Source organism: Diplotaxodon limnothrissa, linkage group LG23 (genome assembly GCF_057381915.1).
Source record: "Diplotaxodon limnothrissa isolate DT_005_m linkage group LG23, D_limnothrissa_male_GT1.1, whole genome shotgun sequence".
Taxonomy (NCBI): Eukaryota; Metazoa; Chordata; class Actinopteri; order Cichliformes; family Cichlidae; genus Diplotaxodon; species Diplotaxodon limnothrissa.
This window is the reverse complement of record NC_140617.1, coordinates 9,990,233-10,043,215: the sequence shown is the minus strand read 5'-3', so window position 1 is coordinate 10,043,215 and position 52,983 is coordinate 9,990,233. Positions and strand designations below refer to the sequence as shown.

Sequence of the window (52,983 nt, the reverse complement as noted above, 5' to 3'; positions counted from 1 at the left end):
CTGTTTGAACTGACAGTTTTCTTCCACCTCCACATGACCTTTAATCTCCGACTTTAATCCAGTTTTCAATTTTTATAATGTGTTTTTTCCCCTCATGTTAGTTTATATTTATAGTTTGACATCTGGCCTCTTTTTATGTGAACATCTGTCACTGCTGGTTTAAATAAAGGTTGAAAGGCTCAAATGCAGCGTGCCAGTTTAACTATGAACACAAATGAAATGTTTGAATACAGTTTGTTGATATTCAAATCTTCACTTTAAAAAAGAGTAGTAAAAACATAAGATTATAAAACAAGTTAAACTGTGTCACATCTTCAAACACCTGATTACAGGAAGGAAAACACGCCTGTCTCCTACTGAAAACACAAAAACATTTACTTTCTGGGGTTTCCTTGTCTGGACGATTGTGTTTTTGTGTGTTGATGTGTGTACAAAGTAATTCACCTGGAAAAGCTGCTGCACACCTTTGTACAGATGTGGACAAAGTGGAACCTGAAATTTAATTCTTCTCTGGTTTTCAGGACCTGGACCCTGATCCAGGAAGCTGGATCAGTTAAAACTCTGAGTTTCTTAAGCCTGACTCTCCATCTTTGTAACGGAGAGCTCTGGAAATGTAATCTGATTACATTTACTGCAGATTCCCCATTTACATCCCTGTGATCAGTCATTTATCAGGCTGATCAGTGAATGATTATTGGTCACTATGATGGACAAATGTTGGATCTTCGTGTGAATATCTCAGTAAAAATGGATAGCTGAAATGACTTTCTAAACCAGACGAGTTTAACGAAGCAGCTGCTGAAAGTAACAAGTGTAATCTAAAGGTAATCTGATTACATTTCGTGTTCACAGACAGATCCACCCATGTCAATGACTGTTAAACAACATTTTAAAGGTTCAAAGTCTGGAAGTCACCTGAATCTGTCTCGGCACGTGACCCAAAATCACCCAGAAGGAATAATAGGCTCACACACAGGAAGTTTTCCAAAAACTTTTATTTTGTAGAAAAACAAATAAACAAAAAACCCATCACAGTGTGTGTTTGTGTGTGTGAGTGCACTTATGTTGGTTTGGTGAGCAGCTGGCTGGAGAAGTCGTACAAATCTTTGTTCATTTTTTTCAGAGTCTGAACTTCTTCTTCGAGCTCAGCGATTCTAACCTTCGTGTTCTCGCAATCACCAAACACCGACTGAAAACACAAACAAAAACAAGCAATTACACATCACAGAAAAAAAAACAAAACAATCTCTGTCATCTGTCTCCAAACATCGTCCTCTGCTCAACGAGCTCACCAAAATCATTTTTTTCCCGTCCCTTTAAATACAATACATGACTGGTTCTGCACCAGATGATCCTGCCGCTAGGTGTTTGCCCCTATTATGATCATCAACAGTACCAACAGTAACTGTAACTTCAACATGCTTTCTTTCTAGCGGCCACTCACTAGGGGGTGAAAGTTGTGGTTCTAAAAAGACTCAGTCCTGACATCAAGTTTCAATCAAGTTTAATTTGTAACTCTTTCAAAATGGAGGGTTTTTGCTGTACACTCGTTGGCTGATGACTTGTAATTGACAGGTTGTGAACCAGTCTGTCACAGTCAGAACCTCCCATTAATCACCACATTTGGGTTGAAAACACGATGACGTTGGCAGCAGACACGCTCATAACGAAGCTTCAAAGTGCTAATGATTGACAGCTGCTGTGTCACGTTGGTTACAAGCTAAAAATTAGCATTTTGGTTAAAGATGACCACGACTTCTTCCAGGGATGCCACAGACACCAGCCAACAGGTAAGAAACATGATTTCTGATCATCCTATGATGGACTAAGGTGGGAAAATATTTACCCAGCAAACAGTAAATACTGTTATCTGATTGGCTGGGTTGAGCTGGACCCTAATTGATCTTCATATTACTTGCTGTTCCTAGAGTATTTAAAAGTAGACTGGGAAGCAGAGCCTTTAGTTTTCAAGCCCTTCTTCTATGGAACCAGCTTCCAGTTTGGATTCAGGAGAGACACACTATCTCTACTTATAGGATTAGGCTTCAAACTTTTCTTTTTCCTAAAGCATATAGTTAGGGCTGAATCAGGTGTTTATACACCTCTCTGCATCAAACCATTAGTTATAATTAATCTCTGGCTCTCTTCCACAGTGTGTCTTTGTCCTGTCTCCTCCCCTCACCTCAACCGGTTGCAGCAGATGTCCACGCCAGCTTGAGCCTGGTTCTGCTGGAGGTTCCTTCTCTTTAAAACAGAGTTTTTCCTTCCCACTGTCACCAAAGCACTTGCTCATAGGGGGTCAATATGATTGGTGGGGTATTCGGTTTTCTTTAAATTATAGTAGGGTCTTTACATTACAATATAAAGCACCATGAGGTAGGGGTGTGCAATATATCACGTTTTTCCACATACAACGGTTAAAGCGGCTTTATTGTAACCATTGAGTATAAATTGCCACGGCAATATTAAGCTGTCTGCATATAATTCACTGAGATTTTTTTCCTCACACACGCTGCCAATGCATCATTAACCCCCACCCCACCCCAAAATTTTCTACCTGCCACACTGGGCTGAGCATGCGCATTAATATACTACCAGACAGGGAAAAATATAGCGACAGCTGGAGTTTCAGACTCGCTGTCATTTGGATTTCACAAGGACAATGCTGCACAAAATGCAGTAATTTGCAAAAACATGCCGTAAAACTACACAGGTCAACAATTTTATTTCTTTTTTTTTTGCAATCATCAGAAACCACAAAACACTTTTCTAAACTGTTTTTTCATGCTGATTTCAGGTCTGCTTTCAAATTTTTTTCAGTTACATCAGCCAGATAATTTTGAATTATGAGTAATATTAGTTTGCAATGGACATTCACAGTTTTTATTAAACAGGCACCAATCAAGCAACTGTTTCAATATTTTCAGTCAGGCACGCACTGTGGCATAGATATGATGATCAGTGGCAGTCAGCTACCACTGTTTCTTCAAAAAATCCTTAGCATATGATTTTCTTGTGCACACTGTGTCTGGATTGTCAGGGTACAGCGTCCAGCAGTAGTCAGCCATCATGCTCTCATTCCAGAAACCTTAGTAGCGACGTTCCATTAACTGCATGTCCTGATGAAAATGCTCTCCCTGTTCATCACTCACCATGCCAAGATTTTCTGGAAAGAACTCGAGGCCTGAGTGCAGGAAGTGTATTTATTTTCAATGACATGCGACAGCCCAGTTTCTGGTAGGAATCAAGCAGAAGCTGAACTCCTTCCATGTATGCAGAAAACTTGTGGATGCCCAGAAAGCTTTTGCAGAGCCACTTCAATTCCTCCCAAGCTTTGAACTCGGCTGTTGAGAGAGATTGTTTGAAGCCTTCATTCTGCAAAATGAACTTGATCTGTGGACCTATAAATAAACCTTCATTCATTTTTACACCGCTTATGTTTGGAAACCTTTCAGTGGGGTACTGAAAACTGCATGAATTCCCTTTGCCTATGGCCTCAACATGATTCTTCATCAAGCCTAGCTTGATATGGAGAAGCGGCAAAAATATTTTACACTGCTCAACCAGAGGCAGAAACTCGATACTGCTTTTTCCTGGCTCATAGGCATCTCGTGGCTGCCAGTCACCCTTGACATAATGTTCCGCAGTAGATCGGCTGTCCCACAGGCACAGGAAACAGCAGTATTTGGTGAATCCTCCTCGCATTCCCGTCAACATACCAATCACCTTCAGATCACCACCGATGATGTTCCACTAATGAGTTTTATACCCAAATGATTCAAGCAGTGTCTTCATGTTGTCATAGGACTCCCTTAGATGAACAGAATGGGCAATCGGCACACTTGGTTTGGCATTTCCGTTATGGAGTAGGAGTGCCTTCGAGCATTTTTGTAAAGAATGAAAAGACACCATTTAGTTGGAACATGCTGAAGAGTCTGTTGATGTCATGACAATGGCACATTGAGCCGTCAGTTGTGAAGAACGCTGTCAAGTTATGACTTCAACTATGATTGTAGTGAGTTACAGTAACACCCTTGGCAAACAAATGCTTCTGCTTAAGCTTCGAAGCAAGAAGTTCTGCTTTGTCTTTCGATAGATTTAGATCACGAACGAGATAGTTTAGCTCTGCTTGTTTGGTTCTGAATCTTCATCAGCCAGAACAGATCTGATGGCTCTAGATTGTAACCAGAGGCACCTTGACCGTTTCCTCGTCACCTTCTACAGAAGCGAATCCATCATGTGGCAGCACAGGAACAGGCCTTATTGCAGAATCCAGGCTGGTGTAGACAACTTTGTGCTTATTTTTGAATGAGAATGCTGTTGTATTCACGTGGCAAAAATAGCAATTGTTGAGATGATCTCGTGGTTCCTGCCACGCCATCGGGATTGCAAATGGCATTGCTGATTTTCACAGATTTAGCCAGTGCTGCAGTCCATTGGAACAACTGTTGCAGATGACATGTTGAGCCCAAGATTTATCCTGGTCACCCAGAGGGCAGCCAAAGTACAATTTGTACATCTTCTTAAGGTCTATAGTAATCGGGAGACATGCTTTTGTCTTGAATGAACCACACACATAAGAGCAACTGTCTGGATGATTAATACAATCTAGGCACGGTAACAACTGAAATCAATTGCAATTAATGCCGTATGTAACATAAAACACAGGGAACTGTCGTTAAATCTGGTTACATGCTTAGGCTAATTATACCAACTATTATGCAATATATAACTAGCATTATCACAAAAACTGTACGTGCTACGGAAAACCTAAACACAGATTTGAAATCAGCATGAAAAACACTACAAAACCCAGTGTAGTCCAAAATGAAGACTGTTTTAAACTGTGCACACACAAAGAAAACCAGCTTTGATACCTGTAATTGCTCTTGGTCAGTCGTTTTTATACTGACTGTCTAGACTTTTGTTTCTGTTGATCATTATATTTTTTATTTTACAAATTTTAAATGTTATAAGCACAAAAGTTTGTTTTATTTTTACTCGTGAATTCTTGTTTGATGTTTTTGCTGCTGTGATCTTGCGTTTGTTTGTTAAAAGGTCTAGTGTTGACCACCGAAAGAGACTTAACTGTCACAGGATTGTCATCTGTTAAAAACCTCTGTGTATAACGGATTGTTAAAAAACATAGTTAAATAAAACATTTTAATACAAAAAATATGAATGAAAATATGAAACCACTGAATTGTCGATTTGAATGAGTGTACCGATGCAGTGTTAGGCACTATATGGTTGATAAGAACATTTGTTTTTGTAGGTTATTTAAACATATCATGATATATATCGTGCAAATAAGATTTTCCTCATATCGCCGACCACTACCTTGAGGTGAGTGTTGTTGTGATTTGGCGCTGTATAAATAAAACTCAATTGAACTGAGGCAGTCTCAGAGTCTGAACTTTGACCCCACGCTCCAGACACACACAGGGCTGACCAATAGAGCTGCCTTCTTCACACCATCTCCGACCACCATTGCTATCAATAATCAATAAGACTGACAGGAATGTCAGGCTCACAGTCAGTTTGTCTCTGACCCTTGGCCAGTTAAACTGTGGGATTGTCAGAGGATGCAAACCAACACTCGACGAAACCTCGCCCCCTCTCACCTTGTCAGTCACGGCGTTCATCAGCGAGTTCAGCGTGTCGGCTTTCTGCAGGTACGTTTCCTCCTCCTCCTGTAAACAAACGGGCAGACCTCTTCAAAGTAAAACCTGCGATGTATCAGCTTTAAGTGAGATGTGCAGATTGTCACTTCAAAATAAAACTGAAATCTTCCACCATAATTACAAAAATAATTTAGCAATAAAATGTAGCACTGCTGTGTGAATCTGGTGATAATGATGAAGACATCTAAAAATTTTATGTCTTGAGAGCTGATCAATTAAACGATGTTAAACACTCCAAACAGGACTGACGATGTTAGCAGGCACGCTGGTGACAGAGCACTCTGACCTGTCAGGCAATCAAAGCTGTAAATAAGATAAGATAAGATAAGATAAGATAACTCTTTATTGTCATTGCACAGTCATACATAGTACAGTAGTACAATGAAATTGGAAAAACTGTCCTACGTCGGCACTACATATAACACAACACGACACGATATGACACATCACAACGTAACAAACAACACAACACAGTATATTAACTTAGTATAAAAAAGAAGAATAAGTGTATGTGTATTGCACACTGTTATTATTGCACATTAATTATTATTGCACCTTGTTATAAATATAAATATTATTGTTATCGTTTTAAACATTGTTACCTCCCCCTAAAAAGTCCAGGGAGGTATCCAGTCAGGTCAGCTATTTACACTGATCAGGGCTATTGCCCTGTTGTAAAAGCTGTCCTTGAGTCTATTTGTTCGGGACCTCAGCAGCCTGAACCTCCTGCCAGACGGCAGCAGCTTAAACACCCGGTGTCCTGGGTGATATTATTGCTTACCCACTGAGCAAACACACGCATTTTTCAAACTCATCGTCATTACAGCAGAGAGTGTGTGTGTGTGTGTGTGTCTCAGCCTCATTAGCATAAACTGCTCTGAGGCTGCTTATGAAAGTTTCCCTCTCATTGTGTATGCATTTGTGCGTGTCTATGTCACCTTCCTCCTTCAGAGGGATCGATGTGTTTGAGCTGCAGCTTCATGTTTTATTTAAACGTTTCCTCAAATTGTGTTTGATCTTTCCATCTTTACGTTCAGCCTTCACCTGCACAGCTCCTTCGTTCACCTGTGTGTGTGTGTGTTTTCATTTCTACCCTGTCTTGTCAGAATTTCTTGTTGTTGTGGCTCCCATCTATGAAAATAAACTGCTCAGACATTCATTTGGTTTTTACTTCCGTAAACAGGAAGCTCAATTATGGAAGACACAAGGAAGAAAGGCAGCACTCACCTGTGTGTGGAGCCTGAGGCGGACACACACCTCCCCCGGCTCACCGCTGTCGCTCTCGGAGGCATGCAGGTGTCGGCTGAAGCGTGGCAGAGGGACGGTGGGCCGACTGTCAGGCAGGAACATGTTAGCGGGAGCTGGCGTGATGATGGCGTTTGTCACTGGCCCTAAACACACAAACAGGAAGTGATGTCGCGGTGCTCAGGAAGTGTCGTTTGTGGATGGAGAGACATAATCACTACAGAAGAAATTTTGCTTCCTGTGTAAATTCCACGACACGCATGATCCTCTGCTAACCCCACATCGCTCATGACATCATCAGCTCATTAACCATTAGGTCATAGGTATGAACAGGAACCGGCCAATCAGGGGCCAACTGACCAGAGACATTAGCTGAATGACAATGACCCCTAAGGTGATGAGTGCACGTGAGTTTCCTCTGTGATTCACGGGTGTAAATGGCGACATGTCCAGGGTGAATGTCGCCTCTTGCCCCATGGCAGCTGGGATAGGCTCCGCCCCGCTGGGGTGATAAAGATGATGTAGGGAGCTCCTGAAGGTCAAAACTGTTTCTTCTTCTTTCGTGATAGCTCCACGGTGTTGTTTAAATAAAGCTGTTTGTTTTTGAATAACATTGAAGCCCATGTTTACATCACTTCCTGTCAACTTGGCTTTCAAGAACATATCAGTCTCTTAGATGAAACAGGAAGCAAGTCAGTGATGTCATGTAACCAGGCTGAAACTGTACCGACCTGAAACATGCAAATGATGACAGGCTGCAGATTAAAAAGCCACTTAGGTGAAACAAAATTAGGGTTTTTTTGCTTACTTGTTTTGTAACCTTTAACATTTTTTGGTGCGTTGGTTGTATTACACGTCTGCAGAGGCCAAGCCTACACTTGAAGCCATTGAGGTTTTCGTTGGCGGGAGTGACGCGATGCCGCTGTTATTCCACTTCCAGCAGTTGTATTTGTTGTTCCACAGTTCTCTTTATCCAACATCATTTATCATAACAGCGTCACAATCTGTTTGCTCCTTCCGAATAACAACACCTGGAGCTAATTATGTGTATCTACCTTAAATACATTCACATAAACACACCATACCATAAAACAAAAAAGGTGACCCCTAGCGGCAGACATAAGGTAACAACTAGGGCTGGGCCATATCATACCGTTCACGGTAATACCGGTAAAATGTCGGGCAACGATAAGAAAATGAAATATCACGATAGAATATGGGTAAAACGCCCATGCGCAGTGCCTTTGTTTTCATACGCACATGGCGGAAAAAGCGTGCCGGCAACAGAGAATGAAAAGGGCGAAAGTGGATCGTTGAATGAAACAGATGAAACAGAATTGGTTTGTAAAAATGCTGCAACTTCAGTGGTGTGGAACGTTCCACACCACTGGTTTAGCTTTTGTCCGTCAGATAAACAACAAAGTACTATTTTTGGTAGAGCATGCAAGCAGGCCGTCGTTATTACCGTGTTTTTTGGAAAATATGGCACACTTGAAATCAATCCTTTGATTTTTCTGAAAATCGCCAGTGCCCCTTATAATCCCGTGTGCCCTCGTATGAATTCTGGTTGTGTTTACTGACCTCAAAACGATTTTCTGTGGTACACGGCGCTCAAAAATCTGTCAAATGTTTTAGTACGACTTTGCTAAGCTACGAAGTCGCACTGCTTGATGGATTGTCGGAGCATTACGGCTATCGTAGGCAGGAGCCTCGCGGAGTAATACGTACTGTGCTTCAACATAAACAAAAACGCACTGTTGGTTTCCTGCACGTGCTCAGTTCTTATCTACTGATGTTCGTTGGTCTGCCCTCAGCAGCTCCTTCGGCTGATAAAACCTTAATTGTCCTGCAGTGTTTCCTCATTCGGCACACTGACAGAACCTCTCTCGAGCACCAGAACAGAACAAGAAGAGACGAGTGGGCCTGACCTGACCATCTGACCATCAAACATTCATTACATCAACCTCATCAGATGTGACTGCCTGAAGTTAGCTTAAACTTTTACACACAGCCTCATTGACAGACCAGGACTTCACCTCCACCACCTGATTGCATACTGTATGTCAGCTCCTCTGGGACTAACACAATATCAACATGTGTTGACCCATAACCAATACGTACTGACGACCATCAGTTTTTGATCACACCCAAACAAACCTCTTCTGTCACAAAGGCCTTGGCCCGTGTGACAGAAGAGGATGCTGGAGAGGGAAGATGGAGGCAGACCATCCTTCCCTGAAGGGAGCATGAGAAAGGAGGAGGAGGAGAAGAAGCTGTCCACTGTCACTTGACGTTTCCATCACAGGTGCCTTTGATTTGGTGTTCTACAAATGAAGAGTATTAAAAACTGAAAATAGAGCAAAGTGTCTGAGTTTGTGAAGGACATTCAGAGAAACTCGTGTGAAATATTAAAGTTCTTCTGGTTCATCAGTAAAATATTCAAGCTGCTGCACTCAAGTCACATTAGGAGGAGCTGATGGACATCAACAGATGGCGATCACCTCAATAACACATGACTGCTTCTGCGCTCTGCAGCAGGGGCAAGCTCACTTTGTTCCTAAAAGCTGCCAGGCCACATGACCTACATGATCATTTATCAATGAGACTCATGAAGCAGACGGGATTATTAAGATCCCGAAATTCATCACGATTCGGATTAGCACCAGGTAAATCACACCACTGATGTGTTTGGTCCTGATGAACGCTACCTGTGACAGGTTCTCTGTCAGGCATGTCTGACCTCAAGTTTTCAGACCTCGGCTAATTTTGCCGCGATCGCTGTGTCAGTCCCTCAGACAGCTGCGGTCTGCACAAACACGTTCAGGTGTTTTTGTGGGAAGAATGGAAACAGGAGGATCTGCGTGTGATTAACCCGAGCGCGTTCTGTCAGTCGTAAATGTCTCTGAAATGTGGCGCAGATGAATGAAAATCATGGAATATTCCAGACCAATGTCCAGTCAGGGCCCGCCGTGAAGCAGTTAAATAATCCAATCATCATCACTGGCAAAAACAACTGAGGTCAAAACATTCAGCGGTCAAAGGTTAAATAACAAGGTCCATGGTGGCTCTCCTCCACCTATTGAAGATTCCTCTGGCTGCTGATTGAGACAAGGACACTGTGTGTGTGCGTGAGAGAGAGTGAGAGAAGTTTAAAGTGCCATCTGTAACCACGGTGACCACAGGTCCTCTGAGAAACTGTCCCACTGCAACTCATCAACCTGTCATCAACGCTCGTCCATCAGCTGCAACAGCCAATCAGGTCAGGACAAACACAGGAATTGGAATGGCACCTTTAATCTCCTCTGCTTCCTTCACTTGCAGCCAATCAAAAGGAGCGGCTCTGAGCGAGGCGTGCTCCATCAGTAAATCTGCCGCCACGCTGACACGCTGCCAGACTCATTTCACGCCAACAGAAGCTCCAAACCGCAGCGCGTGGGAGCGGATTTACTGCATCTGCCTCCACCTTCAGCCCTCCATAACAGCCCTCTATAACAGCCGTCTGCACCTCCACCTCACCGCTCTGTATTCACTCCGCCTTCAGCGCCTCAGCTCACTGTCACTCTAACTTCCTGTCTGGGGACTTTTAAAATTAATTTCCCTGAGATTAGCTCGAGGATCTGTTTAAGAGTCTGAAGGATGACAAATCGCTCGGGAGACGACAAAGCATCTGAGCTGACTGACACGCCTGAGCCCCGAAACAGGAAGTGGCTCATTTACACACAGAACGAAACAAGCGAGCTGACCTCACCTGTTCACTCTAAACAGCTTTTTTTATTACCTGTACTCAGGTAGCAGCTTCACCTCTAGCAGCCGCTTCACCGTGCTCCTCGCTGTGAGACCAGCTGGCGGCAGCGTCTTTCAAAGGTTAATGTGAAACTGGTCCGACTGCAGCAGCTGCTGAAGATGTTTTATCTGCTCAGAAAACAGTTTACAGCAGACTGAAGACCACGGCCGTGTGACCACGACTCAGAGTCTGTTCACCTGAAGGTTTCCCATGAGGAGTTGAGCCACGCCCACCACGCCCCCTCCCCACCAGAGCAAATCTTATGCTTAGCAATTCTGAAATCTACCCACCCATCCATCCCGCCATCCATCAACTTTTCCATTGTCCACCTCCTTAAACTCTGATGCATGCAGCATGCTGCCCCAGCTTCAGATGTTCAAAAATAAAGTTCAAGACGCTTTTGCCTGCAGGTTAAACTTCTACAGCCTCACACATTACAGCTCCACTCCTGAGAGCCAGCAGCTTCATCTTTGACCTAGAGCACCAGACACATAATGTGCCAATTTAAAATATGGAATAAGCTGTTTGATTGGCTCCTAGGTTAGCATGACGCTAAATGTTTAATACTCTAAAGTTTGTGATCAAAATACTTTCAAACACTGCTCTGGCTCATCGATCAGCCAGAGCAGGCGATTCCAACACCAGATCAATAAGTATAAAAGCAGTTGCTGAACCAGGTTTATACCTGCAGTCTGACCTGGGGGTCAGTCCCCAGGCATGTCAGTGCCTCGGTCAGATGCAGCTGATAGCTCATCTGATTTCAACTAAGCTGCCGCTCCTCAATAAAACCAATCCCTGAGAGACTATGCTCAGGGTGAGAAACTCCACCAGCAAAACATAATGACCGCCAGGTCACCTTGCAGGTGAGCTGAAAGCTCAGACATAGATTTCAAAATGAAAGTGTTTATAAACCTTAAAAAGCAGCTTAAATATTTTTGAGCTTTTATATGAAAGTCAATGATACAATGATTCAAGGTGAAACAAAGTAAATGTGTGTGTCTACCACTGAGTCTCTGCATGACTGCTGCCATTTACTGAAGGGTCATTCTGATATTTATGAGATTTTATTTTGAAAAGCCATAAAAACTGGCATCACTTACAGTCCCTGATGAGTTTTAAAAAGTCTAGCACACTTCCTGTAACACCTGTTAGTCATTTAAACTTTGAATGACGTGTCTATGATAAAGAAAGGGTTTTTATCTGAGATGTCCTCCCAGTAAAATAAAGGCAAAGGGGGGTTCAAAGCTGAGGGAAAGTTAAACATCAAAATGTAGGTGGAATGATAATAAGAATAACTGGTGCTGATGCTCAGTTATTTAATTAAAAACTGTAAATCTCTAGGGGACCCGCAGGCTCTGTTTTAACACATAGTTTAAGGGTTTCTCTCAGAAGGATGTCCTCACTCTTACATCATAAATAAAATCCCCGAGCAGTGAAACTCAGGAGGTTTATACTGAAAAGTCCGAGCAGAATTCCTGCTTGTTGTGCTAATAGAAACGGGCTAATTATCCCCCACTCAATTACACATATTGATCGTCTGCTTGGCTCCGGCTGCTGGAATTACACTAATGGTCCAAATGTGGTCCAGAACGACAGATAACTCAGGCTGAGTGTGTTAGAGGCTGAAGGGCTGCCAACACACTGCAGACACTCTGAGGAAACACCCTCAGCTGGTTCGGAGCCTCTCACCTGGATGTTTTATCGATATTCCACTAAACCAGGGGTCTCAAACTTAAATGAGCCATGGGCCAATCCTGGCACTGTCATCTCATTGGAGGGCCACTTTAGTGTTCAAGTAGTACAAAAAACCAAACAAGAAACAAATCCACAAATATTTCAGAAAATGTTTTGTTTGTTTTTTATTTCAAATACTGTATAACAACACAATTTTTTTACTCCCTCTTAACTAACTGAAGCCTTTCATTTAACTACCAAATAAACACATTGGTCCTCTCTTTCTGGCCACACACATGGCAGCACTTCTGCTATCATTTTGTTTGTATTCAACAATACAAAGTGGCAGCCCCCGGGCCGCCACTTTGAGACCCCTGCACTAAACAAACCTATGAAAGACACTTATCACATCAACTGCTTCATGAGCTGAAGGAAAGTTTTTTGGGGGTTTTTTATACCATAAATCTGCAGTTCATCTACCGTCCAGCAGAGGCAGCAGTGAATCTATCTCTATGTTAAAATTAACAAGTTTACAACCAGATAGAAAAACTGGTTTAGCCTCTAAAGATAATTTCTCTTTTCACAACAACTGTACAGGTGAAGAATGTTTTTAGAAAACAACTGTTTGCATTATTGGGGGCATGGCCTCTTTGATTGCAGACAGCTAGCCACCTGTCAAAGCTTTACCAAAGCCTAATTTTACTGAGTGTGGATGTTAATGTAACGCAAGTATGCAGATTAGTTGCTAACATAATTTAGCTCATCTTAAAAACTGTCAGATTCTTTCATCTGAGCACAGCGCCCCCCCATCAGTAGCACTGATAACTGCAGGTGGTGAGTCTTCATCAAGTTTTCATTGAATGCCGTTTGTTTACTGAGATACTCCTGAGATCATTGCATTTAATTTAATACTATCAAACATAAAAGAGAATCATTGAAACTGTCAGGCAAATGTGGGCTGCTGAAATGAAAGTTTCCATGTTTTGCGATGTCACAGAAATCATTTATCTTATCTCTATCGTGATAATTCCTTTCTTCTGCGAGTCAGCTTCCTGTCTGTGGTTCTCTTACAGACTCTGATCATAATTCAGCTGCTGATGATTTGTCTCAGCAAAAAGTCTCAGGATTGTAGTGAAGATGAATCTCTGGGAGGTAAAAGCAGCAGTTAAATGTCAGCACTGCAGATGGGCTGCCTCGCAATAGCCTTCCTGTATGGCCATCACACTAATCCCGCCCACCAGCTCTTCCCAAAAGTTCCTTTTTAGTTGAACAACAAAAATCCAGCAGCTCAATTAGAGAACACATCAGGAAGCGACTCTGACGCGTCACACCAAGGACACCGTCCAAACAGCTGATCTATGACATTAGGAAATACCTGGCGACTACAACAGTAACCTACAGCCACATGAATGGACAGCTTGCCACGCCATGGAGTTGGCAGCTTCATGTTTAATAGTTGAAAAAATTTAAAGAAAACCTGCAGTTTGCAGGAACGCCACAAAGACAACTCAACTGAGCCATCAAAATTTAGGTGGAATGATAATAATAACTGGTGCTGATGGTCAGTTATTTAATTAAAAACTGTAAATCTCTAGGGGACCCGCAGGCTCCGTTTTAACACATCGTTTAAGGGTTTCTCTCGGAAGGGTGTCCTTGCTCTTACATCATAAATAAAATCCCCGAGGAGTGAAACTTTGTACTGAAAAGTCCGAGCAGAAGACAACTCAACTGAGCCACTGATGTTTGTCAGAAAATGCTGTCACGCTCAGGTGTACGGTTCAATGCAGCATGGTGTGTTCAAGTGTCACTGTGTTTTTTATTCTAGTACGATGTGTTCAGGGGCCCTCAGAGCTGTCAGTGTTTCCCCGCAGCCTCTCGGGGTAATGAGTCCTGAGATGAGGTGGCGGCAGCAGAGAGAGGTGGTCTCGCCTCGTCGCCTGCAGGAGCGGTGCTCTGCTGTCAGATGGATGTTTCTTTATAACAGTCGCAGATCTGACACGCTGAGAAACGGCGGAGGAGGCAGGAGAACTCGGACTGATGCACACCTCCCCCTCCTCGCTTCTCATGAACTCTTCATGAACCTCTCACTTTATTTGGTTTATTTCACAGCAGCTCAGATAATCAATCGCGCGCACACACACAATGTGTTCGATAACAGTGATGGGATGCAGCGTCTCCTCTGAGCTTAGCACCTGTAGATGGATCTCAAATGACGTCTCTGAGGATCACGTGATGCTGAGCCAATCACAGCATCTCAGATCCGAGACTTCTGCACCGACTTGCCTCAGTCAAACCCAACCATCAAATGATCTACTTCCTGTGACGCATCATTGTTCTCACCATAATCAAATGAAACAAAATAACTGATTAAAAATGGCGAGGAAATGTCTGAGGACCGCCTTCTGTTCCTGTGGTCTTCCTGGGTGCTCCAGGGTCCTGGAGCCATGTGAGTTTACATTTTTAACAAAGTGATAGACAGCAACCTATCCAGGTGCATCCCACCTCTCGCCCGTTGACTGTGCCCAACAGAGGGCGATGGTTTCTGTGAAGGTCGTCAGCATGATGCCTACAGACAAACATCTGCATGGTAATCAGTGACATCACTATGATGTCACACTGATCGTTCTTCACTTCACTCAGTTAAAAAGGCTCAGCTTCAGCCTGGATTCAACTCAAAATCCTGAGATTATTTCAGGTTTGCTCCACCTGTGACATACCTGCAGCGCTACCTGTCTGACACTGGTTTCCTCATAGACCAGTGCTGAGGGGAGCACATTGGTCATGTTTAGTGAAGCCAGGTTAAAAATTCTTCAGCAGCAGGTGAGGTTTGAGATGGCAGGAATTATGTTCTATGGCGTTTCATCACGCTGATGAGTCCGACTCTGCACACGTCAGGTAAAACCATCAGACGGGCTGAGAGCGAGCACCTCCTCTCGCCTTTTTGTGAGGAGCTGAATCTGCTCTGCTGAGACGAATCCTTTTGAGGCGTTGTCGTCATGGAGGATGAAGCTTTCTCTTTAAATTCACTCTGGCTCTTTGTGAGCAGAAACGTGACCGGGAGGGGGGGAGGGTGAGCCGCGCATCCGGCCAAAGCAGGGATTACGGTCGCTGACGGCCGTTTGAAGTGAGACGAATTTGGCGCGGAGGATTTGGTTAATTACAAAATGTCAGTCACGATCACAGCGGGGAGGTCCCTTCTCGTGTTCCTGTCAGAACCACACCGCCGCTCATCATCAAGCAGACACCAGAGGAGGAGACAGCGCCGCCAGCGTCACCACTCATTAATAACCCAGCAGCAGCTGAGGAGGAGGCAATTAAACAGCACCTCCCTGAGGTGATAGCTTAAAAGTGCAGCTTCCATTGACCCACATGTAACCAGAAGTAGATCTCAAGCTGAGATTTCTTTTGAGCAAGGCAGCACAGATAGAAAAACTCTCAACCCTGATGATGTCACACGGTGCGGGACTTACCTTTGTGTGTGAGGCAGCGGATGCTCTGTTTGCTCTGAATGTCCCACAGTCTAACCGTTTCATCGTGTGACCCTGACAGCAGCAGAGTCCCGTCCATCGACACTGAGAGACACGTCACCATGTTCCTGAGGAGAACACACAACCACGATCAATACAGTTAATAAACCCTAATCAACAATCATCCTGAACCTTGATCATTGAAGTTAATCCACAGTAAACACCTGTTAGAAGGGCTTCCTCTGACGTGTGTTATTCACTACCATCTGGATTACTTCACCGATGGAGACAAGAGCTCTTCATCACACGTGTCGTTTTCCCCACACCTGTTTTCAGTTTATGGTCGTTCATATTTCCTACCACACCCACTGCTTGGCGAGCTTGGAATTAATGAAGAGACAGCCCACCACCATTTATCGCCGTGATGTCACACCTCAGCCCAAGCAGACTCCCACAAGTCTGACGAGAAGCACCGTGAAAACGTGGACAATACTCTGCTGTGATAAAGAACTGGTCGCCTGGCATGGTCATATCCTGTTGACGGTCTACACGTTATTCATTTATTTTCAAACATGGAGATAAAACTGTTTGTACAACACATGAAGTTTCTTAATTTTCTGCTACTCATATTAGGCCCCAGCCACACTCCGTCTGAAGCCCCACCCCACTTGTTCTAACTTTGTGCTTAAACGTCGTGACTGTTACAGACGATGAAGGTTAATTGTCGGTGGACTCGCTGACCTCCAAACGCTCGACGTGATCACCAGCGCCGCTCCTCGCACCGTACCGGAAACACAATTTGTTCCACACACATGAAAATACTCGCACTTCCTGTCACCGCCACAGAGAAATGGTTGGTGTCAGATTAAACTCATTGAAGCAATCCCGTCCTTTCTACAGATTTTCACCCTCTGCTTTCAGTGAACAAGACTTTTGCTGCAAAAGGAACAGGAAATGACCCAGGGCTATCCGCTGATATAAATCTTTACAGACAAATTTCCATCTTGTCACACAGTGGAAATTTGTGTTTGTTTTATGCTACGTTTTATTCTGATTTTAGCGTTTATTTGTATGTGTAGTATTGATGTTATTTGCATCATTTTTGTGTTTTGCATAATGTTGTTATAATCCACTGTGGAATGGTTGCATCTGTGGAGGTGTGGGTGGGCCCTGAGGTGGCCTATCAGCGGTCGAACAGACTTGTTAAAAGAAAAAGGACAGGCACAGGCTCGAGAGGAAGGAGGAACCAGGCGTGGGAGAGAAGGACATGCTACCGGATCGCCACGTGAAACGGCTTCCAATGTTGTTTGCCGGGTGCAGCCGTGTTGGGGGAGGGTCACCGTGGCTATTAGCCAGGCCAGCTTCACGGATGACGTTTCTGTCCAGTGTCTGTCTGTTTACAGGGCGGTGCCACGAGGGAAGTAGCAGCTAGCAAGAGACTCAAGTGCGGAGCGCAGCTGGGTTGTGATGTGACGAGCCTGATAGAGAGACAGGACGGAGATGGGAGTTTCTCCTCGTCCTCCTGAAACTAGGCTGGCGTGATCCAAAAATCAGAAGAGGAATTCCTCTCTCTTTGTACATATAAGGAACATTTGTCTTAGGTTGTAGGACAATTTTATCGCGGCACTGGGCGGGATTTAATGTACAAAGAACATCTTATTGCAAAAGTTGTTCAAAAGAATTGTGTTTATTTATTCCTGGTCTCCTCCTCGGGGACTAAACTGCGTGTGATTAAGACCCGCTCAGTCTCTCCTCCCTGGGTTTCTGATACACGTGTTCCCCCTCGTATTCTAAGAACTTGTGGCGTGACATTTAGGCCCACCAGCTTTAATGTCCACACAGTTTTTTTCTCACTATTAAACAAAAAGGTAAAAACGGTTCATCAAAGCTTCTAGCGTGAGACTTTATTTTGAAAAGAAGAAAAAAGAAAGCTGGTTTTCATGCACACACACGACCATATTCCTGCAAACAAACGCCAGCGGCTGTCTCACCTGTGACCTTTAAACACCTGATTCCCCTCGCCATCCGACTGGAACGACTTTTCCCGACCGAGACTCTGCAAACAGTTCAAACAGGTAAACTTTATCGTCTCCCCTTAAAGCTGGGAGGAGTCAAAACATGATTGGGTGAGAAAATGAGACAGACTCACCTGGCTGCACAGAGACACTTGGAAAATATTTCCATCACTTCCTCCACAGAACACGAAGTACTCAGCAGGGTCAAAGGTCACAGACATGATCTCCACATCAAAGAGGATCGAGAGGAGTAGCTCGCCTGAGGACAGCTCCCATACCTAGACAATTAGCAGAAACAAACCCTAAGACTGTGATGACTGATATTTTACTGTGCTGAGCTCTGATTGGTATGATTTAACCCATTACTACATGAACTGCAGACACAGACAGTTTCAAGACACCAACTTGTTTAGAGAAACTAAACGAAGTAAGCTTCCTCCTCAATACCACGCTAACTCCTGTTCTTGATTATGGTGAGATGAAGATCATCAGCTGCCCGCTTTACCTGGGTCACAGCTGTCTGGATCGCTGAGTGACATGAGCAGAGGTGCACAAACTCACCTTCACTGTCTGGTCTAAGGAGGCGGTGGCGACTCGAGCCTGAGCTCCCATCAGGCCGCAGTGCAGGTCTGTGATTGGCAGAGAGTGACGAGACATGATGTGGCGAGGCTCAGGGGCGTGGCTTACATCCAGTTGGACAACACTGAAACACAGTGAACAGAGTGAGTCAGAGATCCGTCTGGCACATCTCAGAGTCACAGGTGACGCGCCGACCTTACCAGGCAAGTCTGAATTTTATAAAACACACACACAGCTAAAGCTGCACCTGCTGGACACTGCGCCTCTCTCCTGGCTGACTTCACATTAGTCTTCTTGTCATGAAATACCTTACTCCTGATTAAAAGCTACAGAACGCTCCAGATGTGTTTTCAGGTATGTCTCACCTTGACAGACTCCACACCAGAGCCAGGTTGTCTTTTCCACCAGAAACAAAATGGCTGCTGTCATCAGTGAACTTCAGACAGGTGACGTCCTGATAGTGACGACTGAGGACAGACAGCAGTTTACCTGTGCACACCTGATCAGTGAGAAAACAAAGTAAACAAACCTGAACAAAGAGACAAAAACCCCCCCCCCAAAAACGACAAAAACATAAAAGGAAGAACTGTCTCTCTAAGCTCTTCCTGAAATGTTTGAATCCTCATTCCAATCAGCTCCTTCAGCCTCTGATCACCTCCATATGTCTGCTGGAGCTTTATTCTAACATTGAACCTGCAGGAGGTCCAGATGTTCTCATGAACCAGTTTTAGTGAGTTAGTCTTAGCACAGCACGAGCTGATCTCCAATCCTGTGTTCACATTTCACTTTCCAAACCCTCCTCCATGCATTCAGCTTCTACTGTTTCCTCTCTGATGAACAGGATGGAAACAGCTGAGGAGCTCTGAGATGGTGATGCTCTTTCTTAAACTCCTCTGTCAGCATCATCTAAGCAGCTTTTTGTGGTGTCAGTAAGTCAATAATGAGCTTTTATGTTAAACACCTGGAGATGCTTAAAGACGTGTTTTTTGTTCAGATTAACTTTATCTGTTAGTTCTTCAGAGAACACAAGAATATGAGAATCTGTTCTCCACACGAATGTGGGTAGTTGTGCTTCTTATTCTTGTGTGGGTTCTCTCCTGGTTCTCAGAGTTCCTTCCCCAGTCCAAGTCCTGACTGAGCCTGAGTGCTGATCCGTCTCTATGTTAACCCTGTGATAAACTGGAGACCTGTCAATGTGTACCTGGTGTCACCTATAGCTCAGATAATCTCCTCCCCCAGCAAGACTAAATTAAATAAGAGTGAAACAGATGGATGGATGTATTCTAAACTTTGTTTGGTCAATATTTTCTTTTTGGTAACAACTGTTCCTGTAATATTGGAAAGTCTGTGTTTTGTTTTTTAAATGGTGCCACATTTGTAGAGAAAAGGTATTCGTGGGTTGAGCAACAGAGTTCAGTTATGTGAGCTGTACCCATGACAAACCAAATCTTCTCTGCCAATGCTAAACAGCTGCTATTGACTCTCTTTTGTGTAACATATATTGGATCGGATGATTGAAGTCTGAAGAAACAAGACATGTTTAACAGTTTATTTACTGAACTGAACAATCAGGGGCCTCACGAGCATCTGTACAAACCACACAGAGCCACAACAGCCTGGCACTTCCTCATCACACTGGTCACCAGCTTGGTCACAGACTGGTGAAATCCCATTCATCAAAGGGCAGATTGCTTACTGACCGCTTGATTGATGAGTGACCAGGATGAATGAATGCTGCTGAACAGTAACTTCACATCAGTAGAGTTACTGAAAGAACTTGTGATTTGCATCATGCTGTCTGCCTATTGAGTCGTACAGCACAGGCTAAACAGGATCTTAAAAATTAATAAATTACATTCAGCCAATCGGAGCTTGAATAGACTCACCTCCCACAGGTAAATGGCCTCAGCGACTCCAGCAGCAAGAAAGAGTCCATTAGGTGAAGCAGAAAGACAAGTGACCACACCGGGACACACGATCTTCTGCTGCAGCTGATCCTGAACAACAAAAGAACAAGTGGGTGTGTCTACGAGGGAAGATCAACATATCCAGGCTTACTCTGTTCGCTGGCTTAACAAAATTTAAAAAGCCCAGTCAGAGATTATCAGAGACCATGAATATCAGAACATGGGCATCAGCTTGGTGTTTAACCCCCCATCTTCTTTTCTGCTTTAGGCTCTGAGCATGATCAGACATTCAATTTTCACTTCAATACCATTTTATTTATATACATCACCAAATCACAGCAACAGTTGCCCTAAGGTAATGCCATCCAGGTACCACACTTCATGGAGCTGTATACAGTTCAGAGCTCTGATGTGTCACATTAGAAACAAACATAAACCCCAGCAAACATTTTTATTGTGACGCTTTGTGTGCTTCTGATGATTGGGTATTTCCAGCAGCATTTCTTTTTATTTTCTTTAAAGACGTCTATCAGAGTTGCTACAGGAAATTAAAAGAGGAAACGCAGTGTGAATAACATTTTTGCTACCAAAATAAAACTAGATCAAATACAATAAAGCAAGAACTGAAAACAATATTTGATGATCTCCATTATGCGCTGAGCAATTCAGATTACCCGAGGTCCCTGAGCGGGTCCTGGAGAGCGCCACATCTGGAGACTATTGTCCTACTTCTTTAACGCCCCTCCAAGCACCAGCACAGCTGCTCCTCTGATAGGAGGACATGGGGCTTAGTTGATGCATTTTGTGGAACATGACCCAGTGGTCTTAGCTAACTATAGGCCAATCTCCAACCTTCCTTTCATATCAAAAACACTTAAAAAAAGTAGTTGTCAAACATCTCTGATCATCTGCAGAGAAATGGCTTATTTGAAGTTTCAATCAGGTTTCAGAGCTCATCACAGCACAAAAACAGCTTTAGTGAAGGTTACAAATGATCGTCTTATGGCCTCTGACAGTGGACTCATCTTTCTGCTTGTCCTGCTATACCTCAGTGCAGTGTTCGATACTATCCAATCCATGAAGCCTGATAACACACACCAAGTAGTTAAACTGCAGGACTGTCTTAAAGATAAAGACCTGGATGACCTCTAATTTTCTGCTTCCAAATTCAGATATCAAACTGAGGTGATGGAACCTTCAAGGGAAAGTCAGACACAGGTCAGCAAGGTTCAAACAACAGGTGATCAGCGACCATCACCACAGTGACCTGCAGCACACCCTCAACACTCTGAAAACGGCTCTGCGTACCTGCTGTACCACCAGGTGTGTCCATGTTACATTTGAGCAGCAGGCTTTCAAGGTAGAATGCTTCACAGAGAAACTGCACATCTGTAGGATGTCTCAACAAGATCTGTGTGTACTAACACAGCAGTCTGTGCGAAAACACGTGGACTCACGAATCAGCTTCTTTAACGCTGAGCTGCAGCCATCACACAGGTAAGGTGTGAGGACAGATAAACGGGATTCGGTAGGGGGTTCGAGTGGTTCTGACAACGGCTCTACTTTTTCTTTTTCACAGAATTAAAGTGTCAGCTTTCTAAACGCTTTGTTTACACCTTTAGAGGGACTGCGGGTTTCTGAGCCCCTGTCCGCGCTGAGCGGCGGAGCGTTACTTTGGTGACTCTCGCCTAGTGAGCGAGGTGGGCTCAGCTGGGCCAGGTGCTGTCCTACCTTTCTCTGCAGCTCCCACACGTTGATGAAGTTCTTGCCGAGCTGCGCGGACAGCAGGTACTCCCCGCCGAGCACCGTGAGGCTGCGCGCGCCGCTGTTCCCGCCGCGGTACGAGAGCAGACTGGAGCCGCTGTGCGGGTCGAACACGGTGCAGTTCCACAGCTGGGACCCCGAATCGCTGCTCAGCAGGACCTCCAGAGGAGCCGCCATCATCCACACACACACCGACCACCGCCGTACACTCTACGTCACGTCCGAGACCGATACGTCACGTCCGGGCGCGGTGCACTGTGGGAGATGTAGGGACAGGCTCTATTTAGAAACACCTGTTTTTCTCCAAAAATATTTAACACAAGTAAAAATAAAACTTAGAGCACGGGAGGCGTTATTTATACAAACATTCTAAACAAATGATAAATAATTCAGGTTTTTACTCACCTGAAAGCAAATATGAATATTTTGCATAATTAAACTTCCATTTTAAGAACCGCACATTTTTACCCCTCAACCATAAAAGGCTGATGGGGTACGACCATCCCCCTGCTGGGAGGCCAGCGTGGACACCGAGGTTTGTGAATGCGATAACTCAAGAGCATGTTGGAGTTTTAATTCGACACCGCAGGTGTCGCTACAAAAATCTTGGACGAGTTCAAATCTCAAAAGAATATCCTTAAGCTCTTTGGAAACTTTATTTATACACTGACACACATTACATCCTGTCTTTCAAAGCGAACATTCCTGAGTTCCACCCGCTCATTTGGCAGCATACGTGACGACACGTTTGCCGCCTCAGGGGCGTGATGAGGCAGCATACGTGCCTTCACGGATAAACTGTGCCCCCTTGTGGTGACAACTAAAATACTGCGTCTCAGTCAAACAATAACACGAATGCAGTCCAACACATTTCACAACTTGAGTACACAAATTAAATATCTCAACAAGCGTTCTCGTTTCTAGACTGATAAAACCATGATGATTTTATTTTATTGCGCTTTCATTGAATCCGTTTTATCTTTTCTTTGGTGTTGTGGTTATCTGTAAAGAAAAGGAACCACATCTGAACCTAACATGCCTTTACAGACAGTTACAGTGGCTGGCCGGTTCACTTTTCTGGACTCAAACCCTTTGCACAGTGAATTTCAGTTTCAATCAGTCAGTGAACCAACATTAGGTCTCTATATTCTCTATCCTTGTTACTACTTGAATTAATAATTGATCAAGACACTGATTGATTACAGAAACCTGGTTACAGTAGGATGATTATAATAGTTTAAATAAATCAACACCCCTGAGTTAACTGTCAGAATCCTCTTAACACAGGACGATGAGAGGGTGTGGCAGGCTGCAATCTTTTCCTCCAGCTTATTGATCCACCAAAGACCCAGACAGAATTTTAATTCATTTGAAAGCCTGACACTTACCCATGTCTAAATTTAAAATATAGTTTTATTTGTTGTTATCTATCGTCCAACATGGGCCTTACTTAAAGTATTGTCTGATTTCTCAGACCTTTATCTGATTTAGTGCTCAGATAAATATATTATTTTGGTTGATATTTAACATCACTTCAATTCAAGTTAGTTTTATATATATATAGCACCAAATCACAACAACAGTTGACTCAAAGCATTTAATATTGTAGGCTAAACACATTCCCATAATACAGAGAAACCCCAAAAATCTCCTCCAGCAGAACCATGCTCTGGGAGGGGCTGCCGTCTACCGCAACCACTTGGGGGTGAGGGAACGTAGACAGGACAAAAGGCATGCTATGGAAGAGAGCAAGACATGATCGATAACTCGTAGTTAAATGGAGAGTAGTGTATAAAGCACATGGTGAGTTAAAAGAGGTAAGAGCAGGAGAAGTGCTCACTGCATCATGGGAAACCAGCAGTCTGAGAGTGACGTGCTGTATTGGGGTGATATGGTACTATAAAGTCTTTAAGATAAAATAATGGGCCTGATTATTCAAGACCTTGTATGTGAAGAGAATGATTTTAAATTTTAAATCCATTCTGGATTTAACAGGCAGCCAGTGAAGAGCCAGTATGGGAGTAAAATGCCATTTGTTTCTAGTCCCTGTCAGTACTCTTGCTGAAGCATTTTAAACCAACTGAATGCTTTTCATAGAGTTTTTAGGACATTCTGACAATAACAAATTACACTAGTCCAGCCTGGAAGTAATAAATGCATAAACAAGATTTTCAGTATTACTCTGAGCCAAGATGTTTCTAATTTTAGAGCTATTGTGCAAATGGAAGAAAGCAGTCATAAATATTTGTATAATGTGCATATTAAAGGGCATATCCTGGTCAAAAACGACACCAAAATTCCACACAGTGTCGCTGGAGGCCAAGGTAATGCCATCCAGAGTAGATACCATATTTCTATTTTTAGGGCCAACCACAATAACCTCAGTTTTATCTGAATTTGCCATGGATATGAGAAATGTCCATGGCAAGCAGGAAATTAGATGTGATCCAGGGTTTTGTGTCTGTAAGACATGTACTTTTAGCTTTATAGTCACAGAATAAATGATCTGAACAAGTTCAGAAATGCTTTTAGCCTAAATAATAGAATAGAATAGCTGTTTATTGATATTGTTCATGTACAATATGATTGTAAAACATCTTAATAAAAAGTAGCTTTTATCTCTAGGTAAAATACAACTTTTTAACATCTACCCCTGGGAGATGAACAGGAGAAGTGGCCTGTCTAGGAGTAGACTGTGTGTGTGTGTATTTTAAAACTATATACGACAATTCTTGGGAACAGGTGGTGGCATCCCTAGTAGCCCTGAAACCATAGAGTTAAACCTGAAGTTACCATGATAACCAAAAACCCTGCCTCTTGCAGAGTTATGACTCTGCTGTGTGTCATGCTGGTAGAGATAACCCGAAAACTGTGAATTTACATCAGCTGTCAGCAGTCTACCCTACCTGCTCAGGTGTATTGACGGCTGACAACATTTCACAAACGAACACTCAGGAACTAAAAGTATAAAAAAGTACTATCAGTGCTACAAGTACACGATTATTACTTGATCATGACATGAGAACAGGTGGAACAGCACACCTGTACATGTTTCAGGACAACATGAAGGAAACTAATTTTTGTTAAAGCACAAAACCTTCTCTACTGTCCTGTTGGAAAATAATGAGGGCCAAAAGTCTGAAAAAGCAGAAATGTCCCCACAGAGTGGGTCAAACACACTGTGCTGATGTAAACAGTCTGTGGGCTCGTCAGTTTAATTAATCCTGACCAGCTGCTCCTGGTAATCCTCCTTCCTCTGTCCCTCTGACCAATCAGAGCACCTGATGTCATCCTCGCTCTTCACCCCTCCTCGTGTGTGTATGTGTTCAGCCTCTTTGTGGTTGACCGGTTGCCGCGGCAGCAGCAGTGTGAGGACGGAGTTCGTATGAAGCGTCGTTGTTTTCCTCTGAGAGGAGACCACAGCCTGCTGACCCCTGACACACACACACTGTGAGTAATACACACATGCATAAATGCCGTGAGTAACACACACAATCACACACACACACACACACACACACACACACACACACACACACACACACACACCATAAGTAACACACACGCCGTGAGTAATATATACACACACACACGTTGACTAACGAAGCTCAAACAGTTTTATGAAGAAGCTGTTCTTTAGTTCTGTGTTCTTAATTACATCATTATGACTTGGTGATTAAATTAACTGCAGAGCTGCTGACTGGTCACCGTTACCTTTAGTGACAAACACCTGAATCTTGTTTTACCAGATAATGGGAAAAACTAGAAATGGGTTAAACAAACACTGAAATCAAAACACTAAAGAAGTTATTTTTAAAATATATTTTTCTTCACAAAAATAATAAATTATTTTTAAAAAAAATAAGGCAAAAAAAGATTTTTTATGATGAAACAAAAAAAATCGATAAATACTAAATAAAGGCTTCACTGACAAATCTGATTTTGTAGATTACAGTTTTATTTTTAACCTTCTCTCTAAAACCATTAAGAATCAGTTTTTACATGTCTCACTATTTCAGCCTGGGGTTGAGGCAATGTGATCAGGTGCAGTCAGGGGGTGTGGCTCCTCTCTCAGGAGGCTCATCCAGCAGCAAACCCAACACCGCGTCGGCCAGGCAGCGGCCAGCAGCATCTCCGACTCGTCGTCTGCGGTTTGAGGATGAGACGGAAAAGGAGGCGGAATCTCGTTACCTGGAGCGACAGCGGCAGAAGAGACAGACGGGGAACTGCGGAGTTGGTGTGGTGATGTCCAAACCAGACTTGAACCTGTACATCAATGGCACGGCGGAGGCAGGGCACGCGGTCGGCAAGCAGCCAAGGGGGCGAACAGTGGTGAGCAGAGCAGGTCAGAATCACACCTGTGAGAGAGGAATAAGATGCGGAGTCAATCTCTGGCAACACTCACCTGGAACTGACAAGAGGGGGAGCCTAAACAGACAGCACCTTAACCTGCGGACTGAACCAATCAGAGAGACCTACATCGGCTCTGTCACCAGTGTGGAAAAGGATGGGGCTTACACACAGGTGAGACGGCAATCAGTGGAGCTAAATGGAGCCCAGGTGACTTTTCATCAAGCCATGCCCTACGCTGGCCTGCCAACCAACCCCTATGCCCCTCACTCAATGGGGCTGTGTACTACCCACCCGCCCAAACTGCACAGAGAGCATCAATTGGGGCCTGAGCCTAGGGAGAGGAGAGGGCGTGAGGTGGAGGAAGATCTGAACAACATGATGAAGAACTCCTCATCCTCCTCAGAGAGGAGCGCAGACACAACAGGTGAGAACTTATCTCCTGAAAAACATTTGCCTACACACTTTGTGTTGAGCTAAGAAATTTACCTGCTAAATCACCACAGTAACTGGTGCTGAAGGCATCGCCTAGTCAGGATCAGGTGATGTTCAGAGTTTGAGTTTAAAATCAGCTGAAGAATTTCCTTTGATTCTTTTATGTGCAGCTTTATGTGCAGTCGATGAAGCTGCGGCAGCTCAGACTGAACATTCCTGTGTTTGTGTGCTGTTGCAGAAAATGTCTAAATGTTGTTCTGCTTGATTATGATCTGCTGCTTAGTCTCTTTCACACTGCTGCAAACACAGAAAACACACCAAGCATAACTGTTCAACAATTTACATTAATTCACGCTGATCTGATTTCCACATCTTCTTAATCACCCTGTGGGACAGGAAGCTTGTATGTTAATGTGGATTCACTGCGATTCAGATCTTAATTTTACCACTCTGTGCCACAAATCACCAGATTAAACAGCTACTGCACCGTTCGTCTCTCAGATTATTTATATTAGAATTTTATGTTCTTTACAGATTTTTATCTCTATTTTTATCATCATCATCTTCTGATAATGGCTCTAACTGGACTGGCAGGACTCACAGATATTATTTAGTGCAGAGGAAGAGTCACAAGACATATGAAATGCCCATTTTTATGTGAGCGCACTCAGAGCCTGAAGCCCAGTTTAACAGAGAAAGTTGATAACCAGTATGCTGACACCCATCATCTCTGACTGGGATTTTAAGTTTTGTTGAGCCAGCTAACACAGCAAAAGCCTGGATATCTTGAACTTCCTTGTACCTTCTGTTGTACCTCTAAACATAAACATGAGGCTACCATAAATCATTTTATTTAATCTGTGAGCAGTTTGTTTGGCCTCCAGAGTTCACTGCAGAGCTGCACATGATATCACATGCGCCTCTAAACACACCTTAACCTCTAGATTTCTAATTTGTTTACAGCTGAGAGTCATCCCCCGCCCACCTCAGAGCCAATGAGAGCAGAGCTCCACCAACTTGACGTTTCACTTCCTCCACAGTGAGTTTGTGTGATTTCATTGACAGCTGGTCAAGGAGATGAGCGTCACACCTGGATTCATGTGTTTCATGAGTTTAGTTGCAGCAGCCTAACTGATCGCTTATTTGGTTTAATTGTGTTTTGATCACATGCTCATCCCCGCTATTCAATTCAACTCAATTTTATTTATTCATCACCAAATCACAACAGTTGCCTCAAGGCGGATATTGTAATGTAGATTACATACAGAGAAAAACCCAACAATCATATGACCCCCTATGAGCAGGCACTTTGGCGACAGCGGGAAGGAAAAACTCCCTTTTAACAGGAAGAAACCCCAGCAGAGGGAGGTGCCATCTGCCGCGACTGGTTGGAGTGAGAGCAGCAAGACAGGATAAAAGACATGCTGTGGAAGAGAGCCAGAGATTAATAACAAGTATGATTCAATGCAGAGAGGTCTATAATGTATAATGTAAATGTGTGGACCTTAGTGTGTAAAAAGGACTCTCCATTTACATGAACAAATTGGAGTCTATTAGACAGATATGATACAACCCACTGCAGCGCAGTACCTGTAATACCTACAGCATGCTCTAATCAATCATTTTAACAGAAAATTATGGTCACAACAGTATTGAACACTGCACTGAGGTCCAGCAGGACAAGTACAGAGATGAGTCCACTGTCAGAGGTCAGAGGTCAGTAATGGTTTAACTACAGCCGATTATTAGAGATAGATTGATCATATTAACTCATTCACTGCCAGCCATTGGCAGTGAATGAGTTAAACCCATTGACTCATTCACTGCAATTGACGGCTATAGACGTCAATGGCAGTGAATGAGTTAAAGATTGAAGCATTAATTAATGGCAGGACTTCTTTCAACAGTCTTGTAGGAATGGGGTCTAAAAGACACGTTGATGATTTAGAGGAAGCAATTACTGAAGTTAACTCAGAAAGATCAATACACTGTTTAAATCCAGCTGTGATCTCAGGTGTTTCCAGGTGAGGTGTCATGTGACTGATCTCATTGATCTGTGTTGCAGTTTAAGCAGCAGAGAAGATTCCTCCCGTCTTTCTCTGCGACGTTTTTTCTCCACCGTCACACTGAGCAGGACTCGAACCAGCAGCCTCGACCGCCTCTGCTCACGGACCCATGAGCGAACCCACCCCTCCCTCGCTGACTCCACCTCCTCAATTTCCAGGAACTCCTCCAGCCTGGTGAAGAAAACTTTATCTGTTGAGTCGCTCAGTGTGGTGAGAACATGAATTATACATCTATCTATCTATCTATCTATCTATCTATCTATATATATATATATATATATATGGTGAGACTACTTCTTTAACCTATCTGTTTCCTGTCTGTTCAGCAGGAAGTACCACTTTTCCAGTCAAGAAAGTCATCTTTGGAGCTGAAGAAGAAGAAAGATCGTTCTGCGAACTATAAACCAGCTGCTGAACAGTAAGACACACACTTCTGTTTTCTACCCTGATACTCAGACCAGCCCATCACAGCCTACCCACCTGTTTGTCTCTCAGGTCCTTACCTGGTAGTCTTGGCGTCGAAGACATCAGTTGTCCCTCTTCAGTTTGCTCTGTTGGGCGGATTCTTCAGATTTGCCCTGATGGGACATTTTTATTGGAGCTTAAGCGACCAGTGGGTCAGACGTTTGGCTTCATCATCAGCAGAGGAAGAGGACGACGTGACACTGGTACTAACTCTACCGACACTTCCCCTAATACTTAATATATATAAGTATTTTTCACCTTACTAAATGGTAAATGGCCTGTATTTGTATAGCGCTTTTACTAGTCCCCCTAGGGACCCCAAAGCGCTTTACACACCCAGTCATCCACCCATTCACACACACATTCACACACTGGTGGAGGCAAGCTACAGTTGTAGCCACAGCTGCCCTGGGGCAGACTGACAGAAGCGAGGCTGCCATATCACGCCATCAGCCTTTCTGGCCAACACCAGTAGGCAGTAGGTGAAGTGTCTTGCCCAAGGACACAACGACCGAGACTGTCGAACCGGCAACCTTTCGATTACAAGGCGAACTCCCAACTCTTGAGCCACGATCGCCCCACTGATACTACTGATATCATCTTAAATACTACTCACATTACTAAATATATCGACTCACTAATATGCTGGGGTCAGGGAGATTCTATCTGGGGACTTTATTGTCCTGCTGTGGAACAGTGACAGTAATGTAGAAAATGACAGTTCCCACAATGAAATGAGCGTGCGGCACCACCAATAGATCACAAAGCACATCACTGCCTGATGAGCCAGTCACAGCTGTTCCTTGCACCATGCAGCTTGAAGTTTCCTGGATGTACTCCAGGAAAATGACACTGCATTAAACAACTGCACAAGGATTGGATCACTGCCACATTTGTCCCGCCTTTCCACACAATTTAATTTGTTCTGATTGGATCTCATTTTTATTTATTTTTTTCAAAAGTATAAATACATTTCATCATAGTTTTTGTCCTTGTGCATCAGTTTTTAATTAATTACCATGTTGTATTGTCAGGAAAAAAAACGGTTATCGACAAAAACTATGCCGAAAACTATAGGTCAAAAAATGTAACAGATTGAGTGTATGTAAGCATCACAAATAAAACTACAATGTTTGGAAGACTTGTGTTAAACATTCCTTACACTGTTTAAATAAAGAAAAAAACTACATTTTTATAGAGGGGTTAATAATTCTTTCCATGTAAGTGTGAGAATTTTAAAATGAATTCTAAAGTCAACTGGGACCCAATGTAAAGAAAATAAAATGCAGGTAATGTGAGCTGGCATCCCAGAGTGTTTCAGGAGTCTGGCTGCAGCATTCATTATTGCTTGGAGGCATAACAGAGATAATTTGTCCATGCCCATAAAGAGAGCATTTCAATAATCTAAGTGTGATGATACAAATGCATGAACAATTTTCTTCATTTCAGAGGAGGCAACTATAGCTTGCAATTTAAAAATGTTCCTTAAATGGAAGAAACAGGAATGGGAGATCAATTTTATATGTGAGTCCAAGGTCAAGGATGAATAACATACAACACCAGAGGCCATAAGAAGATCATTTATAACCTCCACTAAAGCTGTCTCTGTACTGTGAGGAACTCTGAAACCTGACTGAAACTCTTGAAATAAAAGATTCCTCTGCAGATAATCATTTGGCTGTTTGGCAACTACTCTTTCAAAAACAATTTAGGTGAAATGAAGGTTGGAGATTGACTTATATTTAGCTAAGACAGCTGGGTCAAGTGATGACTTTCTAAGTAACGGTTTAACTACTGCCAGCTTTGAGCAGTCTTTTAGGAATGGGGTCTAAAGACATGCTGATCATTTGGAGGAAGTAATTATTGAAATAAAGTTAGAAAAATAAAAATAAAAACTCTAAATAAATATCAACAGTATTGAAAGTAGCTGTGTATGTTATGAATAATTTTGTTTTGCAATAGTTAACATTTTATTTGTGAAGAAGTTCATGAAGTCATTACTAGTTAATGTTAAAGGAATGGTTGGCTCAACAGTGCTCTGACTTCTTGTCAGCCTGGCTACAGTGCTGAAGAGAAACCTTGTTCTTTTTTTCTTCAATCAGTGATAAATAGTAAGACGTTCTAGCTTTATGAGGGCTTTTTTTTTTATAGAGCAACAAACTACTAACAGTTTGATGTACATTACAGGTGTGTATATAGAAGACATGAACAGCAGCACTGGGAAGCTGTATGCTGGCCTGCTGGCTATTGGAGATGAGATCCTGGAAGTCAACGAGGAGAAGGTGGCCTGCCTCAGTCTGGACCAGGTGACAAACCTCCTGATCAAGAACCAGTCTGTCACCATTCGGGTCCTTCGACACCAGAGGACACGTTCAGAGTGACAACCACACTGCCTGACTGAAGAACCAGTTGCCAACACTGAACCTGACTCACCTGTTTATGGCAGTAACAGAGTTAAAGCAAAACTGCAGTCTATGTCTTACACTTTCTCATGATGAGAAGCTTCTTGTTTCCTGTTAAATCACTTTGACTTGCTGGTGTGAATATTTGTTTAATGCCATGCAGTATTTGTCCTCTGAGCTGATACTGTTTTTTTGTTTTTTCAATTTTATTTTATTATTATATTAATAATATTATTGGGGTTTTTTTCATGAAGTAGCTTGGTTTTTTATTTTGTCTGTGTTTGTTTTGCTTTTGTTAAAGAAAAAGAAAAATATTGTTTAAAAACAAGCTGGAACCTGCCAAAAGAAAATTATTCAAAGTGAAAAACTCATTGGTCAATAATTGAAATCAGTCAGACTGGATTAAAATGTACCTTAATCAAATGGTCAAAGTCTGTTTTCTTTTCTTTATTGAATAAAAAAAAAAAAAAAAGCTCGAGACATATCATACCATCGGTCACCAGATAATACTTTTATCAATCACTGATCTGTAACAGCTTTCTCCATTCGGACACTCATTATTTATTCTTGTTTAGTGTGAGGAATAAAGTTTTGCGGAAACATGAGCAGTCTGGTTAATCTTTAGTGTAAAAGCAGGTGAAATTTTAGGTTTGTCACAATCTTTATTTCAGTTTGTTTTGCGTTTCAGTCAGACATCAGAACACTGAGATCATTTATTCAGGAAACATTTTAGCGGCCCCAGGAGAATTGCCACCGTCACGCCGTACCATAAACCCGATATCTAGGACAATGTGACTGGCTGTTGCTGCCGTCATCCATTTTCATGTTTTAACTAACTTGCTCACCAGCCTTCAGAATAGTACACTAAAGGAGCCACAGGAAGTCATCCACAGGTCAATAAGTCACTCAATATGCTGCACATGTGATAAATACAGGAAACAGAAATAAAAAAGACAACAAAATAAAACGGTTTCAGTCAAAAAACAAAACAGGAATTTTAGTGTTTCTACTTTAGCTGTAAAGTACTGCCATGAAGTTCAAACTGAACTAAACCAGTTTGAACTGAACTAAATGTGAGTTAAATTAAAATTAGTATTCAACACAACTGGATAAAAGTGTCTTTAAAGTGGACCTGCTCTCCTCACTTCCTGTCGTGTGTCTCCTGCTCCTGTGACGGATGTTTGTATTAAAGTTTCTAATAATTAGGTCACAGTGCATACCCTCCTGAGAACCAGCCTATTCATCATTTCCTCTCTAATGTACATTTGTTTTTGGTCTATATGTTTTGAATTATTTGTTCTACCCTACTAAGTCCTGACGTACTAAATAGAGGACATCCTGGGCTTTCCATTGAGATCTCATGTGTCTGGGTGGCCTCTTTTAGCTCCAAAAAGGAAGGAAATCACAAAAAGATTCCTTTTTCCTTGTTTCTCAGGAGGATATAGTTTTCCCTGTGAGCCAAGAGCTCAGACTGCTCTCAACATTTTTTCTATTCTTGAATCTGGAAGATGCCACAGAGAGAGGATAGAAGCCCCACCCACCTGCTGTTCATACCTTCTGTTTATGAGGGGCAGCCAATAAGACTGTCTTGAAGTGTTGGAGGATAAATTGAGGGGCTGCACCAAGGCCTAGTATCAAATAAAAGAAGGATTACTTTGAGCTGTGACTCACGCAAAGCTACTGTGCAAAGGAGCAGAATAAGTCCACATTAAACTCGAGTGAAACTTGTTATTTTCAGTTTTAAATAAAAAGAACAACCAATCAAAACCACACCAAACATGACCTTTGACCTCTGAGGTGGTTCTAACAGTTAAACACTCAAGGAACCAAAAGTGCTGTTCACTCCCGATCAGCAGGAAGAGTCCATTAGAGTCTAAATAAAGTTCAGCACAGTCCAAAGAATGTTCAGTAGAGTATAAATGGAGTCCAGTAAACGGGATTAAGATTTCATGTCGATAGGTGGAGGCATTGATCAGAGTATAAAGAAAAGGAGAATGATGATGAAGAGGATGGTAAGCAGCACGCCGATGGCACACCACTGACGACGATCTGCAAACACACAGAGTTAATAAGATGAGTACAGGTGAGTGCACCTCATCAATACAGGTAGTCACACTGACTCCAGCTCAGTTCAATCCGCAGAGGGAAGAACTACAGCAAGATCAATAATTCCATCATCATCATCAATAAATCCAAATCAGCTTAAAGCTACAAAATTTCCTGCCCTAATTGATCATTTCTGATTCATCAGCTCTGAACATCTAAAACCCTGCCCACCCCTCTGAGTTAACTCATATCTTGTTTCATGTGCTGTTGGGCAGATTACCGCTGGTCATGTGGGACACCTTGGCGAGCTTCTTCATTACGTTGTCCAGTTTGGACTGAGTGTTGTCCATCTCATGGCCAAAGTCATCCAACATCCTGCAGGAAGGACATCAGTAAGTCTCTGACAGGTGCCTCCACTCCCCCCTCACCTCTTTGCTTATTACAGGCCAAATAAAGTTCCAGTTCAATTAAATTTTATTTGGAAATTACTATATCAGAAACTAAAAGCTGTCTGAAGCTTTTTCATATACAAAAGAGCAGACAATGAGCCGCTATGGTGAGGAGCAAGAACAGGAAGTGACCTTTAATCGTCACATAAAAAAAAAACACAACAACAAAAACAAACATAATGCCTTTGAGAAAGCACCGACATAGGGATCACAGGAACTTTAGTTTACCGAATCACCTTTACCACTCTGACATTTTGTAGTCACATGACGTTCCCACCCACCCCTCTTACTACACTCGGTTCTTACACGGCCTGCTCATCCAGCTCCATGCCGATTCGCTCCGACATGTTCTTCAGGACTCCGATGGTTCCCGACACAAGTTCCAGCTGCTCATCCTGCTGCTCCGCAATCAGCTATCAGAGACAGGAAACACTTTAGCGGCATTGTAAAGGTGGAAAACTTGTTTAGGTTTCTCAGGTGTTCTTGTACCTGCTGCTGGACCTGCTGTTCCTCGATGATCTGAGAGTTAGCGTTCTGTAGCTGGTGGTCCAGTCGGCTGTACTTATCTGCACCAGGCTGCCATATGGGGCCCTGAGCACCACGTTCACCCAGCAGAGCCTGAAGGTCACAACAACAGTTACACGTGCACCAAGACCAGGTATACAGGAGGACCCCAAGAGGACCCAACTGAGATCTTGTGGTGCCCTGAAGGTTCTGCAGTCTCGGGTAATGGATCACCCGTAGGCAGGTGTGACAGTTACCTGTTTGTTCTTTCGGTCAGAAGCAGCAGGTGGAATCGACATCTGAGCTTTCATTTCCTGCAAAACAAACACAGCAGCAAATCAAATCGATCAATTCTGGACATCTCAGGTAATCAATCACCTGAACGATCTACCTTGTAAATTATTAGAATATGACTGGGTCCTTCTGTCTGAGCCATTGATCTCCTGTTGTCAATAAAGTTACCTTGACGGCAACCCGCATGCTGTTGATGAAGGCCTTCCTCTTAGACAGCTCGGCAGCATCCAGGTTGAACTTCTTTGGGTTCGACTCGACAATACGTAAACTTACCGTTAAGAAGAATTATCTTATTTTCATATAAAACATGTTACATAATGACAATGTTGGTGACGTGACCTCAACTCAGGGGTGGCATGTAGCCCCCTAATGCATGCTAAAGATGAAAGTAAAACCTAGTTCAGCTCAGAGAGCATATTTAACAAAATAAGAAACACATTTTAATATATTAGCTGAAGTTAATGACGAAAAATCACAACAACAGTTGCTTTATAGTGTTAGGTTAGGTAAAGGCCCGAGAAAACTGAAAAAAACCCAACAATCAGACGACCTATGTGCACGCACTTGGCGACAGTAGAAAGGTGGAGGTTTCTTCCTTTTAACAGAAGGAAACCTCCAGCAGAACCATGCTCAGTGAGGGGTGGCCTTCTGAGAGATCAGTTAGGGATGAGGGGATGAAGACAGAACCATGCTGTGGAACAGAGCCAGAGAAGCAAAAAGAAAAGTTTGAAGCCTAACCCTAATCTTAAAAGTAGAAATAGTGTCTGTCTCCTGAATCAAAACTAGAAGCTGGTTCCATAGAAGAGGGACCTGTTCTAATAAATTCAACACGATCACTTACTCTGTCTTCACAATCAGTGATTGATTGGAGCCAATTTCAGTGTTTGTAAATATGTAATTAATGATTACTAATTGATTGATCTGCTCTCAGCATGTACGAGGAAACGGGTGTCAATCAGCAGCTTCAGATGCAGTGGGAGGGGAGGAGTCTGTTAACCCTCCTCTTCTTCATTAAATTGTCATCAAACAGACTAACCATTTATGAACCAATCAAATTGCTCCATCTCACCTTGTGCACCAGGTCTATGTGAAGATTTACAAACAAAACTGTCTTCACTGTCCAGGGTTTTGAGGTGATACACATCTCCTCCTCTTCTTCATTCTTTCTTTTTCCACAGCTGAACGAATCAGCCAATATCAGATGCTCTAATCATAAAACTGTATTCACCTTTCCAGTACGCCTGTATATACACCTGTGCGTGTTTCTGCTGGCTTCACATTTGAAGGATATTGATTGTCTCGTCAAGGTCCTCTAGGTCCCACTCGATGGAGCGCAGGCTGTTCCTCAGCTCATTGGTCGTCCAGTCTATCTCCTCCTTGGAGGCTCCGCCTCCCTCCACCATCAGTTCGCTCCATCTATGATGGAGGCTCTGAGCAGCGTTGACTGCTTTCTGCACCTCGCTAAAAAAACAAAACAAAAACAAAAAAACAAACAGGTGAAGTTGAGCTTCAGAGGAACCTTAATAGCACAAACCAGAAACAGAACCAGGTCTATCTGCTGCAGGGTGTTTTCATGTGACGTAAGGTAACTGGAAAACTAAATAAATACAAAACTGGAGGGTCAACTTTATGGATCGTTTACTGATCAGTGTTTAAATGTCCAGCAACAATTTCAGTCAAATCTGCACAGCCACCCGGTTGTTATTTTACAGAGCCAAGGAATCAAAATGTTTTTAAAATCACATGGCTCACTATCTGTACTCTGCCATGTCCCCCATTCTCCATGCAAAATATGAAAAAGAAGAAAACATGTGAAGGAACTGATTATGTCAAAACAAAAAGCTACTTATAGAAAGGAACCTATTAGGGTGAAGTAATGTTACACCTGTAAACAGGTTATATATCACTGATCAATAAAATCAAACATCTCATCTGTAACGTTCAAACAGGCTGAAATCAGAAGCGATATAAGCACAAGCTGTGGTCCTGTGTGCGAATCAGGAGGAGATACAGGTGTTCCCTCATGTGACAAGTGATTAAGGTGCTTGAGAGGCCAGCCTCGCCCACCTGAGATCAGAGGTGAAAACGTCTTAAGCCTCTGAAGTTTGCACAGTGTATTATACAATCATCATGGAGGTCACTTTCATTTAACATGATGCAGTTGCTGCTGTGTGGTGGTTTATACGTTCAAGGAGACACAGTTCACTTTGGGATTCATTGGGAACATCATGAGAGAACACACACCACACCCCTCACAGATCACTGAGGAGGAGCATCATAAAAGTTGGAGACACCAAGAGACCATAGAAAGTGATCAGGAGAGCGTTCTGCGATTGGCTGCAGACACTATAAAGCTGTGGTGGAAACGAAGCCAGTGCACAAAGTGTTCTCCACCACGGATCATCCTGATCTCGCCTGCTGCACAAACTGCTTCACCTCCACAACATACAGGAGGTCTGTGACTCTCTGATAAACATACACCTATCTGGAAATGTCATCATTACTATTAATAACAATATTATTATTATTCACCCACTCATTCATTAATTCTCTGTCGCCTATCCAAATGTTATTATTATATTATTTTAATTGTTGCTGTTTCAGCTTCATTCCACCTGCTCCAAACAGAAGCTGGTAAATTTGATCTAAATAGAGTCTCTCACTCTTTCTCATCATCATCATCGTGGTACACACAGACGGTCTAAAACACCTCCTAAAACTTTAATCTGATAAAAAACACACAAAGCTAACAGGCTAACATGCTAATAAACTAACTGTGAAGACACGTTTATGTTAACGTTAGCACGTTAGTTGCCGTGAATCTGCTCCGGCACACACGTCGGTCTCACTATTGACGGAAACAGATCAACGATCAGATCGATTATGGATCAGCTATCACCTGTCCGCAGGCTAATGTTAGCTGCTAGCCCTGTGTTAGCGACGCGGTTCTGACCCTTTGACGACGAAGAACGGGTCTTCCATGGACATCCCGCCGGCTCTGCTCACTCCATCACCCACTTTCTCGTAACCGAATCCGCGGATTCTGATTTCCGCCGGTCCGTCCTCACGAAGCCGCTAACGGAGCCGCTAACAGGCTTTGTTTACACGTAGCACCGGAAACAGCTCCGCGATGGCACTCTTCTTCTTCTTCTTCTTCTTCTCCGACTCTTACTACAGTTTCCAAACAAGAAAACAGTGCCACCAGCAGTTGCGGGGAAATAACATTTAATTGCAATATTATACAGTGGTCCCTCGCGATTCACCTTTCGCGGAATCGGTGTTTCGCGGATTTTTTTTTTTTGTGTGTGCAATTTTGCATGATTTATTTTATTTTATTTTTTTAAAGCGCATTGTGTTCTCCGTCCTGATTGGCTGTAGATCATTGATTGTCAATCAATCTCGTGCCGTGGTCCTGTACAGTACAGAATGAGTTCAGCTTGTCCAATTTACATAAATCTTCGATCGCTAGTAGTGTGACTCTGAAGTGCATTATTGTATGTTTGTTTTCTCCCCAACAAACACAACAATGTCGATGAAACGTTTTGCACCGTCAAAGGCAACTGTGGGTGCCTTTGGTTTCATTCTATAATACTGGACTTATTTTTCTACCAAGGTTTCACCTTTGAGGGTGTTTAAACAAGAGAGAAGAGTGTGAAAATGGTCATGCCTGTCTGAGAAAAGTGTATAAAGTGTGTAGTGAGGGCAAGGGCGTAGATTTGGTTTTGGCATTGGTGGGGACGGATGATTCAACCACCGAACCCTGCCCTGTTTCTTTTTTTTTTTCCATTTTAGTCTTTGCTCAGTGGCGTGTCCAGCGGGGTGGCCTGGGGGGCACAGGCCACCCCCCCACCCCCCAACCAGACTGGCCACCCCAGGTGCCACCCCAAAGGCAAAACAATAAAATTCAATCAAATATCAAATGTACGATTATGTTTTTACGGTGAAGCTCAGATATCCGAGTGTAAGTGAATGTAGCATCGGTTTCTGCGCTATGTGCATCAGGTTAGCAAAGGTAGGAGAGCCAAGCACGAAAGACGGCACTGCAGGAAACAATTTTTCGGTGAAAGAAAATGAGGACAGAATAAATGTCCCGGTAAGTAATATTAAGTTTGTTGAGTTTAGTAAACTTCAGTGAAATTAGAATCCCAAGGAAAGAATAACACTTAAAGAATTATTGCAGCCGTGGAATATATCAGACAGTATGCTACTGAGGGCAGCTAACATAAGAGTTATGAGTTATAAGATATAATCTAAGTCGTAACATTGCTGTATGGAGCTGCAGATTTGGTTGCAGGTAAACATAGCTGGACTGGCCATCGGGCATACCGGGCATATGCCCGGTGACTTATTTTTTATTTTTTTTGTAATGGCATGAACAATGAGAGGTGGTGGATTGGCCAGATGCAGGTCGATGTGTAAAAATAACTCAGTTGTTTGGTGGTGTCTATGGTGGGGCTTCCACAGAGGCCAGCAGGTGGATGAGGGAAGGTGAGGCAGGAGGAGAGACCCGAGGCAGCCGCCGGTCCGAGTGTCAGGTGAACTGAACTTCAGGTAAGAAGTTATGACCTGCAGTCTATCTGGGTCAGATATATACCAAGTTTAGGTGGAGTTTATTTTCGTTGTGCTGACTTTTTACCGTCAGTTACAATAACTCGTACTGCGTTCTAGCCAGCTTGACAGAGTTTTTATACAGTACAGCTGGGTGGGTGCTATGATGTTACTGGTAGTGAACTTTATTTTATTCATAAGGTTAGTTAGTAGAGTTGCGAACGGCTCCTTAAAAAAGAAATGGAATAAAAACAACAGAATTTGAATGAAAACAACGGAATTAAAATGAAAAGAACAGAATTTGAATGGAAAGAACAGTATTTGAATGAAAGCAACGGAATTTAAAGGAAAAGAACAGAATTTGAATGAAAAAAAGAATTAGAATCAAAAGAATGGAATTTGAATGAAAAGAAAAGCATTAGAATGAAAGCACGGGAATTTGAATGAAAACAACGGAATTAAAATGAAAAGAACAGAATTAGAATGAGAAGAACAGCATTTGAATGAAAACAACAGAATTTGAATGAAAACAACGGAATTAAAATGAAAAGAACAGAATTAGAATGAGAAGAACAGCATTTGAATGAAAACAACAGAATTTGAATGAAAACAACGGAATTAGAATGAAAAGAAGAGAATTTGAATGAAAACAAAGGAATTAGAATGAAAGCACGGGAATTTGAATGAAAACAAAAGAATTAGAATGAAAAGAACAGAATTAGAATGAAAAGAACAGAATTTGAATGAAAACAACAGTATTTGAATGAAAGCAACGGAATTAGAATGAAAAGGACAGAATTTGAAAACAAACAATAGAATTTGAATGAAAAGAACAGAATTTGAATGAAAACAAAAGAATAAGAATGAAAAGAATGCAATTTGAATGAAAAGAATGCAATTTTAATGAAAACAAAAGCATTAGAATGAAAGCACGGGGAATTTGAATGAAAAAAACGAAATTAAAATGAAAAGAGGAGAATTAGAATGAGAAGAACAGCATTTGAATGAAAACAACAGAATTTGAATGAAAACAACGGAATTAGAATGAAAAGAAGAGAATTTGAATGAAAACAAAGGAATTAGAATGAAAAGAACAGAATTTGAATGAAAACAACAGAATTTGGATAAAAAGAGTAGAATTAGAATGAGAAGAACAGCATTTGAATAAAAATAACAGAATTTGAATGAAAACAACATAATTAGAATGAAAAGAAGAGAATTTGAATGAAAACAACGGAATTAGAATGAAAACAACCGAATTTGAATGACAAGAACAGAATTTGAATGAAAACAAAAGCATTAGAATGAAAGCACGGGAATTTGAATGAAAACAACGGAATTAAAATGAAATGAAAAGAATTAGAATGAGAAGAATCGAATTTGAATGAAAACAAAAGCATTAGAATGAAAGCACGGGAATTTGAATGAAAACAACGGAATTAAAATGAAATGAAAAGAATTAGAATGAGAAGAATCGAATTTGAATGAAAACAAAAGAATGTGAATGAAAAGAACAGATTTTGAATGAAAACACAAGAATTAGAATGAAAAGAACAGAATTTGAATGGAAAGAACTGTATTTGAATGAAAACAACAGAATTAGAATCAAAAGAATGGAATTTGAATGAAAAGAACGCAATTTGAATGAAAACAAAAGAATTTGAATGAAAGCACGGGAATTTGAATGAAAACAACGGAATTAGAATGAAAAGAACCTAATTTGAATGAAAACAAAGGAATTTGAATGAAAGCACCGGAATTTGAATGAAAACAACGGAATTGAAATGAAAAGAACAGAATTAGAATGAGAAGAAACGTATTTGAATGAAAACAACAGAATGTGAATGAAAAGGACAGATTTTGAATGAAAGCAACGGAATTTAAAGGAAAAGAATGGAATTTGAATGAAAAGAACAGAATCAAAGAATGGAATTTGAATGAAAAGAACGCAATTTGAATGAAAAGAACAGTATTTGAATGAAAACTACAGAATTTGAATGAAAAGAACAGTATTTGAATGAAAACTACAGAATTTGAATGAAAAGAACAGTATTTGAATGAAAACAACGGAATTAAAATGAAAAGAGTAGAATTAGAATGAGAAGAACTGCATTTGAATAAAAACAACAGAATTTGAATGAAAACAACGGAATTAGAATGAAAAGAAGAGAATTTGAATGAAAACAACGGAATTAGAATGAAAACAACGGAATTTGAATGAAAAGAACGTAATTTGAATGAAAACAAAAAAAATAGAATGAAAGCACCGGAATTTGAATGAAAACAACGCAATTAAAATAAAAAGAACAGAATTAGAATGAGAAGAATCGAATTTGAATTTTAAGATTTTAAATGAAAAAAAAAAGAATTAGAATGAAAAGAACACAATTTGAGAACAAACAATCGAATTTGAATGAAAACAAAAGAATGTGAATGAAAAGAACAGATTTTGAATGAAAACACAAGAATTAGAATGAAAAGAACAGAATTTGAATGGAAAGAACTGTATTTGAATGAAAACAACAGAATTAGAATCAAAAGAATGGAATTTGAATGAAAAGAACGCAATTTGAATGAAAACAAAAGAATTTGAATGAAAGCACGGGAATTTGAATGAAAACAACGGAATTAGAATGAAAAGAACCTAATTTGAATGAAAACAAAGGAATTTGAATGAAAGCACCGGAATTTGAATGAAAACAACGGAATTGAAATGAAAAGAACAGAATTAGAATGAGAAGAAACGTATTTGAATGAAAACAACAGAATGTGAATGAAAAGGACAGATTTTGAATGAAAGCAACGGAATTTAAAGGAAAAGAATGGAATTTGAATGAAAAGAACAGAATCAAAGAATGGAATTTGAATGAAAAGAACGCAATTTGAATGAAAAGAACAGTATTTGAATGAAAACTACAGAATTTGAATGAAAAGAACAGTATTTGAATGAAAACTACAGAATTTGAATGAAAAGAACAGTATTTGAATGAAAACAACGGAATTAAAATGAAAAGAGTAGAATTAGAATGAGAAGAACTGCATTTGAATAAAAACAACAGAATTTGAATGAAAACAACGGAATTAGAATGAAAAGAAGAGAATTTGAATGAAAACAACGGAATTAGAATGAAAACAACGGAATTTGAATGAAAAGAACGTAATTTGAATGAAAACAAAAAAAATAGAATGAAAGCACCGGAATTTGAATGAAAACAACGCAATTAAAATGAAAAGAACAGAATTAGAATGAGAAGAATCGAATTTGAATTTTAAGATTTTAAATGAAAAAAAAAAAGAATTAGAATGAAAAGAACACAATTTGAGAACAAACAATAGAATTTGAATTAAAAGAACAGAATTTGAATGAAAGCAACAGAATTTAAAGGAAAAGAATGACATTTGAATGAAAAGAACAGAATTTGAATGAAAACAAAAGAATTGGAATGAAAGCACCGGAATTTGAATGAAAACAACGGAATTGAAATGAAAAGAACAGAATTAGAATGAGAAGAAACGTATTTGAATGAAAACAACAGAATGTGAATGAAAAGGACAGATTTTGAATGAAAGCAACGGAATTTAAAGGAAAAGAATGGAATTTGAATGAAAAGAACAGAATCAAAGAATGGAATTTGAATGAAAAGAACGCAATTTGAATGAAAAGAACAGTATTTGAATGAAAACTACAGAATTTGAATGAAAAGAACAGTATTTGAATGAAAACTACAGAATTTGAATGAAAAGAACAGTATTTGAATGAAAACAACGGAATTAAAATGAAAAGAGTAGAATTAGAATGAGAAGAACTGCATTTGAATAAAAACAACAGAATTTGAATGAAAACAACGGAATTAGAATGAAAAGAAGAGAATTTGAATGAAAACAACGGAATTAGAATGAAAACAACGGAATTTGAATGAAAAGAACGTAATTTGAATGAAAACAAAAAAAATAGAATGAAAGCACCGGAATTTGAATGAAAACAACGCAATTAAAATGAAAAGAACAGAATTAGAATGAGAAGAATCGAATTTGAATTTTAAGATTTTAAATGAAAAAAAAAAAGAATTAGAATGAAAAGAACACAATTTGAGAACAAACAATAGAATTTGAATTAAAAGAACAGAATTTGAATGAAAGCAACAGAATTTAAAGGAAAAGAATGACATTTGAATGAAAAGAACAGAATTTGAATGAAAACAAAAGAATTGGAATCAAAAGAATGTAATTTGAATGAAAACAAAAGGGTTAGATTGAAAGCACGGGAATTTGTATGAAAACAACGGAATTAAAATGAAAAGAACAGTATTTGAATGAAAACTACAGAATTTGAATGAAAAGAACAGTATTTGAATGAAAACTACAGAATTTGAATGAAAAGAACAGTATTTGAATGAAAACAACGGAATTAAAATGAAAAGAGTAGAATTAGAATGAGAAGAACTGCATTTGAATAAAAACAACAGAATTTGAATGAAAACAACGGAATTAGAATGAAAAAAACGGAATTTGAATGAAAAGAACAAAATTTGAATGAAAAGAACAGAATTTGAATGAAAGCAACATAATTTAAAGGAAAAGAATGGAATTTAAATGAAAACAAAAGAATTAGAATCAAAAGAACGCAATTTGAATGAAAACTAAAGAATATGAATAAAAAGAGTAGAATTAGAATGAGAAGAATAGCATTTGAATAAAAACAACAGAATTTGAATGAAAACAACGGAATTAGAATGAAAAGAAGAGAATTTGAATGAAAACAACGGAATTAGAATGAAAACAACGGAATTTGAATGAAAAGAACGTAATTTGAATGAAAACAAAAAAAATAGAATGAAAGCACCGGAATTTGAATGAAAACAATGCAATTAAAATGAAAAGAACAGAATTAGAATGAGAAGAATCGAATTTGAATTTTAAGATTTTAAATGAAAACAAAAGAATTAGAATGAAAAGAACACAATTTGAGAACAAACAATAGAATTTGAATGAAAAGAACAGAATTTGAATGAAAGCAACAGAATTTAAAGGAAAAGAATGGAATTTGAATGAAAAGAACAGAATTTGAATGAAAACAAAAGAATTAGAATGAAAAGAACAGAATTTGAATGGAAAGAACAGTATTTGAATGAAAAAAAGAATTAGAATCAAAAGAATGGAATTTGAATGAAAAGAAAAGCATTAGAATGAAAGCACGGGAATTTGAATGAAAACAACGGAATTAAAATGAAAAGAACAGAATTAGAATGAGAAGAACAGCATTTGAATGAAAACAACAGAATTTGAATGAAAACAACGGAATTAGAATGAAAAGAAGAGAATTTGAATGAAAACAAAGGAATTAGAATGAAAGCACGGGAATTTGAATGAAAACAAAAGAATTAGAATGAAAAGAACAGAATTAGAATGAAAAGAACAGAATTTGAATGAAAACAACAGTATTTGAATGAAAGCAACGGAATTAGAATGAAAAGGACAGAATTTGAAAACAAACAATAGAATTTGAATGAAAAGAACAGAATTTGAATGAAAACAAAAGAATAAGAATGAAAAGAATGCAATTTGAATGAAAAGAATGCAATTTTAATGAAAACAAAAGCATTAGAATGAAAGCACGGGGAATTTGAATGAAAAAAACGAAATTAAAATGAAAAGAGGAGAATTAGAATGAGAAGAACAGCATTTGAATGAAAACAACAGAATTTGAATGAAAACAACGGAATTAGAATGAAAAGAAGAGAATTTGAATGAAAACAAAGGAATTAGAATGAAAAGAAGAGAATTTGAATGAAAACAAAGGAATTAGAATGAAAAGAACAGAATTTGAATGAAAACAACAGAATTTGGATAAAAAGAGTAGAATTTGAATGAGAAGAACAGCATTTGAATAAAAATAACAGAATTTGAATGAAAACAACATAATTAGAATGAAAAGAAGAGAATTTGAATGAAAACAACGGAATTAGAATGAAAACAACCGAATTTGAATGACAAGAACGGAATTTGAATGAAAACAAAAGCATTAGAATGAAAGCACGGGAATTTGAATGAAAACAACGGAATTAAAATGAAATGAAAAGAATTAGAATGAGAAGAATCGAATTTGAATGAAAACAAAAGAATGTGAATGAAAAGAACAGATTTTGAATGAAAACACAAGAATTAGAATGAAAAGAACAGAATTTGAATGGAAAGAACTGTATTTGAATGAAAACAACAGAATTAGAATCAAAAGAATGGAATTTGAATGAAAAGAACGCAATTTGAATGAAAACAAAAGAATTTGAATGAAAGCACGGGAATTTGAATGAAAACAACGGAATTGGAATGAAAAGAACCTAATTTGAATGAAAACAAAGGAATTAGAATGAAAGCACCGGAATTTGAATGAAAACAACGGAATTGAAATGAAAAGAACAGAATTAGAATGAGAAGAATCATATTTGAATGAAAACAACAGAATGTGAATGAAAAGGACAGATTTTGAATGAAAACAAAAGAATTTGAATAAAAAGAGTAGAATTAGAATGAGAAGAAAAGCATTTGAAAGTAAACAACAGAATTAGAATGAAAACAATAGAATTTGAAGGAAATGAATAGAATTTGAATAAAAGCAACAGAATTTGAACGAAAACAACAGAACCTGAGTGAAAACAACGGAATTAGAATGAAAAGAAGAGAATTTGAATGAAAACAACGGAATTAGAATGAAAACAATGGAATTTGAATGAAAACCAAAAAAATAGAATGAAAGCACCGGAATTTGAATGAAAACAACGGAATTAAAATGAAAAGAACAGAATTTGAGAACAAACAATAGAATTTGAATGAAAACAATGGAATGTGAATGAAAAGAACAGATTTTGAATGAAAACAAAAGAATTAGAATGAAAAGAACAATTTGAATGAAAAGAACAGTATTTGAATGAAAACAATGGAATTTAAAGGAAAAGAATGGAATTTGAATGAAAAGAACAGAATTTGAATGAAAACAACGGAATTAAAATGAAAAGAACAGAATTAGAATGATTAGAACAGAATTTGAATGAAAACAAAAGAATTTGAATAAAAAGAGTAGAATTAGAATGAGAAGAACAGCATTTGAATAAAAACAACAGAATTTGAATGAAAACAACAGAATTTGAATGAAAACAACGGAATTAGAATAAAAACAACAGAATTTGAATGAAAACAACAGAATTAGAATGAAAAGAAAAGAATTTGAATGAAAAGAACAGAATTTGAATGAAAGCAACGGAATTTAAAGGAAAAGAATGGAATTTGAATGAAAAGAACAGAATCAAAGAATGGAATTTGAATGAAAAGAACGCAATTTGAATGAAAACAAAAGCATTAGAATGAAAGCACGTGAATTTGAATGAAAACAACGGAATTAAAATGAAATGAAAAGAATTAGAATGAGAAGAACAGCATTTGAATAAAAACAACAACGTTTGAATGAAAACAACGGAATTAGAATGAAAAGAAGAGAATTTGAATGAAAACAACAGAATTTGAATGAAAACAACAGAATTAGAATCAAAAGAATGGAATTTCAATGAAAAGAACGCAATTTGAATGAAAACAAAAGAATTAGAATGAAAGCACGGGAATTTGAATGAAAACAACGGAATTAGAATGAAAACAACGGAATTAGAATGAAAAGAAGAGAATTTGAATAAAAACAACAGAATTTGAATGAAAACAACGGAATTAGAATGAAAAGAAGAGAATTTGAATAAAAACAGAATTTGAATGAAAACAACGGAATTAGAATGAAAAGAAGAGAATTTGAATGAAAACAATGGAATTAGAATGAAAACAATGGAATTTGAATGAAAACAAAAAAAAATAGAATGAAAGCACCGGAATTTGAATGAAAACAATAGAATTAGAATCAAAAGAATGGAATTTGAATGAAAACAAAAGCATTAGAATGAAAGCACGGGAATTTGAATGAAAACAACGGAATTAAAATGAAATGAAAAGAATTAGAATGAGAAGAACAGCATTTGAATAAAAACAACAACGTTTGAATGAAAACAACGGAATTAGAATGAAAAGAAGAGAATTTGAATGAAAACAACAGAATTTGAATGAAAACAACAGAATTAGAATCAAAAGAATGGAATTTCAATGAAAAGAACGCAATTTGAATGAAAACAAAAGAATTAGAATGAAAGCACGGGAATTTGAATGAAAACAACGGAATTAGAATGAAAACAACGGAATTAAAAATAAAAGAACAGCATTTGAATAAAAACAACAGAATTTGAATGAAAACAACGGAATTAGAATGAAAAGAAGAGAATTTGAATAAAAACAACAGAATTTGAATGAAAACAACGGAATTAGAATGAAAAGAAGAGAATTTGAATGAAAACAATGGAATTAGAATGAAAACAATGGAATTTGAATGAAAACAAAAAAAAATAGAATGAAAGCACCGGAATTTGAATGAAAACAATAGAATTAGAATCAAAAGAATGGAATTTGAATGAAAACAAAAGCATTAGAATGAAAGCACGGGAATTTGAATGAAAACAACGGAATTAAAATGAAATGAAAAGAATTAGAATGAGAAGAATCGAATTTGAATGAAATCAAAAGAATGGAATTTGAATGAAAAGAACGCAATTTGAATGAAAACAAAAGAATTTGAATGAAAGCACGGGAATTTGAATGAAAACAACGGAATTAGAATGAAAAGAACCTAATTTGAATGAAAACAAAGGAATTTGAATGAAAGCACCGGAATTTGAATGAAAACAACGGAATTGAAATGAAAAGAACAGAATTAGAATGAGAAGAATCGTATTTGAATGAAAACAACAGAATGTGAATGAAAAGAACAGTATTTGAATGAAAACTACAGAATTTGAATGAAAAGAACAGTATTTGAATGAAAACTACAGAATTTGAATGAAAAGAACAGTATTTGAATGAAAACAACGGAATTAAAATGAAAAGAGTAGAATTAGAATGAGAAGAACTGCATTTGAATAAAAACAACAGAATTTGAATGAAAACAACGGAATTAGAATGAAAAGAAGAGAATTTGAATGAAAACAACGGAATTAGAATGAAAACAACGGAATTTGAATGAAAAGAACGTAATTTGAATGAAAACAAAAAAAATAGAATGAAAGCACCGGAATTTGAATGAAAACAACGCAATTAAAATGAAAAGAACAGAATTAGAATGAGAAGAATCGAATTTGAATTTTAAGATTTTAAATGAAAAAAAAAAAGAATTAGAATGAAAAGAACACAATTTGAGAACAAACAATAGAATTTGAATTAAAAGAACAGAATTTGAATGAAAGCAACAGAATTTAAAGGAAAAGAATGACATTTGAATGAAAAGAACAGAATTTGAATGAAAACAAAAGAATTGGAATCAAAAGAATGTAATTTGAATGAAAACAAAAGGGTTAGATTGAAAGCACGGGAATTTGTATGAAAACAACGGAATTAAAATGAAAAGAACAGTATTTGAATGAAAACTACAGAATTTGAATGAAAAGAACAGTATTTGAATGAAAACTACAGAATTTGAATGAAAAGAACAGTATTTGAATGAAAACAACGGAATTAAAATGAAAAGAGTAGAATTAGAATGAGAAGAACTGCATTTGAATAAAAACAACAGAATTTGAATGAAAACAACGGAATTAGAATGAAAACAACGGAATTTGAATGAAAAGAACAAAATTTGAATGAAAAGAACAGAATTTGAATGAAAGCAACATAATTTAAAGGAAAAGAATGGAATTTAAATGAAAACAAAAGAATTAGAATCAAAAGAACGCAATTTGAATGAAAACTAAAGAATGTGAATAAAAAGAGTAGAATTAGAATGAGAAGAATAGCATTTGAATAAAAACAACAGAATTTGAATGAAAACAACGGAATTAGAATGAAAAGAAGAGAATTTGAATGAAAACAACGGAATTAGAATGAAAACAACGGAATTTGAATGAAAAGAACGTAATTTGAATGAAAACAAAAAAAATAGAATGAAAGCACCGGAATTTGAATGAAAACAATGCAATTAAAATGAAAAGAACAGAATTAGAATGAGAAGAATCGAATTTGAATTTTAAGATTTTAAATGAAAACAAAAGAATTAGAATGAAAAGAACACAATTTGAGAACAAACAATAGAATTTGAATGAAAAGAACAGAATTTGAATGAAAGCAACAGAATTTAAAGGAAAAGAATGACATTTGAATGAAAAGAACAGAATTTGAATGAAAACAAAAGAATTAGAATGAAAAGAACAGAATTTGAATGGAAAGAACAGTATTTGAATGAAAAAAAGAATTAGAATCAAAAGAATGGAATTTGAATGAAAAGAAAAGCATTAGAATGAAAGCACGGGAATTTGAATGAAAACAACGGAATTAAAATGAAAAGAACAGAATTAGAATGAGAAGAACAGCATTTGAATGAAAACAACAGAATTTGAATGAAAACAACGGAATTAGAATGAAAAGAAGAGAATTTGAATGAAAACAAAGGAATTAGAATGAAAGCACGGGAATTTGAATGAAAACAAAAGAATTAGAATGAAAAGAACAGAATTTGAATGAAAACAACGGAATTAGAATGAAAAGAAGAGAATTTGAATGAAAACAACGGAATTAGAATGAAAACAACGGAATTTGAATGAAAAGAACGTAATTTGAATGAAAACAAAAAAAATAGAATGAAAGCACCGGAATTTGAATGAAAACAATGCAATTAAAATGAAAAGAACAGAATTAGAATGAGAAGAATCGAATTTGAATTTTAAGATTTTAAATGAAAACAAAAGAATTAGAATGAAAAGAACACAATTTGAGAACAAACAATAGAATTTGAATGAAAAGAACAGAATTTGAATGAAAGCAACAGAATTTAAAGGAAAAGAATGGAATTTGAATGAAAAGAACAGAATTTGAATGAAAACAAAAGAATTAGAATGAAAAGAACAGAATTTGAATGGAAAGAACAGTATTTGAATGAAAAAAAGAATTAGAATCAAAAGAATGGAATTTGAATGAAAAGAAAAGCATTAGAATGAAAGCACGGGAATTTGAATGAAAACAACGGAATTAAAATGAAAAGAACAGAATTAGAATGATTAGAACAGAATTTGAATGAAAACAACGGAATTAGAATAAAAACAACAGAATTTGAATGAAAACAACAGAATTAGAATGAAAAGAAAAGAATTTGAATGAAAAGAACAGAATTTGAATGAAAGCAACGGAATTTAAAGGAAAAGAATGGAATTTGAATGAAAAGAACAGAATCAAAGAATGGAATTTGAATGAAAAGAACGCAATTTGAATGAAAACAAAAGCATTAGAATGAAAGCACGGGAATTTGAATGAAAACAACGGAATTAAAATGAAATGAAAAGAATTAGAATGAGAAGAACAGCATTTGAATAAAAACAACAACGTTTGAATGAAAACAACGGAATTAGAATGAAAAGAAGAGAATTTGAATGAAAACAACAGAATTTGAATGAAAACAACAGAATTAGAATCAAAAGAATGGAATTTCAATGAAAAGAACGCAATTTGAATGAAAACAAAAGAATTAGAATGAAAGCACGGGAATTTGAATGAAAACAACGGAATTAGAATGAAAGCACGGGAATTTGAATGAAAACAACGGAATTAAAAATAAAAGAACAGCATTTGAATAAAAACAACAGAATTTGAATGAAAACAACGGAATTAGAATGAAAAGAAGAGAATTTGAATAAAAACAACAGAATTTGAATGAAAACAACGGAATTAGAATGAAAAGAAGAGAATTTGAATGAAAACAATGGAATTAGAATGAAAACAATGGAATTTGAATGAAAACAAAAAAAAATAGAATGAAAGCACCGGAATTTGAATGAAAACAATAGAATTAGAATCAAAAGAATGGAATTTGAATGAAAACAAAAGCATTAGAATGAAAGCACGGGAATTTGAATGAAAACAACGGAATTAAAATGAAATGAAAAGAATTAGAATGAGAAGAATCGAATTTGAATGAAAACAAAAGAATGTGAATGAAAAGAACAGATTTTGAATGAAAACACAAGAATTAGAATGAAAAGAACAGAATTTGAATGGAAAGAACTGTATTTGAATGAAAACAACAGAATTAGAATCAAAAGAATGGAATTTGAATGAAAAGAACGCAATTTGAATGAAAACAAAAGAATTTGAATGAAAGCACGGGAATTTGAATGAAAACAACGGAATTAGAATGAAAAGAACCTAATTTGAATGAAAACAAAGGAATTTGAATGAAAGCACCGGAATTTGAATGAAAACAACGGAATTGAAATGAAAAGAACAGAATTAGAATGAGAAGAATCGTATTTGAATGAAAACAACAGAATGTGAATGAAAAGGACAGATTTTGAATGAAAGCAACGGAATTTAAAGGAAAAGAATGGAATTTGAATGAAAAGAACAAATCAAAGAATGGAATTTGAATGAAAAGAACGCAATTTGAATGAAAAGAACAGTATTTGAATGAAAACTACAGAATTTGAATGAAAAGAACAGTATTTGAATGAAAACAACGGAATTAAAATGAAAAGAGTAGAATTAGAATGAGAAGAACTGCATTTGAATAAAAACAACAGAATTTGAATGAAAACAACGGAATTAGAATGAAAAGAAGAGAATTTGAATGAAAACAACGGAATTAGAATGAAAACAACGGAATTTGAATGAAAAGAACGTAATTTGAATGAAAACAAAAAAAATAGAATGAAAGCACCGGAATTTGAATGAAAACAACGCAATTAAAATGAAAAGAACAGAATTAGAATGAGAAGAATCGAATTTGAATTTTAAGATTTTAAATGAAAAAAAAAAAGAATTAGAATGAAAAGAACACCATTTGAGAACAAACAATAGAATTTGAATTAAAAGAACAGAATTGGAATGAAAGCAACAGAATTTAAAGGAAAAGAATGACATTTGAATGAAAAGAACAGAATTTGAATGAAAACAAAAGAATTGGAATCAAAAGAATGTAATTTGAATGAAAACAAAAGGGTTAGATTGAAAGCACGGGAATTTGTATGAAAACAACGGAATTAAAATGAAAAGAACAGTATTTGAATGAAAACTACAGAATTTGAATGAAAAGAACAGTATTTGAATGAAAACTACAGAATTTGAATGAAAAGAACAGTATTTGAATGAAAACAACGGAATTAAAATGAAAAGAGTAGAATTAGAATGAGAAGAACTGCATTTGAATAAAAACAACAGAATTTGAATGAAAACAACGGAATT

General features: G+C 38.9%; 3 protein-coding genes across 4 annotated transcripts; 1 reads left to right on the top strand and 2 right to left on the bottom strand.

Annotated features, from left to right (window-relative positions):
• Positions 1-1,031: 1,031 nt before the first annotated feature.
• wdr18 (WD repeat domain 18) lies at positions 1,032-22,308 on the bottom strand. Its single transcript, XM_085348082.1, has 10 exons — positions 22,087-22,308; positions 20,335-20,445; positions 18,814-18,947; positions 18,431-18,572; positions 18,004-18,147; positions 17,846-17,910; positions 15,858-15,982; positions 6,912-7,075; positions 5,625-5,693; positions 1,032-1,189 (listed from the first exon to the last, which is right to left on the bottom strand). Exons 1-10 carry the CDS (start codon positions 22,297-22,299, stop codon positions 1,061-1,063), a joined length of 1,296 nt encoding a protein of 431 aa, XP_085204208.1. The 5' UTR covers positions 22,300-22,308; the 3' UTR covers positions 1,032-1,060.
• On the top strand, positions 21,752-31,816 carry kiaa1614 (KIAA1614 ortholog). 2 transcript variants are annotated; one of them, XM_085348079.1, is made up of 8 exons: positions 21,752-21,852; positions 25,396-25,569; positions 26,139-26,896; positions 27,868-27,943; positions 28,970-29,180; positions 29,297-29,388; positions 29,466-29,638; positions 31,623-31,816. In XM_085348079.1, exons 1-8 carry the CDS (start codon positions 21,752-21,754, stop codon positions 31,814-31,816), a joined length of 1,779 nt encoding a protein of 592 aa, XP_085204205.1. The 2 variants fall into 2 exon arrangements, with proteins under 2 accessions (XP_085204205.1, XP_085204207.1); XM_085348081.1 differs by lacking the exon at positions 21,752-21,852 and having other exon boundaries at positions 25,505-25,569; positions 26,139-26,826; positions 27,849-27,943.
• Positions 31,817-32,316: 500 nt separating this feature from the next.
• stx6 (syntaxin 6) lies at positions 32,317-38,261 on the bottom strand. Its single transcript, XM_085347748.1, has 8 exons — positions 38,084-38,261; positions 36,422-36,591; positions 35,299-35,393; positions 35,094-35,150; positions 34,822-34,950; positions 34,639-34,745; positions 34,164-34,258; positions 32,317-33,886 (listed from the first exon to the last, which is right to left on the bottom strand). Exons 1-8 carry the CDS (start codon positions 38,116-38,118, stop codon positions 33,810-33,812), a joined length of 765 nt encoding a protein of 254 aa, XP_085203874.1. The 5' UTR covers positions 38,119-38,261; the 3' UTR covers positions 32,317-33,809.
• Positions 38,262-52,983: the final 14,722 nt, after the last annotated feature.

Excerpts from the sequence above, each read along its gene's own strand:
- kiaa1614 (XM_085348079.1), top strand. The coding sequence starts at position 21,752 with ATGTCTCAACAAGATCTGTGTGTACTAACACAGCAGTCTGTGCGAAAA. Across the intron at positions 25,570-26,138 it reads ACCCCTGACACACACACACT|CCTGGGGTTGAGGCAATGTG; the intron begins GTGAGTAATACA and ends TCACTATTTCAG. Across the intron at positions 29,639-31,622 it reads AAGAGGACGACGTGACACTG|GTGTGTATATAGAAGACATG; the intron begins GTACTAACTCTA and ends TGTACATTACAG.
- wdr18 (XM_085348082.1), bottom strand. The coding sequence starts at position 22,299 with ATGATGGCGGCTCCTCTGGAGGTCCTGCTGAGCAGCGATTCGGGGTCC. Across the intron at positions 18,573-18,813 it reads CTGGTGTGGAGTCTGTCAAG|TGTTGTCCAACTGGATGTAA; the intron begins GTGAGACATACC and ends ACTGTGTTTCAG. Across the intron at positions 17,911-18,003 it reads AAGTGTCTCTGTGCAGCCAG|AGTCTCGGTCGGGAAAAGTC; the intron begins GTGAGTCTGTCT and ends AACTGTTTGCAG.
- stx6 (XM_085347748.1), bottom strand. The coding sequence starts at position 38,118 with ATGTCCATGGAAGACCCGTTCTTCGTCGTCAAAGG. Across the intron at positions 35,394-36,421 it reads GGACCTTGACGAGACAATCA|GTATTGTCGAGTCGAACCCA; the intron begins ATATCCTTCAAA and ends CGGTAAGTTTAC. Across the intron at positions 35,151-35,298 it reads GCATGCGGGTTGCCGTCAAG|GAAATGAAAGCTCAGATGTC; the intron begins GTAACTTTATTG and ends TTTGTTTTGCAG.